Source organism: Triticum urartu, chromosome 4, assembly GCF_003073215.2.
Source record: "Triticum urartu cultivar G1812 chromosome 4, Tu2.1, whole genome shotgun sequence".
Lineage (NCBI taxonomy): Eukaryota > Viridiplantae > Streptophyta > Magnoliopsida > Poales > Poaceae > Triticum > Triticum urartu.
In genome coordinates this window covers 122444792-122516880 of record NC_053025.1, presented here as the reverse complement: position 1 = coordinate 122516880, position 72089 = coordinate 122444792, and the positions used below count along the sequence as shown (strand labels likewise).

Genomic DNA, 72089 nt, shown 5'->3' with positions numbered 1-72089 from the left:
GACTATGAGAACCAAAGGATTCTCCCACAGACATGTACCTGTGACAGCATTAAGGTGCGAGGGAAGGGGAAGAGGTCATATGCATTCTCAGAAGATTTTGAAGATAAATCAGTTTAGAAGACATTGACCTCATCGTGCGAAGACATTCACTCATAGATAAGGAGTTGGTTCCAGATTTGTACGAATCCAGAGATTAGTACAAGTGAGGAATCTAACTACTTTGTGAAGCATAAGTGAATATACTAGGCATGTTATGAGATGCAGTATGAGAGAGATCTAACTTGTGTGAATAGAAACTGCTTGTGGTAGAAAGTGACAAATCCATAGGATCAACGGTGCTGTAAAAAGGAAGTTTTATTTACCAAACTAAGAACTGCTAGACGGAGTGGAAGATGAGGCCGAGCAGTTCGATCTTCTGTGCCCTAACTTGGCGACGGAGGACACCTACGGCGACAGCGGAGAGGACGATGTCCGCAGTCGGCGTGAAGACGGCGTCGGAGAGGTTGCGGCAGCGAAGCGCTTCGTCGCCGGCGTCGTCGAGGGCTAGCGGTGGCGCTAGGGTTCGTGCGAGAGTGGAAGAAGAGATAATGACCGCTGTGAAGTGTGTATTTATAGGTACATGGGTGGCACTGCGCTATTACACAGGTGCCCCTGGCGATTCGCATCTGAGGAACACATGGCCATTATGTGGAATTTTGGGGTTTGTTCCACGTCCCACGCATGCCTGGATTGTCGGGTGGTCGTTCCTACTTCTCCGGATTTCATGTGGAGGAATAAGCATTGAAAACTGACTTAACGGTTGTCTCTGTATCTTCTGCTGACAAGGACGCAGAGAAGACATTCGACAGTTTCAATAGAATGCATATGATTTGGAGAGATAGATTTTGAGATAGAAAGCATAGAGAGGTCAGGGTCCGATCACATTCACTTAGTTCAAAAGATTCAACAAGAAGACATAGCTATAAGTGAATGTTGTAGAGGACAGAACACTAGTATATATATATCTATATAATCAACATAGTGAAGATAATCATGAAGATATGTTGAGATTGAAGTCAAACCAAATGTGAAGACATAGCAAATGTAACGCCATGAGTGAAACACTTCAAACAAAAATTTGGTGGTGGCGTTACCCACCGTATAGGAAGTATTAGACCCAGACACGGCACACAATTATCGTGGCACTCCGAAGTCAAATTCCACATTAATGTATTCACACTTAGAATGTATGTCTTCATTGATTGAAGATATACTTTACTTCGTGTGTTGCACATCTAAGTCATCAATATGCATAAGGGTTAGGATGTGTGCCTGATCACAGGACATTTGAGGATTCCAGAATATTTAGCTCACACCGTAACTTGCAAAATCTCTTCTCATCCAAGGGCTTGGTGAAGATATCTGCCAATTGCTCTTCAGTGTTGACGTGTATGATATCAATATCTTCCTTCACAACATGATCTCTGAGAAAGTGATGACGAATTTCAATGTGCTTTGTCTTCGAGTGCTGAACTGGGTTGTTGGCAATCTTGATGGCGCTTTCGTTGTCGCAGTAGAGTGGCACTTGCTTCAGATGAATGCCATAGTCTTTGAGCGTTTGCTTCATCCACAGAAGCTGAGCGCAGCAAGATCCAGCAGCAATGTATTCAGATTCAGCAGTGGAGAGAGATACACAGTTCTGCTTCTTTGAAGACCAACATACAAGTGATCGTCCCAGAAAGTGACATGCGCCTGATGTAGACTTGCGATCAACTTTGTCACCAGCATAATTAGCATCCGAGAATCCAACCAGATCAAACTCTGAGCCCTTTGGATACCATAATCCTAGAGTTGGGGTGTGAGCCAAATATCGAAGAATTCGCTTCACAGCTAAGTGATGTGACTCCTTTGGTGCCACTTGAAATCGAGCACACATGCAAACACTAAGCATAATATCTGGCCTAGATGCACATAGATAAAGTAAAGAACCAATCATGGAGCGGTATACCTTTTGATCAAACTCTTTACCATTGTCGTCGGGACCCAGATGATGTTTGGCTGGCATTGGTGTTGTGAAGCCTTTGCAGTCTTGCATACCAAACTTCTTCAGGAAATCTTTGAGATACTTCTCTTGGGATATGAAGATGTCGTTGCGTTGTTGTCGTATTTGAAGACCGAGGAAGAACTTCAGCTCTCCCATCATGGACATCTGATATTGCTCTTGCATCATATATCCAAACTCCTCATTGTACTTCTAATTGGTGCAGCCGAAGATAATGTCATCCACATATATTTGGCACACAAACAGTTCACCATCATATGTCTTCGTGAAGAGAGTGGGGTCTAGGGAACCAGGTATGAAGCCTTTGCTCTTCAGGAAGTATTTGAGTGTGTCATACCAGGCCCGAGGGGCTTGTTTGAGGCCATACAGTGCCTTGTTGAGCTTGTATACCATGTCATGATGTTTTGGATCTTCAAAGCCAGGCGGTTGTGCAACATACACTTCTTCTTCAATCTTGCCATTGAGAAAAGCACTCTTCACATCCATTTGATATAGAAGTATGTTATGATGATTTGCATAAGCCAGCAGTATGCGTATGGCTTCAAGTCTAGACACAGGAGCAAATGTTTCATCGAAGTCAATGCCTTCCACTTGAGTATATCCTTGAGCAACGAGACGAGCTTTGTTTCTGACAACTTGACCATGCTCATCTTGCTTGTTGCGGTATATCCATTTGGTGCCTATTATATTGTGCTTCCGTGGATCAGGACGCTTAACTAGTTACCATACATTATTCAGCTCAAACTGTTGAAGCTCTTCTTGCATAGCTTGAATCCATTCAGGTTCCATGAAGGCTTCTTCAACTTTCTTGGGTTCTATTATTGAGACGAATGCGAAGTGCCCATAGAAATTTGCTAGCTGAGTTGCCCTTGAACGAGTGAGTGGACCAGGAGCATTGAAGCTATCAATTATTCTTTCAATCTGCACTTCATTGGCAACGCGAGGATGTACCGGGCGAAGATTTTGCTCTTGCTGATCATTGTCGTTGTTAGAAGGAATGTCTTCAGGCTGAGCATTGTCTTCATGTTGATCAAGTGCTGAGATGATAAGTTATTCTTCAGGATGAGCTTCAGAAGGTATAATTTCTCCAGTTCCCATTAGCTTGATTGATTCACTGGATGGAACTTCATCTAGCACATTTGGCAGTTGCTCTCTTTGTGAACCGTTGGTCTCATCGAACCGCACATCCACTGTTTCAACCACTTTGTAATGAAAGAGATTGAAGACTCTGTAGGAGTGCTGATCCTTTCCATATCCAAGCATAAAACCCTCATGTGCTTTTGGTGAAAACTTTGAGGTGTGATGTGGGTCCTTGATCCAGCACCTTGCGCCAAATACTCCGAAGTAACTGACATTTGGCTTCTTGCCAGTAAGGAGCTCATAAGATGTCTTGTTCAGAAGCTTGTGAATATAAACACGATTGATTGTATGGCATGCAGTGTCAATGGCTTCAGGCCAGAATTTTCTTGGGGTCTTATATTCATCTAGCATCGTTCTGGCCATCTCAATGAGTGTTCTGTTCTTGCGTTCGACGACGCCATTCTGCTATGGCGTGTACGGGGCCGAGAATTCATGTGTGATGCCCAAGGTATCAAGATATGTATCAAGGCCAGTGTTCTTGAATTCAGTGCCATTGTCACTTCTGATGTGCTTTATCTTGGCGCCATAATTGTTCATAGCTCGATTTGCGAAGCGTCTGAAGACATCCTGCACTTCAGTCTTGTAAAGGATTATGTGCACCCAAGTATATCTAGAATAATCATCAACAATGACGAAGCCATAGAGACAAGCAGTAGTAGTAAGAGTTGAGTAATGAGTGGGACCGAAAAGATCCATGTGAAGCAGTTCGAAGGGTCGAGTAGTGGTCATGATTGTCTTCGAGGGATGTTTGGCCCTCGTCATCTTTCCTGCTTCACAGGCAACGCATAAGTGATCTTTCTTGAACTTGACGCCCTTGATGCCTATGACATGCTTCTTCTTTGCAAGGGTGTGGAGGTTCCTCATGCCAGCATGCCCAAGCCTCCGATCCCATAGCCAGCATTCTGAAGCTTTTGCTAGAAGACATACGGCAAGCTGTGGTCCTGCTGAGAAATCTACCACGTACAAATCATCTTTTTGATACCCTTCAAATACTAGAGACTTGTCAGATTCCATTAGTACAAGGCAACGATATTTTCCAAATATTACGATCATGTTCAAATCGCAAAGCATTGAGACAAACATTAAGTTGAAGCCAAGGGATTCAACAAGCATGACTTTATCCATGTGTTGATCCCTTGAGATTGCAACTCTACCTAGACCCAATACCTTACTTTTACTAGTGTCAGCAAATGTGATGTGGCTCTTGTCGGATGGACGTAAGGTTGAGTCCATTAGAAGGCTTCTTTTGCCAGTCATGTGATTTGTACACCTGTGACACTCCAAAATTTTAATTTGGTTTTCATCAAAAACTTTGTTGGATTTTAAAAGAGAACTTTTAAAAATTTCTTTTCCAGAAATCCTTCCTCTTAAAAACTTCCTTTCCTTTGGCAAGGATTTTCTTTTCCCTTTCAAATTTGGTGTTGAAGTTTTTGGGAGCTTTTCCTTCTGGTTGTTACCCTCTCAAACTTTTTCATTTTTCATTTAAAATAAAGAAACCCTAGGAGTTTTGGGACTTCTTTCTTTTTGAATCCACCCATGGTTTTACCATGTCTCCTATAGTAAAACTTCTCAAAACCCCTCCCCCACATTTGGACAATCTAACTTCTCTATCTCAACAAGTCCAAACAAGTTTTTGGATTTTATTTCAATTATTTTTATCTCCCAAAACTTTTCTGCCATTCATTTTGAGCCTAAGTGATTTTCAAAGCAAGTACCATTTTGCCTTTGAGTTTTTGTCCCAAACCAACTTCCCTGGATTGTCTTTAGTACCCACAACCTAGAACCATCTTGATCCACTCTTCTTCTTTTTAAAAATTTCAAATTTCACTCACTGCAAGTTTGGACCAGATTTGCCAAATTTGGTGAAATTCATATCTACACTCCTCCAAAAATTCCACCAAAAATCATGCAGCCTACTGGAGCAATGAGAAGCCACTCCACCAAATTTCAGCTCTAGGAAAAATCCCTAGATGCCAGGAGCATTCTGTCGAACACCTGAGCTGCACTGTTCTTTGCATTTTCAGTAAAGTTCAGTAAAATTCAGTTTTACAGTGTCGTTTTCTTCAGAGTTCAGTCACAAGCTCACAGTGCGCTTGGCTCGATGCTCGCAGCCCCTCCCTCTTGTCCGGAGCTTCACACGCGTGCGTGGAGCCTTCCTGGCGTCGATGGCGCGCTGGCCCGCCCTCGCCGGCGTCTTCTGCGGCATCGGGACCTCCCGTGGCGGCCGACAGAAGGTACACCACGACAGAACGCCGTTCAGCGCCGCCCAAGCCATCTGGTAGCTCCGCGTGGCCGTCTCCCTTGCCAGCGCACGCGTGCAGCACCGCCGCCGTGGCCTGGCACGCGCAGGGCGCGCTCCCTGCCGCCGACGTGCCGCACGGCCGTTCCGTTGGGACAGGCCGTAAAACCCCCTCCCGTGCTGAGCTGGACCCTGGAATGGCACCACTACTCCACCTAGGCGATGCCCAAGCCCCTAATCCCACTGCCCAACCACAGCGCCGCCGTAATCACTCGCCGGAGTTATCCCGTTCGCGGCAACCGCCTCAGGCCGGCTATATATAGCGCCCCTAGGCTCCCTCTCGCCCCCGCACACCTCCACCACCTCACTGGACCCCGACCAGCAACTAGAAGAGCCTCGAGGGGCCCTTCTTCCTCGACTCCGGCCGCCTTGCTCCGCCTCGGCCTCCAGCTTGATTCACTCCGGTGAGGCCATCTCCGGCGCCCAAACCTCGTCCGTAGCCCTCTCTCACACCCAGTACTCTAACCCCCTCATCAATTTGGCCTCTGCAGTCCTCTCCGACGAGCTCCATCCACGCCCGAACCGCCGTCCGCCAGAGCAAAGCTCACCGTCGACGTGGTATTCGCCGGCGACCACCACCACCACCCACCGTTGCGGAAGGACACGGTGAGCACGTTGGTAACCTCCGATCCCCTTACCTCGCCGTGGATCGCCGCCGGCGACCACCGCAGCCCTCGGGCGCCGACGAGCCTCGTCCCTCCCATTTGAAAGTTTAAACATGACAAGTGGGACCCGCTGTCAGCCTCTCTGTCCTTTCTAAACGAAGCGTTTTCTGAAAACGCCTTCTGCCAAATGCGCTTTCCCTCTGGGCTGGCGTAGTTTCTGCCGAAGCGTTTTCTGTTTTTATAAGCTAGCCCCTAGAAACTTTCTGTTTCATTACAGATGAGTCCCTGGACAAAAACCTTTATAACTTTTAAAAAGAATAGTATTTTTGATTGATTCTTTTTCTGTCCTCTTCAGAATTTTGTCTAGTTTTTTATCATATTTATTTGAAAAATATTTGGTATAACTTTCTGTGCACCTCTTGGTATTTACGATAGCGCATGTATTTCTTTATACCGTAGATACCGAAGGAGGTAACGGAGCCGCGAACTTCACCGAGCTAGGCTCCGACTACTCCGAACCAGGCAAGCATGTTTGAACTTTTGATATGATGAGTGTCTTGGCATGTTTTGCATTTTAGTTAGTCTCATGGCATGTTGATGAGCATACCGATGAACGTTATTTCCATGCATCGTTGAGGTAAGTGAGTTCGATGATCCATAAGTGGATGGATGCGAATATGAATGGCCATGTATTGGAATGAGGATGGGTAAGATGGCAGTGTTGTAGCATGCCAGTCTTATGCCAGACTATGTGACTGCAGTGTCAAACCGTATCGGTCCAGTTCCTCCCATTTCCTTCCCTATACTACCACATGTTTTCCGCAAGGAATATGGCTTAGTAAGTTGCAAACCGCTTTCCTGGTACACACCAAAAGGAGAGGCTGGGATGATGGTTCCATGGCCCTGGATTAAAGCCAGTCATCCGGTCAGGGGGCATGGGTGTTTCCGGTTGGGACCGAGAGGGGGGGCACCCCTTAGAGCGCGCGTATATAAATTTGATCCCATGCTATTCGAGATTGTGATCTCCCCGTCTCAAAAGTTTTTCTTGAACGATGTCTAGGGTGATTCCTAGCATCGAGAGGTAGGATGGGTGTGTCCTGGTTAGCTGTGTTTTCTTCCGAAAAACCGTAAACGGAACTAGTCCTTCATGACTACGGAAATCCGTTGACTGTGGGAAAAAATTTGTACAAACTCTGTAGAGTCATACATTCCTTTGAATCATCTATTCCATATCCAAATTCGTATTATCTTGTCCTAACAGTGCCAGTTTGATGACAGAGACTCCGGTGAATCCCATGAGTGCTAAGTCCGGCTAAATGTTATTTCTGTGGATGGACTAACCTGTTTATTATCATGAATTGAATATTTATTGTGAATATTATTTACCTGTGAATAAAGCCCTTTCTGCGATGTCGCTCAGACGTCCGACTGTGGCATTTCTTTTAAAGCCCTTTCTGCGATGTCGCTCAGACGTCCGATTGTGGCATTTCTTTTAAAGCCCTTTATGTGGTGTCGCTAAGACGCCCGACTGTGGCATTTCTTTTAAAGCCCTTTCTGTGATGTCGCTCAGACGTCCGACTGTGGCATTTCTTTTAAAGCCCTTTCTGCGATGTCACTCAGACATCCGATTGTGGCATTTCTTTTAAAGCCCTTTATGTGGTGTCGCTAAGACGCCCGACTGTGGCATTTCTTTTAAAGCCCTTTCTGAGATGTCGCTCAGACGTCCGACTGTGGCATCATTTCCTTCTATTTATTTGTTCACCTTTCGAGGCGTCACTTCAGACACCCGATCGGTTTTCATTTATGTTTTGTTGGGATTTCAGGTGGACTACCGCCGTTTCCCTTTTTACTTACTTCGTTATGCTAATTTTTGAATATACATTGGTGAATTAATCGTAACGCATTCATGCATGCATTTGTTATATCTCACGTCCGAACTGTCTTGCGAGTACTTTCAAAGTACTCACTGGCTTGTTGATTTGGCCAGATGCTGACGAAGGCGATCTCTTGGATGAAGAATTCGATAGCGAGTCCGACGCCTAGAGGAATCCCAGTCAGTCTCGTGCGACCCTGGATTTGGTCACTATATTATATCCGCTTCCGCTACCAAATAAATTCATTGAGCCTCACCTTGACGCTCGATGAGATGCCAGTTTTAGAGTCATGTATCTCACTCCCCGCTGTGTTTTTCCACCACCGCCCTATCCTCGAGTCAGTAGTATGCCTCCACACCACTGTGTCATGTCCGCCATTATGTATAATTATTGGTGTGATTGTAATAATTCGGTTGAGCTGCCGTAGCTCGACTCTGTAGTATATTTTATGCTACTGGCTTATTGTATCAAGAAATTGTCCATCGGTAAGGAGAATTTTTCTCATACTGGACTCAAAAGATTGGTTTATCAATAAATATTTTTATTGGAAAACCGGTCGTGACAACACCCACTATCAATAATCCATTCTGAAGACGCTGGTGTCGTACCCTACAGTGCAGTTAGGGGGATAGGCTTCACCAAGAGCATTGTGAAGCAAAAACATTTGACGAACCAGTGGGTTATGAAAGCTTAATCCAGATTAGGACTAATAGGGAGAGTAGCAAGCGATTCAGGAACGAAGTACATAGTAAGACCATTCGGGCATTTGATCTTGCGCCCTACAAGATGTTTAAGGTCCCCAGCAATAGCGTCAGACAATTTTGGTTTTCTGCTAGAGACCTTTCCCTGCAAAAGAGAGTTAAGCTTTCTTAGCCACCCACATCTTCAAGGGTGGCTTAGAAGCAATAAGTCTAAGTGCAGCATCTGAGAATTTTGGCTTTGGAGCCCTAGCAAACAGTCTTGCAGGCGGACAATAGTACTCATAAGAATAAGCAGAATAGTTCTTGGTCTTATGAACATGGCGGTTTGATGAACCGCTCTCATATTCATATGCCTGAGTATGGTTTCCCTCCAAAACATTTGCGTTAGTGCGACTCAGGTGAGTCCTCTGTCTGTATGAAGCCTTTGGACCATATGAAGCCTTTGGTCTGAGGTTTGTCTTCTTCACGTGAGGTGTCCTGATGACATTCACAGGAAGATTCTCCAGACACCTTTTCGGAACCCAGATCTTCTTCATAGGCGGTCCATTCCTGTAGTTAGTACCAATGTACCTGGCAAACACTTCACCATTCTGATTCTTAAACAGTATATAGTTTGCATCAAAAGGATTCATCAATGATAATGGGGTTAGCACAAGTGAAGCCAGATAGATTGGATGGATCCTTTGCAGCAACCCACATGGTTTTGGGGTACTGCTCAGGTTTCCAGTAAGAGCCATCAGCATTCATTTTCCTTACAAACCCAACACCCTCTTTCCTCGGGTTTCGGTTCAGAATCTGCTTTTTGAGGACATCACATAGTGTCTGATGCCCTTTAAGACTTTTGTACATCCCTGTTTCAAGCAATGTCTTCAACCTAGCATTCTCATCAGCAATAGCAGTGGTATCCTCAACAGAGGGGTTAGTTACCACATCAACAGTTGAAGATATTGCAACAACAGTAGCAGTGGAACATTCAGCAACAGAAGTAGCGTTATCACACTCAATGCATTTAAGACATGGTGGTTCAAATCCTTCCTGAGCGGAACTGATCTGTTTGGCGCGAAGTGACTCGTTTTCCTTTTGAAGATCTTCATGAGCCGCTCTCAATTTCTCAAGATCTTGCTTCCTTTGAAGATAACATAGGAAAGCTTTTCATGAGTTGTTGAGATAGTTTCATGATGACTTTCAAGTTCCTGATACTTAACGTGAAGATTTTTTATGTCTTCAATTAAGGATTCAGATCGAGTCATTTCAGCACCTAACAGATCATCGCTTCTGTCTAACAGTTTTTGAATATGTTACATAGCTTTCTGTTGTTCAGTTGCAATTTTAGCAAGTGTTTTGTAGCTGGGTTTTGAACCACAATCAGAGTCATCGTCACTAGATGTTTGATAGTGAGTAGTGCGTGTGTTTACCTTGGCACCGCGTGCCATGAAGCAGTAGGTAGAAGCGGAGTAGTCCTTGTCATTTGCATCGGTGTCGATGATGAGGTCGTTGTCTTCAGTGTTGAAGATGGACTTGGCAACATATGCTGTAGCCAGACTTGCGATGCCTGAATCGGACTCCTCCTCAGACTCCACCTCCGCCTCCTCAGAGGCGGACTCCTCCTCTGAATCCATTTCCTTGCCAACAAACGCACGTGCCTTGCCAGATGAGCTCTTCTTGTGTGATGAAGACTTTGAGGAAGACTTGGAAGAAGACTTTGAGTATTTCTTCTTTTCTTGTCGTCAGAGTCATATTCCTTGCTCTTCTTCTTATTTTTGTTGTCATTGTCCCACTGTGGACACTCAGAGATGAAGTGGCCAAGTTTCTTGCACTTGTGACATGTTTTCTTCTTGTAGTCATGAGCAGAAGCTTAATCATTTCTTGAGCTTGATCGGGAAGACTTTCTGAAGCTTTCTTCTTGGTGAATTTTTGGAACTTCTTGACAAGCATAGCAAGTTCCCTTCCAATGTCTTCAGGATCATCCGAACTGCTGTCAGATTCTTCTTCAGATGATGAGACAGCTTTTGCCTTCAAGGCACGAGTTCGCCCATAGTTTGGACCGTAGATATCTCTTTTCTCTGAAATCCGAAACTCATGTGTGTTGAGCCTCTCAAGTATGTCAGACAGATCGAGTGTCTTGAAATCATGACGTTCTTGAATCATCAGGGCTAGGATGTCAAACGAACTATCAAGTGATCTCAGTAGTGTCTTGACGACTTCATGTTTGGTGATCTCAGTAGCGCCGAGGGCTTGAAGCTCATTTCTGATGTCAGTGAGTCGGTCAAATGTGTGCTGGACATTCTCATTGTCATTTCGCTTGAAGCGGTTGAAGAGGTTGCGAAGGACACTGGTTCTCTGATCTCTCTGGGTTGAGATGCCTTCATTGACCTTGGAGAGCCAGTCCCAGACCAGCTTAGATGTCTTCAAAGCACTCACACGGACATACTGTCCTTTGGTCAGATGACCACAGATGATATTCTTGGCAGTAGAGTCCAGTTGAACGAACTTCTTGACATTAGCAGCAGTGACACCTTCTCCAGCCTTGGGAATGCCGTTCTTGACGACATACCATAGGTCGACGTCAATGGCCTCAAGATGCATGCACATCTTATTCTTCCAGTAGGGATATTCAGTTCCATCGAAGACGGGGCACGCAGCGGAGACTTTAATTATCCCTGCAGTCGACATAGCTAAAACTCCAGGTGGTTAAACCGAATCACACAGAACAAGGGAGCACCTTGCTCTGATACCAATTGAAAGTGCGTTATATCGACTAGAGGGGGGGTGAATAGGCGATTTTTATGAAAGTCTTCAAAACGTGGAAGTTATGAAGACAAACGATAGAAATAAACCAACTACCCGGCAGCGGAAGGTAGACTACACTAGGCAAGCCATAGTCAAGTAATCAATAGAGTGAAAGCACAATGACTAATAGCAGCAATGTAGTAAGAATCAGGTAGGAAGATATTGTGAAGCCACACAGAACACGCAGTCACTCAGTGAAGATAAAAGATAGTGCGAACATACAATGACTTCACAAGGAGTAACAGTAAGTAAAGGGAAGGGAAGATGAAACCAGTGACTCGCTGAAGACAATGATTTGTTGGACCAGTTCCAGTTGCTGTGACAACTGTACGTCTGGTTAGGGCGGCTAGGTATTTAAACCTTAGGACACACAGTCCCGGACACCCAGTCCTGAACACGCAGCTCAGGACACCCAGTCCTCACCGTATTCCCCTTGAGCTAAGGTCACATAGACCTCGCCGAATCACTCTGGTAAGTCTTCAAGGTAGACTCCCAAACCTTCACAGACTTTGTTCATCGTCAATCCACAATGTCTCTTGGATGCTCAGAACGCGACGCCTAACCAGCTGGAGGATGCACAGTCCTCAAGTGTAATAAGTCTTCAGATCACACAGATAAGAAGACTTAAGTGATGCCTAATTCTCTTTGGCTCTGGGTGGTTAGGGCTTTATCCTCGCAAGGAATTCTCTCTCAAAGGCTTCGAGGTGGGTTGCTCTCAAACGACAAAAGCCATACTCTGAATCTGAGCAGCCAACCGTTTATGGTTGTAGGGGGTGGGCTATTTATAGCCACTTGGCAACCCGACCTGATTTGTCCGAAATGACCCTGGGTCACTAAGGAACTGACACGTGTTCCAACGGTCAGATTTCAAACTCACACGGCAACTTTACTTGGGCTTCAAGCAAAGCTGACTCTAGACAAGATTCGCTCTCAAAGTCTTCACTCGAAGACATAGGTTTTGTTTAAGCATCACTTCAGTCATTCTGACTGGTTCTCTTGGACCCCACTTAACAGTACGGTGGTTCCTATGACTCAATACAGAAGAAAGAGAACTACGAAAGATCTAAGACTTCGAGCTCCATAGGCTTCATGTGGTGTCTTCTCTTGTCATAGTCTAAAATGTGAATATCTTCATATACCACCTTTGACTTCAATGTCTTCATACATTTTTAGGGGTCATCTCTGGTAGGAAAACCGAATCAATGAGGGACTTCTACCTATGTTATCCTGCAATTCTCACAAACACATTAGTCCCTCAACTAGGTTTGTCGTCAATACTCCAAAACCAACTAGGGGTGGCACTAGATGCACTTACATTGGGATTTAACTGTCGTTGGTGATCAACAACTGGTTTAGCATCAGGCTCCAAATTGATTTTGTGCTGACATAGAGTGGGACTAATGCCCTTAAGATCATCAAGAGTATATCCAATAGCTGCTCAGTGCTTCTTCAGAGTTTTCAATAATTTCTTTTCTTCATGCTCTGAAAGGTTAGCACTAATAATAACAGGATATATCTTCTTTTCATCAAGATAAGCATATTTCAAAGTATCAGGTAATTCTTTAAGCTCAAACACAGGATCACCCTTGGGTGGAGGAGGATCCCATGGATTTCAACAGGCAAGTTGTGTTTCAACATAGGCCCTTGATTAAAGAATATTTCATCTAATTCCTTTCTTTCATTCATAAACATATCATTTTCATGATCTAGCAAATATTGTTCTAAAGGATCAGTAGGAGGCACGACAATAGAAGCAAGACCAATAATTTCATCCTTACTAGGCAATTCTTTATCACGGGGTTGTCTACGAAATTTAGAGAAATTAAAATCACGAGATAGATGTCCAAAACTGACAGCAACAATTTCCTTCTTGCAGTCTATCCTAGCATTAAAAGTGTTCAAGAAAGGTCTACCAAATATAATGGGACAAAAATCATCTTGTGGGGAACCAATAACAAGAAAACCACTAGGGTATTTTATTTTCCCACACAAGACTTCAACATCTCTAACAATCCCAATTGGTGATATAGTGTCTCTATTGGCAAGCTTAATGGTAACATCAATATCTTCTATCTTAGTAGGTGCACTATCATTCATAATTTCTTGATATAAAGTAAAAGGAATTGAACTCACACTAGCACCCACATCACATAGGCCATGATAACAATGATCCCCTATTTTAACAGAAACAACAGGCATGCCAACAGTAGGTCTATGTTTATCTTTAGTATCAGGTCTAGCAATTCTAGCAGCTTCATCACAGAAATAAATAACATGCCCATCAATATTATCGTCCAAGAGATCTTTAACCATAGAAATACTAGGTTCAACTTTAATTTGTTCAGGGGGTGTAGGTGTTCTACTGTAACTCTTATGGACCATGGTTGAAGCTTTAGCTTGATCCATTATTCTAATAGTAAAAGGTGGCTTCTCAATATAAGCAGTAGGAACAATAGGACCAACATTATAAGTAATAGTTTCTTCTTTAACTTTAATAGGTTCTACTACTTTCACCTCAATGGGAGGATGATATTTAAACCAATTCTCCTTAGGGATACCAACATGAGTAGCAAAAGATTCACTGAAAGAAGCTACTATCTCAGATCAAGTCCATATTTAGTGCTAAAATCATGAAAAGCATCGGTGTGCATGAAAGATTTAACACAATCAAACTTAAGGTTTATACCTGACTCCTTACCTTCATCGAGTTCCCAATCTTCAGAGTTGCGTTTAATTCTTTCCAATAAATATCATTTGAATTCAATATCATTCTTCATAAAAGAACCAGTACAATAAGTATCAAGCATGGATTGATCATTACGAGAAAGCCAAACATAAAAATTCTGAATAATAATTTCTTTTGAGATTTCATGATTGGGGCATGAATATAACATTGACTTAAGCCTCCCACAAGCTTGAGCGATACTTTCTCCTTCACAAGGCCAAAAATTATATATATATAGTTCCGATCACGATGAACCAGATGCATAGGATAAAGTTCCAATTTCAATCGGTTGTAGTTCCATGATCGAATATCATCACATAGCCTATACCATGTCAATGTCTTTCCCTTCAAATATAAAACTAAGACTTTCTTCTTGACAACATCCTCGGGCAAACCTGCAAGCTTAAATAATCCACAAACTTCATCCACATAGATTAGGTGAATATCAGGATGTAATGTTTGAAGGAAATATGCCCTAGAGGAAATAATAAAGTTGTTATTTATATTTCCTTATATCATGATAAATGTTTATTATTCATGCTAGAATTGTATTAACCGAAAACTAGATACATGTGTGAATACATAGACAAAACAAAGTGTCCTAGTATGCCTCTACTAGACTAGCTCGTTAATCAACGATGGTTTAGTTTACTAACCATAGACATGTGTTGTCATTTGTTGAACGCAATCGCATCATTAGGATAATGATGTGATGGACAAGACCCATCCGTTAGCTTAGCATAATGATCGTTAAGTTTTATTGCTATTGCTTTCTTCATGACTTATACATATTCCTTTGACTATGAGATTATGCAACTCCCGAATGCCGGAGGAATACATTGTGTGCTATCAAACTTCACAACGTAACTGGGTGATTATAAAGATGCTCTATAGGTATCTCTGGAGGTGTTTGTTGGGTTGGCATAGATCGAGATTAGGATTTGTCACTCCGAGTATCGGAGAGGTATCTCTGGGCCCTCTCGGTAATGCACATCATGATAAGCCTAGCAAGCAATGTGACTAATGAGTTAGTTATAGGATGATGCATTACGGAATGAGTAAAGAGACTTGCCGGTAATGAGATTGAACTAGGTATGAAGATACCGACAATCGAATCTCGAGCAAGTAACATACCGATGAAAAAGGGAATGACGTATGTTCTCATTGTGGTTTGACCGAATATGTAGGAACCAATATGAGCATCTAGGTTCCACTATTGGTTATTGACCGGAGATGTGTCTCAGTCATGTCTACATAGTTCTCGAACCCATAGGGTCTGCACGCTTAACGTTTGATGACGATTCGTATTATGAGTTATGTGTTTTGGTGACTGTCGGGGATATACCCCACGGTATGACCCGGCCGGAAGTATGACCCGGCCGGACTTGGCGCTTCACCGTGACCCACCGAAGGACTGGCTACTCACAGGTCTGGCGGCTTACTGGTCAGACGACTCACGAGCCTGACGACTCAAGGACTGACCCCGATGGCGGGTCATATGGACAACAAGGCCCAAAGCCCAGAAGGCCGGCTCACGTTACGATTGGCCGGATTAAGGAAAGGGATGATGAGTATTTCCTTTACAAGGAAGCAAGACCCGGACTTGTAATCAACCTGTAAGAGAAGATAGACTAGTTCTTGGTCTTATGAATGAACATGGTGGTTTGATGAACCGCTCTCATATTCATATGCCTGAGTATGGTTTCCCTGCAAAACATTTGCGTTAGTGCGACTCAGGTGAGTCCTCTGTCTGTATGAAGCCTTTGGACCATATGAAGCCTTTGGTCTGAGGTTTGTCTTCTTCACGTGAGGTGTCATGATGACATTCACAGGAAGATTCTCCAGACACCTTTTCGGAACCCAGATCTTCTTCATAGGCGGTCCATTCCTACAGTTAGTACCAATGTACCTGGCAAACACTTCACCATTCTGATTCTTAAACAGTTTATAGTTTGCATCAAGGGATTCATCAATGATAATGGGGTTAGCACAAGTGAAGCCAGATAGATTGGATGGATCCTTTGCAGCAACCCACATGGTTTTGGGGTACTGCTCAGGTTTCTAGTAAGAGCCATCAGCATTCATTTTCCTTACGAACCCAACACCCTCTTTCCTCGGGTTTCGGTTCAGAATCTGCTTTTTGAGGACATCACATAGTGTCTGATGCCCTTTAAGACTTTTGTACATCCCTGTTTCAAGCAATGTCTTCAACCTAGCATTCTCATCAGCAATAGCAGTGGTATCCTCAACAGAGGGGTTAGTTACCACATCAACAGTTGAAATATTGCAACAGTAGTAGCAGTGAACATTCAGCAACAGAAGTAGCATTATCAGCCTCAATGCATTTAAGACATGGTGGTTCAAATCCTTCCTGAGCGGAACTGATCTGTTTGGCGCGAAGTGACTCGTTTTCCTTTTGAAGATCTTCATGAGCCGCTCTCAATTTCTCAAGATCTTGCTTCCTTTGAAGATAATCATAGGAAAGCTTTTCATGAGTTGTTGAGTGAGTTTCATGACGACTTTCAAGTTCCTGATACTTAACGTGAAGATTTTTTATGTCTTCAATTAAGGATTCAGATCGAGTCATTTCAGCACCTAACAGATCATCGCTTCTGTCTAACAGTTTTTGAATATGTTCCATAGCTTTCTGTTGTTCAGTTGCAATTTTAGCAAGTGTTTTGTAGCTGGGTTTTGAACCACAATCAGAGTCATCGTCACTAGATGTTTGATAGTGAGTAGTGCGTGTGTTTACCTTGGCACCGCGTGCCATGAAGCAGTAGGTAGAAGCGGAGTAGTCCTTGTCATTTGCATCGGTGTCGATGATGAGGTCGTTGTCTTCAGTGTTGAAGATGGACTTGGCAACATATGCTGTAGCCAGACTTGCGATGCCTGAATCGGACTCCTCCTCAGACTCCACCTCCGCCTCCTCAGAGGCGGACTCCTCCTCTGAATCCATTTCCTTGCCAACAAACGCACGTGCCTTGCCAGATGAGCTCTTCTTGTGTGATGAAGACTTTGAGGAAGACTTGGAAGAAGACTTTGAGTATTTCTTCTTTTCTTGTCGTCAGAGTCATATTCCTTGCTCTTCTTCTTATTTTTGTTGTCATTGTCCCACTGTGGACACTCAGAGATGAAGTGGCCAAGTTTCTTGCACTTGTGACATGTTTTCTTCTTGTAGTCATGAGCAGAAGCTTAATCATTTCTTGAGCTTGATCGGGAAGACTTTCTGAAGCTTTCTTCTTGGTGAATTTTTGGAACTTCTTGACAAGCATAGGAAGTTCCCTTCCAATGTCTTCAGGATCATCAGAACTGCTGTCAGAATCTTCTTCAGATGATGAGACAGCTTTTGCCTTCAAGGCACGAGTTTGCCCATAGTTTGGACCGTAGATATCTCTTTTCTCTGAAATCTGAAACTCATGTGTGTTGAGCCTCTCAAGTATGTCAGACAGATCGAGTGTCTTGAAATCATGACGTTCTTGAATCATCAGGGCTAGGATGTCAAACGAACTATCAAGTGATCTCAGTAGTGTCTTGACGACTTCATGTTTGGTGATCTCAGTAGCGCCGAGGGCTTGAAGCTCATTTCTGATGTCAGTGAGTCGGTCAAATGTGTGCTGGACATTCTCATTGTCATTTCGCTTGAAGCGGTTGAAGAGGTTGCGAAGGACACTGGTTCTCTGATCTCTCTGGGTTGAGATGCCTTCATTGACCTTGGAGAGCCAGTCCCAGACCAGCTTAGATGTCTTCAAAGCACTCACACGGACATACTGTCCTTTGGTCAGATGACCACAGATGATATTCTTGGCAGTAGAGTCCAGTTGAACGAACTTCTTGACATTAGCAGCAGTGACACCTTCTCCAGCCTTGGGAACGCCGTTCTTGACGACATACCATAGGTCGACGTCAATGGCTTCAAGATGCATGCGCATCTTATTCTTCCAATAGGGATATTCAGTTCCATCGAAGACGGGGCACGTAGCGGAGACTTTAATTATCCCTGCAGTCGACATAGCTAAAACTCCAGGTGGTTAAACCGAATCACAGAGAACAAGGAAGCACCTTGCTCTAATACCAATTGAAAGTGCGTTATATCGACTAGAGGGGGGTGAATAGGGATTTTTATGAAAGTCTTCAAAACATGGAGTTATGAAGACAAACGATAGAAATAAACCTAATACCCTGGCAGCGGAAGGTAGACTACACTAGGCAAGCCATAGTCAAGTATTCAATAGAGTGAAAGCAATAGTGACTAATAGCAGCAATGTAGTAAGGATCAGGTAGGAAGATATTGTGAAGCCAGACAGAACACGCAGTCACTCAGTGAAGACAAAGGAATATTGCAACATACAATGACTTCACAAGGAGTAACAGTAAGTAAAGGGAAGGGAAGATGAAACCAGTGACTCGCTGAAGACAATGATTTGTTGGACCAGTTCCAGTTGCTGTGACAACTGTACGTCTGGTTGGGGCGGCTAGGTATTTAAACCTTAGCACACACAGTCCCGGACACCCAGTCCTGAACACGCAGCTCAGGACACCCAGTCCTCACCGTATTCCCCTTGAGCTAAGGTCACACAGACCCGCCAATCACTCTGGTAAGTCTTCAAGGTAGACTCCCAAACCTTCACAGACTTTCGTTCACGCGCAATACACAATGTCTCTTGGATGCTCAGAACGCGACGCCTAACTGGCTGGAGGATGCATAGTCCTCAAGTGTAATAAGTCTTCAGATCACACAGACAAGAAGACTTAAGTGATGCCCAATTCTCTTTGGCTCTGGGTGGTTAGGGCTTTATCCTCAGGGCTTTATCCTCATAAGGAATTCTCTCTCAAAGGCTTCGAGGTGGGTTGCTCTCAAACGACAAAAGTCGTACTCTCAATCTGAGCAGCCAACCGTTTATGGTTGTTGGGGGAGGGCTATTTATAGCCACTTGGCAACCCGACCTGATTTGTCCGAAATGACCCTGGGTCACTAAGGAACTGACACGTGTTCCAACGGTCAGATTTCAAACTCACACGACAACTTTACTTGGGCTGCAAGCAAAGCTGACTTGTCCGACTCTGGACAAGATTCGCTCTCATAGTCTTCACTCGAAGACATAGGTTTTGATTAGGCATCACTTCAGTCATTCTGACTGGTTCTCTTGGACCCCACTTAACAGTACGGTGGTTCCTATGACTCAACACAAAAGAAAGAGAACTAACAAAGATCTAAGTCTTCGAGCTCCATAGGCTTCATGTGGTGTCTTCTCTTGTCATAGTCTTCAATGTGAATATCTTCATATACCACCTTTGACTTCAATGTCTTCATACATTTTTAGGGGTCATCTTTGGTAGGAAAACCGAATCAATGAGGGACTTCTACCTGTGTTATCCTGCAATTCTCACAAACACATTAGTCCCTCAACTAGGTTTGTCGTCAATACTCCAAAACCAACTAGGGGTGGCACTAGATGCACTTACAAGAACCCCTTCTTGGACTGATCCATATTGAACTTCTTAAAATTCTTGTCAAGGTACGTACTTTGTGAAAGACCAATGAGGCATCTCGATCTATCTCTATTGATCTTGATGCCTAATATATAAGCAGCTTCTCCAAGATCCTTCATTGAAAAACACTTGTTCAAGTAGGCCTTTATGCTTTCGAAGAATTCTATATCATTTCCCATCAATAGTATGTCATCCACATATAATATGAGAAATGCTACAGAGCTCCCACTCACTTTCTTGTAAACACAGGCTTCTCCATAAGTCTGCGTAAACCCAAACGCTTTGATCATCTCATCAAATCGAATGTTCCAACTCCGAGATGCTTGCACCAGCCCATAGATTGAGCGTTGGAGCTTGCACACCTTGTCAGCATTCTTAGGATGGACAAAACCTTCTGGCTGCATCATATACAATTCTTCCTTAAGGAAACCATTAAGGAATGCCGTTTTGACGTCCATTTGCCATATCTCATAATCATAGAATGTGACAATTGCTAACATGATTCGGACGGACTTCAGCTTCGCTACGGGTGAAAAGTCTCATCGTAGTCAACCCCTTGAACTTGTCGATAACCTTTAGCGACAAGCCGAGCCTTATAGATGGTCACATTACCATCCGCGTCTATCTTCTTCTTAAAGATCCATTTATTTTCTACGGCTTGCCGATCATCGGGCAAGTCAGTCAAAGTCCATACTTCGTTTTCATACATGGATCCTATCTCGGATTTCATGGCTTCCAGCCATTTGTCGGAATCTGGGCCCGCGATTGCTTCTTCATAGTTTGAAGGTTCACCATTGTCTAACAACATGATTTCCAGGACAGGGTTGCCGTACCACTCTGGTGCGGAACGTGTCCTTGTGGACCTACGAAGTTCAGTAGCAACTTGATCTGAAGTTTCATGATCATCATCATTAACTTCCTCTCTAGTCGGTGCAGGCACCTCAGAAACATCTTCTTGAGCTGCGCCACTCTCCGGTTCAAGAGGCAATACTTCATCAAGTTCTACTTTCCTCCCACTTACTTCTTTCGAGAGAAACTCTTTCTCTAGAAAGGATCCATTCTTGGCAACAAAGATCTTGCCTTCGGATCCAAGGTAGAAGGTATGCTCAATAGTTTCCTTAGGGTATCCTATGAAGACGCATTTTTCCGATTTGGGTTCGAGCTTTTCAGGTTGAAGTTTCTTGACATAAGCATCGCATTCCCAAACTTTCAGAAACGACAACTTAGGTTTCTTACCAAACCACAATTCATACGGCGTCGTCTCAACGGATTTTGACGGAGCCCTATTTAAAGTGAATGCAGCAGTCTCTATAGCATAACCCCAAAATGACAGCGGTAGATCGGTAAGAGACATCATAGATCGTACCATATCCAATAGAGTGCGATTGCGATGTTCGGACACACCATTACGCTGAGGTGTTCCAGGCGGCGTGAGTTGTGAAACAATTCTGCATTTCTTTAAATGTGTGCCAAATTCGTGACTCAAATATTCTCCCCCATGATCTGATCGTAAGAACTTGATTTTCCTATCACGTTTATTCTCAACCTCACTCTGAAATTCCTTGAACTTTTCAAAGGTCTCAGACTTGTGTTTCATTAAGTAGACATACCCATATCTACTCAAGTCATCAGTGAGGGTGAGAACATAACGATAGCCTCCGCGAGCCTCAACACTCATTGGACCGCACACATCAGTATGTATGATTTCCACTAAGTTGGTTGCTCGCTCCATTGTTCCGGAGAACGGAGTCTTGGTCATTTTGCCCATGAGGCATGGTTCGCACGTGTCAAATGATTCATAATCAAGAGACTCCAAAAGTCCATCTGCATGGAGTTTCTTCATGCGTTTGACACCAATGTGACCAAGGCGGCAGTGCCACAAGTATGTGGGACTATCATTATCAACCTTACATCTTTTGGCATTCACACTATGAATATGTGTAACATCACGTTCGAGATTAATAAGAATAAACCATTGACCAGCGGGGCATGACCATAAAACATGTCTCTCATATAAATAGAACAACCATTATTCTCAGATTTAAATGAGTAGCCATCTCGCATTAAACGAGATCCAGATACAATGTTCATGCTCAAAGCTGGTACTAAATAACAATTATTGAGGTTTAAAACTAATCCCGTTGGTAAATGTAGTGGTAGCGTGCCGACGGCGATCACATCGACCTTTGAACCATTCCCGACGCGCATTGTCACCTCATCCTTCGCTAGTCTCCGTTTATTCCACGGCTCCTGTTTTGAGTTACAAATATGAGCAACCGCACCGGTATCAAATACCCATGAGGTACTACGAGGGCTGGTTAGGTACACATCAATAACATGTATATCACATATACCTTTGACATTGCCGGCCTTCATATCCGCTAAGTACTTGGGGCAGTTCCGCTTCCAGTGACCGTTTCCCTTGCAATAAAAGCACTCAGTCTCAGGCTTGGGTCCATTCTTTGTCTTCTTCCCGGCAGCTTGCTTACCGGGCGGGCAACTCCCTTATCGTCTTTCTTGAAGTTCTTTTACCCTTGCCTTTCTTGAACTTAGTGGTTTTATTCACCATCAACACTTGATGTTCCTTTTTGATTTCCACCTCCGCTGATTTCAGCATTGAATATACCTCAGGAATGGTCTTTTCCATCCCCTGCATACTGAAGTTCATCACAAAGCTCTTGTAGCTAGGTGGGAGTGACTTAAGGATTCTATCAATGACCGCATCATCCGGGAGGTTAACTCCCAGCTGAGACAAGCGGTTGTGCAACCCAGACATTTTGAGTATCTGCTCGCTGACGGAACTATTCTCCTTCATCTTACAACTGTAGAACTGGTCAGAGACTTCATATCTCTTGACCCGGGCATGAGCTTGGAAAACCATTTTTAGCTCTTGGAACATCTCATATGCTCCGTGTTGCTCAAAACGCTTTTGGAGCCCCAGTTCTAAGCTATAAAGCATGCCACACTGAACCAAGGAGTAATCATCACTGCGCGTCTGCCATGCATTCATAACATCTTGTTCTGCTGGGAAAACAGGTGCTTCACCTAGCAGTGCATCAAGGACATATGCTTTCCTGGCAGCTATGAGGATAATCCTCAGGTTACGGACCCAGTCCGTGTAGTTGCTGCCATCGTATTTCAGCTTGGTTTTCTCTAGGAACACGTTGAAGTTCAGGGCAACATTAGCGTAGGCCATTTGATCTACAAGACATATTGCAAAGATTTTCAGACTATGTTCATGATAATTAAGTTCATCTAATCAAATTATTTAATGAACTCCCACTCAGATAGACATCCCTCTAGTCATCTAAGTGATACATGATCCGAGTCAACTAGGCGTGTCCGATCATCACGTGACACGGACCAGTCATCATCGGTGAATATCTTCATGTTGATCGTATCTTCTATACGACTCATGTTCGACCTTTCGGTCTTCCGTGTTCTGAGGCCATGTCTGTACATGCTAGGCTCGTCAAGTCAACCTAAGTGTATTGCGTGTGTAAATCTGGCTTACACCCGTTGTATGCGAACGTTAGAACCTATCACACCCGGTCATCACGTGGTGCTTCGGAACAACGGACCTTAGCAATGGTGCACAGTTAGGGGGAACACCATTCTTGATATTTTAATGAGGGATCATCTTATTTATGCTACCGTCGTTCTAAGCAAATAAGATGTAAAAACATGATAAACATCACATGCAATCAAATAGCGACATGATATGGCCAATATCATTTTTCTCCTTTTGATCTCCATCTTCGGGGTGCCATGATCATCATCATCACCGGCATGACACCATGACCTCCATCATCATGATCTCCATCATTGTGTCTTCATGAAGTTGTCTCGCCAACTATTACTTCTACTACTATGGCTAACGGTTAGCGATAAAGTAAAGTAATTACATGACGTTTATGTTGACACGCAGGTCATAAATAAATTAAGACAACTCCTATGGCTCCTGCCGGTTGTCATACTCATCGACATGCAAGTCGTGATTCCTATTACAAGAACATGATCAATCTCATACATCACATATATCATTCACCACATCCTTTTGGCCATATCACATCACACGGCATATGCTGCAAAAACAAGTTAGGCGTCCTCTAATTGTTGTTGCAAGGTTTTTTACGTGGCTGCTATAGGTTTCTAGCAAGAATGTTTCTTACCTATGCCAAAACCACAACGTGATATGCCAATTTCTATTTACCCTTCATAAGGACCCTTTTCATCGAATCCGATCCGACTAAAGTGGGAGAGACAGACACCCGCTAGCCACCTTATGCAACTAGTGCATATCAGTCGGTGGAACCAGTCTCATGTAGGCGTACGTGTAAGGTCGGTCCAGGCCGCTTCATCCCACGATGCCGCCGAATCAAGATAAAACTAGTAACAGCAAGTAAATTGACAAAATTGACGCCCACAACAACTTGTGTTCTACTCGTGCATAGAAACTACGCATAGACCAAGCTCATGATGCCACTGTTGGGAATCATTGCAGAAAATTAAATTTTCTACGCATCACCAAGATCAATATATGGAGTAACTAGCAACGAGAGATAGGAGAGTGCATCTTCATACCATTGAAGACCGCGAGTCGGAAGCGTTGCAAGAACGCGGTTGGAGGAGTCGTACACATAGCGATTCAGATCGCTGCCGAATCCGATCTAAGCACCGAACAATGGTGCCTCCGCGTTCAACACACGTGCAGCCCGGTGACGTCTCCCGTGCGTTGATCCAGCAAGGAGGAGGGAGGGGTTGAGGAAGAAGGCTCCAAAAGCAGCACGGCGGCGTGGTGGTGATGGAGTGGTAGTTCTCCGGTAGGGCTTCGCCAAGCTCACGCGGAGGAGGAGAGGTGTTGGGGAGGGGAGGGGTTGCGCCTTGGATGTGGTGCTGCAGCCCTCCCCTCGCCCCTCTATTTATAGAGACAAGGGGGAAGGGGGCCGGCCCCTCTAGATGAGACCTACAGGGGGGCGGCGGCCAAGGGGGAGGGGGCTTGCCCCCCAAGCAAGGGTGGCGCCCCCCTTTAGGGTTCCCCCCAAACCCTAGGCGCATGGGCCCTAGGGTGGGATGGCGCCCAGCCCACTAGGGGCTGGTTCCCTTCCACCTACATCCCATAAGGCCCTCCGGGGCAGGTGGACCCTCCCGGTGGACCCTCGGAACCCCTCCGGTGGTCCCGGTACAATACCGGCATACCCCTGAATATTTCCGGTGACCGTATGATGACTTCCCATATATAAATCTTCACCTCCGAACTATTCCGGAACTCCTCGTGACGTTCGGGATCTCATCCGGGACTCCGAACAACATTCGGTAATCACATACAAATCTTCCTAATAACCCTAGCGTCATCGAACCTTAAGTGTGTAGACCCTACGGGTTCGGGAACCATGCAGACATGACCGAGACAACTCTACGGCCAATAACCAACAGCGGGATCTGGATACCCATGTTGGCTCCCACATGTTCCACGATGATCTCATTGGATGAACCACGATGTCGAGGATTCAAGAAATCCCGTATACAATTCCCTTTGTCAATCGGTACGTTACTTGCCAGAGATTCGATCGTCGGTATCCCAATACCTCGTTCAATCTCGTTGCCGGCAAGTCACTTTACTCATTCCATAACACATCATCCCGTGACCAACCCTTTAGTCACATTGAGCTCATTACGATGATGTCTTACCGAGTGGGCCTAGAGATACCTCTCCGTCATACGGAGTGACAAATCCCAGTCTCGATTCGTGCCAACCAAACAAACACTTTCAGAGATACCCGTAGTGCACCTTTATAGCCACCCAGTTACGTTGTGACGTTTGGCACACCCAAAGCATTCCTACAGTATCTGGGAGTTGCACAACCTCATGGTCTAAGGAAAAGATACTTGACATTAGAAAAGCTCTAGCAGACGAACTACACGATCTTGTGCTATGCTTAGGATTGGGTCTTGTCCATCACATCTTTCCCTAATGATGTGATCCCATTATCAATGACATCCAATGTCCATAGTCAGGAAACCATGACCATCTGTTGATCAACGAGCTAGTCAACTAGATGCTCACTAGGGACATGTTGTGGTCTATGTATTCACACATGTATCACGATTTCTGGATAATACAATTATAGCATGAACAATAGACAATTATCATGAACAAGGATATATAATAATAAACATTTTATTATTGCCTCTAGGGCATATTTCCAACATCAACATGAACATCATTATTAACATTATCACTAGGTTCATGCTCATTACCAGATTGTGTTTCACCATCAGAAATAGAGATATCATTGGGATTCTCAGGGGTGTCAATAACAGGTTCACTAGAAGCATGCAAAGTCCTATCATTTTTCTTTTTCTTCCCCTTGGAAGGACTAGGTGCATCAATATCATTTCTCTGAGAATCTTGCTCAATTCTCATAGGATGGCCCTCAGGATACAAAGGTTCCTGGGTCATTTTACCACCTCTAATCATAACTCTAACAACATTATCACTTTTCTTACTATTTAATTCATTGAGCAAATCATTCTGAGCTTTAAGTACTTGTTCTACTTGAGTGGTAACCATAGAAGCATGTTTACTAATGAGTTTAAGTTCACCTTTAACTCTAGACATATAATCACCCAAGTGTTCAATCATATAAGCATTTTGTTTCAATTGTCTACCAAAATAAGCATTGAAGTCTTCTTGCTTAACCATAAAGTTATCAAACTCATCCAAACATTGGCTAGCAAACTTAGTAGGAGGGATTTCAGCTTTATCATATCTATAGAGAGAATTTACCTTTACTACCTATGTCGGGTTATCAAGACCATATATTTCTTCAACAGGCGGTAAATTAAGACCATGTATTTATTCAATAGGAGGTAAATTCTTAACATCTTCAGCTTTAATACCCTTTTCTTTCATGGATTTCTTTGCCTCTTGCATATCTTCAGGACTGAGAAATAGAACACCCCTTTTCTTCGGAGTTGTTTTAGGAATAGGCTCAGGAGTTGGCTCAGGAGCTGGCTCAGGAAGTGTCCAATTATTTTCATTTGTCAACATATTATTCAATAGAATTTCAGCTTCATCTAGTGTTCTTTCCTTGAAAACAGAACCAACACAACTATCCAGGTGGTCTCTGGAAGCATCGGTTAGTCCATTATAAAAGATATCAAGTATTTCATTTTTCTTAAGAGGATGATCTGGCAAAGCATTAAGTAATTGGAGAAGCCTCCCCCAAGCTTGTGGGAGACTCTTTTCTTCAATTTGCACAAAATTATATATATATATATATCCCTTAAGGCAGCTTGTTTCTTATGAGCAGGGAAATATTTAGCAGAGAAGTAATAAATCATATCCTGGGGACTACGCACACAACCAGGATCAAGAGAATTAAACCATATCTTTGCATCACCCTTTAACGAGAATGGAAATATTTTAAGGATATAAAAGTAGCGAATTCTCTCATCATTGAACAGTGTGGCTATATCATGTAATTTAGTAAGATGTGCCACAACAGTTTCAGATTCATAGCCATAAAAAGGATCAGATTCAACCAAAGTAATTATATCAGGATCTATAGAGAATTCATAACCCTTATCAGTAACAAAGATAGGTGAAGTAGCATAAGCAGGATCATATTTCATTCTAGCATTCAGAGTTTTTTTGTTTAAGCTTAGCTAATAATTTCTTAAGATCACTTCTATCATTGCATGCAAGAAAGTCTCTTTTAGTTTCTTCATCCATAACACAGTCCTTAGGCACAACAGGCAATTCATATTTATTAGGAGAGCCTTCATCATCACTTTCATCAATATTATCAGTTTCAATAATTTCATTCTCTCTAGCCCTAGCAAGTTGTTCATCAAGAAATTCACCAAGTGGCACAATAGTATCAAGCATAGAAGTAGTTTCATCATAAGTATCATGCATAGCAGAAGTGGCATCATCAATAATATGTGACATATCAGAATTAATAGCAGAAGCAGGTTTAGGTGTCGCAAGCTTACTCAAAACAGAAGGTGAATCAAGTGCAGAGCTAGATGGCAGTTCCTTACCTCCCCTTGTAGTTGAGGGATAAATTTTTGTTTTCGCGTCTTTCAAGTTCTTCATAGTGACCAGCAGATATAAATCCCAAGTGACTCAAAGAATAGAGTTATGCTCCCCGGCAACGGCGCCAGAAAATAGTCTTGATAACCCACAAGTATAGGGGATCGCAACAGTTTTCGAGGGTAGAGTATTCAACCCAAATTTATTGATTCGACACAAGGGGAGCCAAAGAATACTCTCAAGTATTAGCAACTGAGTTGTCAATTCAACCACACCTGGATAACTTAATATTTGCAGTAAGGTATTTAGTAGCAAAGTAATATCATAGTAGTGGTAACAGTGGCAAAAGGTAACGGTAGCAAAAGTAATATTTTTGGTGTTTTATAGTGATTGTAACAATAGCAACAGAAAAGTAAATAAGCGAAGAACAATATATGGAAAGCTCATAGGCATTGGATTGGTGATGGAGAATTATGCCGGATGTGGTTCATCATGTAACAGTCATAACATAGGGTGACACAGAACTAGCTCCAATTCATCAATATAATGTAGGCATGTATTCCGAATATAGTCATACGTGCTTATGGAAAAGAACTTGCATGACATCTTTTGTCCTACCCTCCCGTGGCAGCGGGGTCCTAATGGAAACTAAGGGATATTAAGGCCTCCTTTTAATAGAGTACCGGACCAAAGCATTAACACATAGTGAATACATGAACTCCTCAAACTACGGTTGATACGTCTCCAACGTATCTATAATTTTTGATTACTCCATGCTATATTATCTACTGTTTTGGACATTATTGGGCTTTATTATCCACTTTTATATTATTTTTAGGACTAACCGATTAACCAGAGGCCCAGCCCAGAATTGCTGTTTTTTTTGCCTATTTTAGGGTTTCGAAGAAAAGGAATATCAAACGGAGTCCAAACGGAATGAAACATTCAGGAACGTGATTTTCTCACCGAACATGATCCAGGAGACTTGGACCCTACGTCAAGAAACAAAGGAGGAGGCCACGAGGTAGGGGGGCGCGCCTACCCCCCCAGGCGCGCCCTCCATCCTCGTGGGCCCCCTATTGCTCCACCGACATACTCCTTCCTCCTATATATACCTACGTACCCCCAAACGACCAGATACGGAGTCGAAACCCTAATTCCACCACCGCAACTTTCTGTATCCACGAGATCCCATCTTGGGGCCTGTTCCGAAGCTCCGCTAGAGGGGGTATCCATCACAGAGGGCTTCTACATCAACACGATAGCCCCTCTGATGAAGTGTGAGTTGTTCACCTCAGACCTTCGGGTCCATAGTTATTAGCTAGATGGCTTCTTCTCTCTTTTTGGATCTCAATACAATGTTCTCCCCCTCTCTTGTGGAGATCTATTCGATGTAATCTTCTTTTTGCGGTGTGTTTTGTTGAGACTGATGAATTGTGGGTTTATGATCAAGATTATCTATGAACAATATTTGAATCTTCTCTGAATTCTTTTATGTATGATTGGTTATCTTTGCAAGTCTCTTCGAATTATCAGTTTGGATTGGCCTACTAGATTGATCTTTCTTGCAATGGGAGAAGTCCTTAGCTTTGGGTTCAATCTTGCGGTGTCCTTTCCCAGTGACAATAGGGGCAGCAAGGCACGTATTATATTGTTGCCATCGAGGATAACAAGATGGGGTTTTCATCATATTGCATGAGTCTACACCTCTACATCATGTCATCTTGTTTAAGGCGTTACTCCGTTTTCATTAACTTAATACTCTAGATGCATGCTGGATAGCGGTCGATGAGTGGAGTAATAGTAGTAGATGCAGGCAGGAGTCGGTCTACTTGTCTTGGACGTGATGCCTATATACATGATCATACCTAGATATTCTCATAACTATGCTCAATTCTGTCAATTGCTCAACAGTAATTCGTTCACCCACCGTAAAATACCTATGCTCTTGAGAGAAGCCACTAGTGAAACCTATGGCTCCCAGGTCTTTCTTCATCATATTAATCTTCCAACACTTAGTTATTCTTAATTTGCTTTTATTTTACTTTGCATCTTTATCATAAAAATACCAAAAAAATTATCTTATCATATCTACCAGATCTCACTCTCGTAAGTGGCCGTGTAGGGATTGACAACCCCTTATCGCGTTGGTTGCGAGGATTTATTTGTTTTGTGCAGGTGCGAGGGACTCGCACATAGCCTCCTACTGGATTGATACCTTGGTTCTCAAAACTGAGGGAAATACTTACGCTACTTTGCTGCATCACCCTTTCCTCTTTAAGGGAAAACCAACGCAAGGCTCAAGGGGTAGCAAGAAGGATTTCTGGCGCCGTTGTCGGGGAGGTTCGCGCAAGTCAAGATTTGACTCCCGACAACGAGCCATTTCTGGCGCCGTTGCCGGGGAGTCTACGCAAAAGTCAATATAACAAGTACCCATCACAATCCTTATCTCCAGCCTTACATTATTTGCCATTTGCCTCTCGTTTTCCTCTCCCCCACTTCACCCTTGCCGTTTTATTCGCCCTCTCTCTCTCTATCCTCCCTCTCTTTTTTCCGTTCGCCTATTTTCCTTTTGCTTGTCGTTATGGCTAGTCCCTTATCTTCTCCATTGTCTCCCGAGAATGAAATTCTAAATTTTAAGCAAAGGGAGGGAGAAAATCTAAAAGACGCTTGGTATAGAATTTGCAATGCTCAAAATAGATCTACCAGAAAGCAATCTACTTCCGTTCTTCTTCGCAATTTTTATGTAGGCGCTACTCCTTGGCACAGATATGTCCTTGATACTATTACTGGAGGGAACTTCTTGGGTAGCCACACTTTTGATTCTTATAATGCTATGATAGATTTGTTTGGCTCACCCCCTCTTTTGGTTAATGGAACTGTATTAACTTTGGAGCATGTAATGCAGAGGCTCGAAATTATTGAAAATAAGGTTGCTACCGTAGAGTTAATTGAAAATTTGGATAAAAAGATCCACAACCGAATCTCTCAATATGGATCTAAAGTAGGAGTCACTTTGAAAAATATTAAAGAAAAGGAACCCATAGTTAATGAGAAAATAAATCACGATTCCACTAGGATCGATAAACTTGAGGATATTATTACCAACTTGGGAACCACTTTTTCTTACGTAAAGAATACTCAAAGTCCTCCCACTAAAATTGCCAAGCTTATGTATGTTCCTAAAAATAAGGGTGAATCCTCTAGTAAGGAAACTGCGGATGTCAAATCTACAAGTATTCATCCCAATCTTTTTTCTATCATTAAGGAACCATTTGTTACAAATGAATTTTTCGATCTTTTGCCTAAAAGTTTGATAATCAATAAAAATAAATAAATTCCTAACGATGGTAGATGCCTCATTGAAGAATTGCCAACCAAAGATGGCAATACCTAGATCTATCCTTGCTTTTTATGCCTAGCTAGGGGCGTTATAACGATAGCGCTTGTTGGGAGGCAACCCAATTTTATTTTTATTCCTTGCTTTTTTCTCCTGTGTAGTAATAAATAATTTACCTAGCCTCTGTTTTGGTTGTGTTTTTTGTGTTTAATTAGTGTTTGTGCCAAGTAGAACCTTTGGGAAGACTTGGGGAATGTCTTGATATCTTGCTGTAAAAAACAGAAACTTTAGCTCTTACGAGAACTGCTGCCATTTTTATTTGGAAAGTGATATTTAGTTAATTCTTTTTGAATATGATTAATAGATAAATTCCTCACGTCAAGAAATTTATTTTAGAATTTTTGGGGTTCCAGATCTTGCGCTAGCTACAGATTACTGCAGACTGTTCTGTTTTTGACAGATTCTGTTTTTCGTGTGTTGTTTGCTTGTTTTGATGAATCTATGGCTAGTAAAATATTTTATAAACCATAGAGAAGTTGGAATACAGTAGGTTTAACACCAATATAAATAAATAATGAGTTCATTACAGTACCTTGAAGTGGTATTTTGTTTTCTTTCGCTAACGGAGCTCACGAGATTTTCTACTTTAAGTTTTGTGTTATGAAGTTTTCAAGTTTTGGGTAATGATTTGATGGATTATGGAACAAGGAGTGGCAAGAGCCTAAGCTTGGGGATGCCCATGGCACCCCCAAGATAATCTAAGGACACCAAAAAGCCAAAGCTTGGGGATGCCCCGGAAGGCATCCCCTCTTTTCGTCTACTTCTATCGGTAACTTTACTTGGAGCTATATTTTTATTCGCCACATGATATGTGTTTTGCTTGGAGCGTCTTGTATGATTTGAGTATTTGCTTTTTAGTTTACCACAATCATCCTTGCTGTACACACATTTTGAGAGAGCCGTACATAATTTGGAATTTGTTAGAATACTCTATGTGCTTCGCTTATATCATTTGAGTTATATAGTTTTGCTCTAGTACTTCACTTATATCTTTTAGAGCACGGTGGTGGATTTGTTTTACAGAAACTATTGATCTCTCATGCTTCACTTAGATTATTTTGAGAGTCTTAAATGCATGGTAATTTTCTTAAATAATCCTAATATGCTAGGTATTCAAGATTAGTAAAAAATTCTTATGAGTGTTTTGAATACTAAGAGAAGTTTGATGCTTGATGATTGTTTTGAGATATGGAGGTAATAATATCAAAGTCGTGCTAGTTGAGTAGTTGTGAATTTGAGAAATGCTTGTGTTGAAGTTTGCATGTCCCGTAGCATGCACGTATGGTAAACATTATGCAACAAATTTGAAACATGAGGTGTTATTTGATTGTCTTCCTTATGAGTGGCGGTCGGGGACGAGCGATGGTCTTTTCCTACCAATCTATCCCCCTAGGAGCATGCGCGTAGTGCTTGGTTTTTGATGACTTTTAGATTTTTGCAATAAGTATGTGAGTTCTTTATGACTAATGTTGAGTCCATGGATTATACGCACTCTCACCCTTCCATCATTGCTAGCCTCTTCGGTACCGTGCATTGCCCTTTCTCACATTGAGAGTTGGTGCAAACTTCGCCGGTGCATCCAAACCCCGTGATATGATACGCTCTTTCACGCATAAACCTCCTTATATCTTCCTCAAAACAGCCACCATACCTACCAATTATGGCATTTCCATAGCCATTCCGAGATATATTGCCATGCAACTTTCCACCATTCTGTTTATCATGACACATTCATCATTGTCATATTGCTTAGCATGATCATGTAGTTGACATAGTATTTGTGGCAAAGCCACCGTTCATAATTCTTTCATACATGTCACTCTTGGTTCATTGCATATCCCGGTACACCGCTGGAGGCATTCATATAGAGTCATATCTTGTTCTAAGTATCGAGTTGTAATTCTTGAGTTGTAAATAAATAGAAGTGTGATGACCATCATTCATAGAGCATTGTCCTAAAAAAAGAGAGAATGGCCAAAAAAGGAAGGCCAAATAAAAAATATATAAAAGGGACAATGCTACTATCCTTTGCCACACTTGTGCTTCAAAGTAGCACCATAATCTTCATGATAGAGAGTCTTTTGTTTTGTCACTTTCATATACTAGTGAGAAATTTTCATTATAGAACTTGGCTTGTATATTCCAACAATGGGACTCCTCAAGTGCCCTAGGTCTTTGTGAGCAAGCAAGTTGGATGCACACCCACTTAGTTTCTTTTGTTGAGCTTTCATACATTTATAGCTCTAGTGCATCCGTTGCATGGCAATCCCCACTCCTTGCATTAACATCAATCGATGGGCATCTCCATAGCCCATTGATTAGCCTCGTTGATATGAGACGTTCTCCTTTTTGTCTTCTCCACATAACCCCCATCATCATATTCTATTCCACCCATAGTGCTATATCCATGGCTCGCGCTCATATATTGCGTGAAAGTTTATAGGTTTGAGATTACTAAAGTATGAAACAATTGCTTGGCTTGTCATCGGGGTTGTGCATGATGAGAGGATTCTTGTGTGACGAAAATGGAGCATGACTAAACTATATGATTTTGTAGGGATGAACTTTCTTTGGCCATGTTATTTTGAGAGGACATGATTGCTTAGTTAGTATGCTTGAAGTATTATTATTTTTATGTCAATATGAACTTTTATCTTGAATCTTCCGGATCTGAATATTCATACCACAATTAAGAAGAATTACATTAAAATTATGCCAAGTAGCACTCCGCATAAACAATTCTGTTTTTATCATTTACCTACTCGAGGACGAGCAGGAATTAAGCTTGGGGATGCTTGATACGTCTCCAACGTATCTATAATTTTTGATTGCTCCATGCTATATTATCTACTGTTTTGGACATTATTGGGCTTTATTATCCACTTTTATATTATTTTCGAGACTAACCTATTAACCGGAGGCCCGACCCAGAATTGCTATATTTTTTTGCCTATTTTAGGGTTTCGAAGAAAAGGAATATCAAACGGAGTCCAAACGGAATGAAACCTTCGGGAATGTGATTTTCTCACCGAACATGATCCAGGAGACTTGGACCATACGTCAAGAAACAAAGGAGGAGGCCACGAGGTAGGGGAGCGCACCTACCCCCCCTGCAAGCGTGCCCTCCACCCTCGTGGGCCCCCTGTTGATCCACTGACGTACTCCTTCCTCCTATATACACCTACGTACCCCCAAACGATTAGATACGGAGCCAAAACCCTAATTCCACCGCCGCAACTTTCTGTATCCACGAGATCCCATCTTGGGGCCTGTTCCGGAGCTCTGCCCGAGGGGGTATCCATCACGGAGGGCTTCTACATCAACACCATAGCCCCTCCGATGAAGTGTGAGTAGTTCACCTCAGACCTTTGGGTCCATAGTTATTAGCTAGATGGCTTCTTCTCTCTTTTTGGATCTCAATACAATGTTCTCCCCCTCTCTTGTGGAGATCTATTCGATGTAATCTTCTTTTTGCGGTGTGTTTGTTGAGACTGATGAATTGTGGGTTTATGATCAAGATTATCTATGAACAATATTTGAATCTTCTCTGAATTCTTTTATGTATGATTGGTTATCTTTGCAAGTCTCTTCAAATTTGGTTTGGCCTACTAGATTGATCTTTTTTGCAATGGGAGAAGTGCTTAGCTTTGAGTTCAATCTTGCGGTGTCCTTTCCTAGTGACAGTAGGGGCAGCAAGGCACGTATTGTATTATTGACATCGAGGATAACAAGATGGGGTTTTCATCATATTGCATGAGTCTATCCCTCTACATCATGTCATCTTGCTTAAGGCGTTACTCCGTTTTCATTAACTTAATACTCTAGGTGCATGCTGGATAGCGGTCGATGAGTGGAGTAATAGTGGTAGATGCAGGCAGGAGTCGGTCTACTTGTCTTGGACGTGATTCCTATATGCATGATCATACCTAGATATTCTCATAACTATGCTCAATTCTGTCAATTGCTCAACAGTAATTCGTTCACCCACCGTAAAATACCTATGCTCTTGAGAGAAGCCACTAGTGAAACCTATGGCCCCGGGGTCTATCTTCATCATATTAATCTTCCAACACTTAGTTATTATTACTTTGCTTTTATTTTACTTTGCATCTTTATCATGAAAATACCAAAAATATTATCTTATCATATCTATCAGATCTCACTCTCGTAAGTGGCCGTGTAGGGATTGACAACCCCTTATCGCGTTGGTTGCGAGGATTTATTTGTTTTGTGCAGGTGCGAGGGACTCGCGCGTAGCCTCCTACTGGATTGATACCTTGGTTCTCAAAACTGAGGGAAATACTTACGCTACTTTGCTGCATCACCCTTTCCTCTTCAAGGGAAAACCAATGCAGTGCTCAAAAGGTAGCAACGGTCATCACCGGGAGTGGTCCCGACTATTGTCACTTCGGGGTTGCCGGATCATAACACGTAGTAGGTGACTATAGACTTGCAAGATAGGATCAAGAACTCACATATATTTATGAAAACATAATAGGTTCAGATCTTAAATCATGGCACTCGGGCCCTAGTGACAAGCATTAAGCATAGCAAAGTCATAGCAACATCAATCTCAAAACATAGTGGATACTAGGGATCAAACCCTAACAAAACTAACTCGATTACAAGATAAATCTCATCCAACCCATCACCGTCTAGCAAGCCTATGATGGAATTACTCACGCACGACGGTGAGCATCATGAAATTGGTGATGGAGGAAGGTTGATGATGACGACGGCGACAGATTCCCCTCTCCGGAGCCCCGAACGGACTCCAGATCAGCCCTCCCGAGAGAGTTTAGGGCTTGGCAGCGGTCCGTATCGTAAAACGCGATGAATCCTTCTCCCTGATTTTTTTCTCCCCGAACATGAATATATGGAGTTGGAGTTGAGGTCGGTGGAGCTCCAGGGGGCCCACGAGGTAGGGGGAGTGCCCCCACCCTCGTGGACAGGGTGTGGGCCCCCTGGCGTAGATCTTTCTTCCAGTATTTTTTATATATTCCAAAATAATTCTCCATTGATTTTTAGGTCATTCCGAGACTTTTATTTCTGCACAAAAATAACACCATGGCAATTCTGCTGAAAACAATTGCAGTCTGGGTTAGTTCCATTCAAATCATGCAAGTTAGAGTCCAAAACAAGGGCAAAAGTGTTTGGAAAAGTAGATACGACGAAGACGTATCAAATGACTGCAGTGAGCAACGGCCAGATCGAGCTGGTCAAAAAGAAAAAGACGAAACCCGCCAAAGTCAAGTGACCCCAACTTGAGAATTTCAAATTTGACTGGGCGGGAGGAGATGCCAGATTTAAAAATTAGATCATGCACCTTAATTGCGTGAAAATCTTGTTGAACGGAAAAACAGTGGTTTAGGGCTAATTCAACTAGCAGTTCATTAGGTCTGACAGTGATTGGCATGAAAGTAATCCAAAAAGGATGTGTATGGTGAGTGTAGTGCACATGAGGTGGAAGCTGGTTAAAGCAACTAACATTTAGCATACGGTAAAAGAAACTAATACCGGGCCATTTTCGTCTCACCTTAGGCAGATCCAGAGTTGATGGCGCTGGTGGCAGTGATGCAGAGACGACCGGCGACGAAGAGGAAGGCGTGGAACCAAGCGACGAGGGCATGCCATCAGCACGAAGAAGGCGTCGGGCACCACTCATGAGCATAGGCCAGGGGAAGCGGATCAGCATGCTCCTCTTGCGGTAGTCACCCATGGAGGTGATCAGTTTGGTTACGGCGGGCGATGCAATAGTGAAGGAGAAGCAGGAGTCTCTGTCGTCAGTGACATCGAATTGGAGGTAGGAGTCCCCAAACAAGTGAGCGAGGACAAATGCCATGGTCGTGGCGTTGAGAGTGAAGGGGAATTGGATTACACGCACGTACATTTGGCAGCCATGAGGCTGGCTGCATGAACGGGCGGTAACGTGGGAACGAAGCTGTGACCAAGCCACAGCTTCGAACTGGAGACCCAGGTCGTCGGGGATTTGGAGCAGCCGGGCAAGCGTCATGCATGTAGCGGTAGAGCACGGTGGAGACGGGATGGAGGGCAGAGCCCTAGCGAAAGAGAAGGAATAGTTGCGGAAGCTGAGAGTGGTTTAAGCGAGGATGATCTCAGCCACGCACGCAGAAGCGACGTGGAAACGGAAGACCAGAGGAGAGCATTGCGCGACAAAGAAGTGAGCAGTAGATCCACCCAGGACGGCCTGGAACAGCGCAGCGACAACTATGGCGTCGAGGTGACGGTTGGAGTAGCCGAAGGCGATGTAGAGCGGTGAGGCAAGGTGGAGGGCCGGGGTGGTGATGTCGAGGCGGAGGTAGTAGGAGCAATCATCTTCAAACTCCAAGCCCATGGTGTTGCCGCAGCCCAGGAAGCAGCAGAGCGCAACCTGCCCGGCCTTGACATAAGGTAGGTCGAAGAATGGCGAAGGTGGTGGAGCCACGTATGGTATGAGCTCGTCTAGGGAGTTTGTGGTAAGAGGTAGGTCAGGTGCAGAGATGTCCGGTGGGTTTTTGGTGGCTGGAGCATTGCCGGAGGCCGGCGGGGTGGCCGGCAAGGAGGGCGGAGTGGGAGCGGGAGCGGGAGCGAGACCGGGAGCGGGAGCGAGACCGGGAGCGGGAGCGAGAGCCATTCATGTTTAGTTGAAGCGTAGAGCGCTGGAATCGGTTCATGACTTTTGATTAGGCTTCAGTACACCAGCCCTCAGCCAGATTCTCAGAGATGCCCCTCACCCCTGACACATTTTTTTCCAACTTCACACGTCGCCACGCTAGATGCCCATTCATCACGGTTCAGTCTCAGTCCATCTCCAACCTACTACCACCCAACACCCACATTTACTGTTCAGCTCCAGTCCAGCCAGGCGACATATTATTTTTCGTCTGTGTTTCAAAGTTTTGTATTCTTTTACCATGCCAATTTAGAGAGTATATATCTGAACAAATGCCGATGCATCTTATATATTTCCAGATTCATCGGTAAAATCAACATTTTCAGTGTTGATATTTTGTGCACATCATTTATACAGATGATTACCACTTACAAAACAAATGCATGAAAGAAAACTTTGTAGGGATTATTTCATGGGAACTGCTAGGCGCCGGCGCACCGGCCCAAATTTGGGTCGGTCGCCAGGCAGCCGTGCGATTCAGCAGCCAGCACCCGTCCGATCTGCCTCCAAAAAACATCGTTTTCCTTTCGTAAGTCAACGCAAACACGGAAAAAGCTCGATCTGGTTGTGCCACGTCCAGCGCGCCCTCCGGCGAGGGCAGCAGCACCTCCGCTTCCCTCCTCGCGCCACCGCTCGTTGTAGCTCCGCCGCTCGTCGCAGCTCCGCTGCATCACCATGGCCCCGTTCAAGGACGCAGTCTAGCCCCCGTCTCCTTCTCCACAACAGGCCATTGTAGGATCACATGGCCACGGGGCGCTATGCGGCTGTGCCTCTCCCAGCGACGTTCCCCCCGGATGCATCTCCTCCAACCGCCGGCCGGCTTGTCTCTCCCCCTATGCCAGCATCTTGTGCTACTCACCATTGTGGTAGCCCTACATGGAAGTAGCAAAATCTTCAGGGGACGTAGCAAAAAACAAAGATAGTTGCAGCAAAAATACCATCGCAGTTGATGCATGTGGAAGCACTGCCGGTCCCGCTGCCTCTCTGCCATCCAAAATGGATGTAACAAATTTCTCGCCTGGTCATAGAAAAACTGATGGCGGTTGCAGCAAAAAACGCCGCCGCCGTCGCCGCAGGTCGTCGTTGTGCCCTCATGGATGTAGCAAAACATCTTGGCAGTTGTAGCAAAATCTGACACAGTTGTAGCAAAATGTCCTCGCCGTCATGTGGGTCGCAGCTCCGCCGTGAATGTAGGTAGCAAATTTACTTGTCAGTTGTAGCAAAATTCAGCAATGGTTCCAGCAAAACATCGCCACCGCCGTCGCTGGTCACAGCTCCACCGTGAATGCATGTAGCAAAAGGCCAACATGGTTCCAACATCTAGGCGTTGCGGTTCGAGCATTTGAATGCCATGGTTGTAGCACTCCCCTGTCGTGTGTGGTCACCACCGGCAGCTGTCAGCTTCCAGCATCTGTTCATCATGGTTCCAGCACTTGGACGCCACGGTTGCAGCATCTGGACGTCGTGGCTTGTATAAAAAGTGACTGTAGTGGCGACGGTGGTCGCCTCCATGTAACTCCGGCCATCACCGGTCGCAACATCCATGCACAGCTCTCAGATTTTGAGGTTGCAGCTTCTGCGGGGACGGTTGCAACTTTTTGGCTTGGTGGACGCAACATCCAATGAGTCGCGGCAGGGCGCGGCGGTGATATTTGCTGAGTCGGCGGCGGCTGGGCGGCGATGGTGATCGTTGTAGCTGCAGGAGAGAGAGATGATTGGGGGAAGGAAGCAAAGGAGGAAGAAGAAAAGGAGAACGAACGGCTGAGAAAAAAGAGAAACGAAAGAATATAAGGTACGGAAGTGGGTTTGCATGGGCCACTGCTTCCTTCATACGCGCGAGGGAAAGCGACCGGCTGAGTTTTCGGCCGGCGCGCCGATTACAAACAATTCCCTTATTTCATTGTAAAAATAATTGGCACAATTGATATGCACTGCAGCTGTCATAGACTGTAGGCCCATCAAAGTAGTCAATAACAGAGAAGACATGTCGATGCATCTGATAAAACAAACTTAACGCGTTAGAAATTAAAGAAACAAAAGAAGCTAAATTGCCATGTCAAAGCTAGTACTGGTGATGCCATGTGTGGGGGGTGGACCAAGTCGCCGAGACATGATGGATTATGGATGGGCTTAGACCCATATAAGACAATAATCCCTGATCAATCTCTAAGGCCCATGCATGTGTACGGCAAGTAGTGGGAAGTGTGAGAAGTTTAGTACCATACTGCTACAGTAAGAAGAGTGTGACCTTTTTATAAGGGCTGCTCCATCACTTGTTATTGGGAGCTTGGGAATAGGAGATGTACACGCGCGCTCCTCCTCCTCCTCCGTCCGCCTTGCCATGCCTCGCCTCGTCACGACACACACGCGCGCCCCGAGTGGGTTGCTCGTACTCCGCTGGAGGCTATTTTCAGTGTTTGTTCTTTTATGTTATATTGGGCAAGATTGCTGAAAGGAGAAGACAGGGCGATGTTCCAGGCTGGGGTGAAAGGGCTGGCATATGCGGCAGCAGCTATGGCGGACAGGTCTTACTCGCAGCACAGGATGTTCTTGAGGGATGGAGATGGAATTCAGATCGGCTAACTTGCTCTTCCTGCCAGTTCAGTAATCTTCCACTAGGGTATGATGCCCGTTCTGGAATCTACCAGGTGTTTGGTAAGTGTTTGGTAAGTGTTTGGTATATGGCTTCTTTATGCCCCTGGGTGGTCGCATAGTTTTCAGTTCTTCAACTTTCCAGTTTAGGTGGTGGCTTGTTAGTGTTGTAGGTTTTCGCCCCATGGCGGATGGTCTGTTTCAGGGTCTTCCAGCGGTGGATTTTTTTTTACGGTGCTCCAGCTCGTTCCCCCCCCCCCCCCCCCCCCCCTTTAGTCCTATTTTGGTCCTTGGTCATTCTATTTTGGATATGTTACCCAGAGAACTACTAGACTGAACCTCAAAAACAGACTTTTGTATTTTCGTTGATTGCAAAATTAATGAAAAGGGGTGTGAGCCCGGTTGGAAAAAGCTAGTACTGGTGAACAAGACAAGCCATGAAAAATAATTTCATAATTAGTCATGGGTAACCAGGCATATAAATTCAATTGCGAAAAGACTAACACAAGTGGAAACATCGATTATTAGTGGATTTGACCACGGTTACCGGCACAAGTTCTGAACAGAATACCCACCAGCTACTACAAATTTTCATGGCCCGAACAAAGCATTTAAGGCCTGTCATATTTTTCTTCTTCTTGTGAGTAAGCACAAGACATGCAGATTCAAGTTTTGGCCCCGCATTGCATCAAGCAGTCAAAATACTTTTTATTGCACAATTACCACTAGCACAAGTACTCTCATGTCCAAGTGAAAAAAAACATCATCCAAAGAAAGTCACAGATCTTGCAGGATTAAGCATTTGATGATGAGAAAGTTAGAATACTGCTCCAAAGAGTACTTGGAGATTCCTTGCTTTTTTCAGGATTATATGCAACAAAACATCACAGATTGGCATCGTAAAAATGTTCACTGGTCATAAAATTACACGAGGGTTGGGGGCAGTTAAAATTCACAGACCAAGACATTTTCATAAAAGGAAGAGATTAAGGAAAATGCCGCCGGAGAGAAGAATATCGATTACCCTGTAGAGAAAAAGTGATCAATGAAATAGGAGAGACGACTATGTAGAAAATATCTAAACATTACAAATAATGACATACAAGCTTCTGTTACAATTTGAACAAAATAGTAACAAGATCGTGGGGGGAAAACTTGCAATAATAAACATGCATTCATAACGTGAGCTTTTTTTAGGTGATTCATAAGGCGAGCTTTAAAGACTCGTATGAGTATGAACATAGCTAGCTCTTGATTCAACGATTCTTGCACTACAAATCAAAAAAGAAAATTGTACTGCCCCATATCTACTTTCCTGGGACTATCCATCACCCCGCTTGTAAAAATCCAGAAAAAGAATCCAGAAAGGAAATTCAAAGGCGTTCAGCAACAAGCCATATCTTATGGCATGTACAATGGTGGCATATGAATACATATGCCCCATAACAAAAAATAATTTGAGGCATTTATATTTTTTTTTCCAATGCAAGCTGCCACTAGTAGGCCTTATTAAAAAATAGACAATAAAAATTTTAGTACACACGTATCTTTACTTTTCATTTCAATATTTTTAGCTTTTGTCACCGAACCACACTTTTTCTCTTCAAGCACTCGTCTTCTAAAAAGGATCTCACTTCCCTATCTAAACCTACTTTATGTCATATCCAATTTTATATGGCATGCGAGGCATCACCTTGAGGCTATGTATCTAAACCTTGAGGCTACGTGTGCAGGATAGAGGACCTCATCATGGCCGAATCAGGATCTGGCAGCCGCAGCGACATGAACTGAGATCCCGTTTCCTCCATGGCCGCTGCCACCTCCGTGCTCCGAGATGGGTAACTAGATGCACACCCCCATCCATCCCCACCTTCCTCATGCCTGGGATCTGCACCGGCCGGCTGCTTGCTCCTCCAGCGAGATCTTGCCGCCACGGAAGGAAATAGGTCGCCGAGACGCCGGCCAACCGATCCGGCCGCCCCTTGCCATCTCCACGTTAGCAGGTTGGAGGTTCTTGGCTCGTCGGCGGTACCTCACGGAATTATTGTTGAAGCAGCAGAGCGCTCGTCACCGGTACCGCCGGCAGGGTGGTGTTGGGGATAAGGGCATCTCCAACGCACAGCCTCTCAAGTAGGTGTTTAAAAAGGAAAAACAGTGGGATCTTATTAGGCACCGACCGCAAAAGTTTGAGCTTCCAACGCACGGCCGCTTAAACAGCCGCTTGGATTGTATTAAAAAAGCAACAATCCGCAGCAAACTAGCCTAAGCGTCCGACTCCTCTTAAGGCAGCGATGCTAGCCAGTTGCCGGCCGATGCTGGGATTAAAACAGGTAGTTGCCAGATCGGCTAGGATTTTATTCCTTAGCGCCTGCTCTAAGCGTCTGCATTGTAGATGCCCTAATGGATGAGAGAGAGATGGGTGGCCAAGATGTAGCATTTATGCTTACCAGCTGGACTGTACGAAAATCCGGGCCCAATCCAGCACATATCCATCTTCACATGGGCCGGTCCTCGGTCGCCTGCTAGCCATCGGGCACTTGTACCTGATGGGAGGATTCAAGTATCTCTAACTCAACCTGTGCCCGTCTCCTACCTAAACACGCAGCGAATACACCTGGTATTTGCGACGAACAATTTGGGTCATAAAAGGCGGGTACGTGTTCAGACCATCTCCAGGCATCTTACAACGGCGGGGATAACGTGCACCGATGCCGCCATGCGTAGAAACTCCGTTTTACAAAAAAATCATGCTATTGAAGAAGAGAGGAGAGCAAGGTACTACCCCATAGGAGACCTTTTGAACTGTCAATTGAAGAAGGGGTCGTCTTATGTGTGGCAAAGCATTTGGTCCGGCATTCAAACTTTTAAGAAGGGCTATATTTGGAGAGTAGGCAATGGAGACAAGATTAATATATGGGATGATTGATGGATCCCAAACAGTGCTTCCAAGAAAATATTAACAGTAAGGGGGAATCAAGTACTTACTAAAGTGAATGAGTTGATTGACCCAACTACAGGAGAATGGGATGAGATGTTAATTCGGGAGAACTTTTGGCATATCGATGCAGAGCGTATATTACAAATTCCGTTGTTTCATGTGGAGACGGAGGACTATATTGCATGGCACCTCACGAAGAGCGGAGTATATTCAGTGTGATCTGCCTATTACAAGCAATGGGAAGTGAACTATGATAGCGTGGAAAGCGGTCTGGCCAGCTATTCCACGGCGCCCCACCCAGTCTGGAGGAATTTGTGGAGTTTGAAAGTACCAGCAAAAGTTAAATTTTTTATCTGGAGATGCTTGCACAACGCCATTCCATGTCGGAGTACTCTGATGAATCGCCATGTTGGGATTCTTTCCCAATGCCCATTTTGTCCAGATGGGGCGGAGGACTTATCTCATATGTTGTTCAAGTGTGCAAGATCGCAGGCAGTCTAAGAGGCTCTGGGAATCGCACCTGATATTACTTTCGCTAGAATGACTGATTGGTCAGGTTCGGCGGTCCTAGGTTTTATTCTCTGCGGTGGTTCTTATCGGCGACGCTACTCTGGAGTGGTTGAATTACCGGAGCTTATATCGATAGCATGCTGGTTTTTATGGTGGCAAAGAAGACATTTTGTGCGAGGGGAAGATATATTGACACCGGGAAGAATAGCACCTGTTGTGGTTGCCCTAGCGTTGAACTATGTTCGTGGAACCGAAGTTAAAATCACACCCAAGATAAATAAGTGGTCGGCGTTTCTCGCGGGGTAGCTAATTCTAAATGTGGATGCATCATTCACAGAGGGCGACTATGCAGGGTCATGTGGAGCCGTTATCCGTGATCACCGGGGGTCCTTTATAGCGGCATCCATGGTGAGATTAGAACACGTAGTTGATGTATTTACGGCAGAAGCGGCAGCTTTGCTTGAAGGATTGAAGCTAGCAAGGGACACATGCTGCTATAACTTGGTGGTGAGATCGGACAATACCACGGTGGTGGATGCACTAAACCACAATGGAGGTTATTCTATGGTGGCGGCGCTGGTCATTGATGAATGTTGAAGTAATCTAGTAGATTTCGGGAGGGTTACTATTGAGCATTGTATTAGAGAGTCAAACTTTGTAGCTCATGAGCTGGCTAGATGGGGACGTGTTAACAATCCATCTCTTTGGATTGACGCCTCGCCTGATTTCATTGTGAAATTGCTAGCAGACGATGTATCTATCATTTGAGTAATAAAGTAAGCCTTCCCATAAAAACATCATGCTATTAAAGCAATAATATATACTATTACTCTTACTTCATCACTGAAATCCAGCCTAGGCCGAGTTTTTGTAAAAAAACAAAAACAATAAACTATCCATAATTAATTTATTATATATTCTTGAATCACATTATTCATCTAGTATTTGTAATATCATACAAAAAACTCCACCAAGAAGACAGCTACCTGTGCTTGAAGGATATAACCCATAACTCCACCGAGAAGCCATATACATAAGTTACACATGCGTGGAAAAAGATAGATTATGATGGTGCCACGTATCAGGGGTGCGCCAGCAGGCCGAGAGTCGGCCCAACAGGAGATCCGCTAGGGATATCCAAGGAGATGACTAGGATGATCCACGAGAAGATCCGCGAGGAGCCGTTTGAGGGAGAATGGCAGGAGATGACTTGGCTGATCGGCAACACGCATCACCAACTCCACTTCCACTATCGTGACTAGTGCTAAACCCGATCCGTGATCTATCCCCAACAATATGATCTTGGTTTTGCGGTAGAAATTTTTATTTTCCGCTAGAGTAGCATACCGCGTGCCCCAATAGCGAGGTGTCCGACCGCTTTGGCGATAAGTTCAGATATCCAAAGCGAAAGCTCTGGATCCGAACCCTACTTTTCGCGTGCGCAACCCCTCCCTGGCATGCCAATAGGTGGTGCACATGAGGAGATATTTTCCTAGGTTCATGCCCTCGAATCAAGGTAATAACCTTCTTCCTACTTGTCTGTATTGATGGATCTAGCCTCGTATGAGAACTAGGATTTGTGTGCGTACAAGGGGTATACCGAGAAGTATTGTGGTGTAGATTGAAGGTATCGATTGAGGAGTCCATGCCACACCTTATATACTCGACCATGGCTAGGGTTACAAGAGTCTGGAGTCGTTTGATACATGACTAATACAGAAGACCTATGCTAGATGGCTGATACGTCCATTTTGCATCATGCTTTTATATTGATATTTATTGCATTATGGGCTATTATTACACATTATAGCACAATACTTATGCCTTTTCTCTCTTATTTTACAAGGTTTACATGAAGAGGGAGAATGCTGGCAGCTGGAATTCTGGACTGGAAAATGAGCAAATATTAGAGTCCTATTCTACACAACTCCAAAAGTCCTGAAACTTCACGGAGAATTATTTTGAAATATATAAAAAATATTGGGCGAAGAAAGCACCAGAGGGGGCCCACCTACCATCCACAAGGGTGGGGGGCGCGCCCCCTGCCTTGTGGGCCACCTAGCAGGCCCCCAATGTGCATCTTCTGCTATATGGTGTGTTTTGACCTGGAAAAAAATCAGGAGGAAGCTTTTGGGACGAAGCACCACCGTCTCGAGGCGAAACTTGGGCAAAACCAATCTAGTGCTCCGGCAGAGCTGTTCTGCTGGGTAATCTTTCCCCCCGGAGGGGGAAATCGAAGCCATCGTCATCACCAACAATCCTCTCATCGAGAGGGGGTCAATCTCCATCTACATCTTGACAAGCACCATCTCCTCTCAAACCCTAGTTCATCTCTTGTATCCGATCTTTGTCTCAAAACCTCAGATTGGTACCCGTGGGTTGCTATTAGTGTTGATTACTCCTTGTAGTTGATGCTAGTTGGTTTATTTGGTGGAAGATCATATGTTCAGATCCTTAATGATAATTAATACTCCTCTGATTATGAACATGAATATTCTTTGTGAGAAGTTATGTTTGTTCCTAAGGACATGGGAGAAGTCTTGTTATAAGCAATCATGTGAATATGTGAATTTGGTATTCGTTCGATATTTTGATGAGATGTATGTTGTCTTTCCTCTAGTGGTGTTATGTGAACATCGACTACATGACACTTCACCATGATTTGGGCCCAGGGGAAGGCATTGAGAAGAAATAAGTAGATGATGGGTTGCTAGAGTGACAGAAGTTTAAACCCTAGTTTATGTGTTGTTTCGTAAGGGGCTGATTTGATCCATATGTTTCATGCTATGGTTAGATTTATCTTAATTCTTCTTCCGTAGTTGTGGATGCTTGCGAGAGGGGTTAATCATAAGCGGGAGGCTTGTCCAAAAAAGGGCAGCACCCAAGCACCGGTCCACCCACATATCAAATTATCAAAGTAACGAACGCGAATCATATGAGCATGATGAAAACTAGCCTGACAGTAATTCCCATGTCTCCTCGGGAGCGCCTTGCTTTATATAAGAGTTTGTTCAGGCTTGTCCTTTGCTACAAAAAGGATTGGGCCACCTTACTTCACCTGGTTACTTTTGTTAATGTTACCCATTACAAATTATCTTATCACACAACTATCTGTTATCGATAATTTCAGTGCTTGTAGAGAATACCTTGCTGAAAACCGTTTGTCATTTCCTTCCGCTCCTCGTTGGGTTCGACACTCTTACTTATCGAAAGGACTACATAGATCCCCTATACTTGTGGGTCATCAAGACTCTTCTCTGGCACTGTTGCCGGGGAGTGAAGCGCCTTTGGTAAGGAAACATTTATATAGTGTGCTGAAATTTGCTGTCACTTGTTACTATGGAAAATAATCCTTTGAGGGCTTTGTTCGGGGTATCTTAACCTCGACTAGAAGAGCAAAGAGTTGCTCCTCAACCTACTGCACCTGCTGAAAATATTTATTATGAAATTCGTTCGGGTATGATAGAGAAACTGCTAGCTAATCCTTATGCAGGAGATGGAACATTGTTGGGGAACATAGCATGCAATTTAAAAAAAATCCTACAATCACACAAGATATATCTAGGAGATGCATAGCAACGAGAGGGTGAGAGTGTGTCCACGTACCCTCGTAGACCGAAAGTGGAAGTGTTAGTTTAACGCGGTTGATGTAGTCGAACGTCTTCTCGTTTCAACCGATCAAGTGCCAAACGTATGGCACCTCCGAGTTCAGCACATGTTCAGCTCGATGACATGCCTCAAACTCTTGATCCAGCAAAGTGCCGAGGGAGAGTTTCGTCAGCACGATGGCATGGTGACGGTGATGGTGAAGTGATCCGTGCAGGGCTTCGCTTAAGCACTACGACAATATGACCGAAGGAGTAAACGGTGGAGGGGGGCACCGCACATGGCTAAGAACAATTGATGTGCCTTAGAGGTGCCCCCGCCCCCGTATATAAAGCAGGGAGAGGGGAGGAGGCTGGCCTAGGGCGCGCCAAGTGGGAGGAGTCCTACTTGGACCTCTAGTCTAATTTGGACCCCCTTTCCTTTTATCGGAAGGGGAAGGGGGGAAGGAGAGGGAGGAGGAGAAGGAAAGGGGGCGCCTGTAACACCCCGGACACACCTGCCGGTGGTCGTTACTCCTAGCGGGATCTAGACTGGCCCCACAGATCAATACTAGTCTTTTCTGCGCACTTTGTCCTCACTTGTGCGCACCCGGGAGAAACTTCCCGGTCGGTTACCCATCCTGAAATTACTCCAAGCCGAGCACGCTTAACTTTGGAGTTATGTCCGAATGGGCATCCAGAAAAGAAGGAATTCCTTATTGATATGAGTTGTCTATCATCCCTAATAAGGCAGGCTATCACATACACCCCCACTTAGAGGAATCGACGTCCTCGTTGGGCCATAGGAACGTTCCTCTTGGCACATACGTCTGTGCATCCAGTCTGGTACATGTGCCATGCCGGGTGCCACGACGGGTCACAAACTTCATGAACAACATGACCTCGCACCTGTCCGCAAACATCCGTGTAACCGCGAGGGTTGGCTTTGATACCAACTTGTAACGCCCCGGACACACCCGCCGGTGGTCGTTACTCCTGGCGGGATCTAGACTGGCCCCACAGATCAATACTAGTCTTTTCTGCGCACTTTGTCCTCACTCGTGCGCACCCGGGAGAAATTTCCCGGTCGGTCACCCATCCTGAAATTACTCCAAGCCGAGCATGCATAACTTTGGAGTTCTGTTCGAATAGGCTTCCGGAAAAGAAGGAGTTCCTTATTGATATGAGTAGTCTATCATCCCTAATAAGCCAGGCTATCACAGCGCCGCCCCCTCCCCTTGTCCAATTCGGACTCCTTCCATGGGGGGGGGGCACCACCTCTTGTGGGCTGCCTTGCCTCTCCCCTATGGCCCATATCTTCCCCCGGGGGTTCCGGTAACCCCCCGGTACATCGATGCGTACCGAAACACTCCGGAACCATCCCGGTGTCCGAATACTATTGTCCAATATATCAATATTTCCCTCTAGACCATTTCAAGAATCCTCGTCATGTCCGTGATCTCATTCGGGACTCCGAACAATATTCGGTCACTGTCGTGGATTTGTCACGGCAGATGTCCTCATGAAAGGACTTAATCGCGAGGCCAACGCATCTATGTGGTAGCTTGAAGGGGTTGAGCGGAATCGAGAGACGCAACACACAAGACGAGGATTTAGACAGCTTCGGGCCCCGGGAAACATCATCCGGTAATAACCCTACATGCTGTTTAGGTCTCATTATGATCATGAGTGAGTCGCCGTAAGCCGGCTCTCCTAGTTGTGTCTAGCCCTAGAGATTGTTTCTTCTTGCCCCCTCCCTCTTTGGGGAGCCCTGCCCCTCCTTATATAAGTTAGAGGGGCGGGTTACACATGGAGTCCTAGTAGGACTAGGACTAGTCTATCTTCTCTTACAAGTTGATTACAAGTCCGGGTCTTGCTTCCTTGTAAAGGAAATACTCATCATCCCTTTCCTTAATCCGGCCAATCGTAACGTGAGCCGGCCTTCTGGGCTTTGGGCCTTGTTTTCCATATGACCCGCCATCGGGATCACTCCTTGAGTCGTCAGGCTCGTGAGTCGTCTGACCAGTAAGCCGCCAGACCTATGAGTAGCCAGTCCTTCGGTGGGTCACGGTGAAGCGCCAAGTCCGGCCGGGTCATACTTCCAGCCGGGTCATACCGCGGAGTATATCCCCGACATTAGCCCCCAGTTTAATTTGGATTTATCCATGTTAAACTGATCCTGTAAAACAAACACAAGAACAAATTTGACAGATTGTGTTCCGGATTAAAAATTCTTGTAAGCTGGCACCTGATCATCCTTAATTCCTTGTGCTCCGGGTTAAGTATTCTCATGAGCCGGACCTGATTATTCTTAAGTCCAATTATCATTTCCTTCATCTAGAAAATCCGGGTCAATAGGCCAGCTTCAGAGTCAATTTGCTGACATTGGTCTCTTGTTGAGAAATATTGTAAGAGATAATCCACTTGAGTCGGCTTTCAATGCTCTGACTTGACAAAAATATTGGTCTTCAAATATTCAACATATATTCAGCTGACTTGAAGATATAAAACTTGCCGGTTTATGATTACCAAAATTGTTGGGTTATAAATGTTGGGGAACGCAGTAATTTCAAAAAATTTCCGACGCACACGCAAGATCATGGTGATGCATAGCAACGAGAGGGGAGAGTATGATCTACGTACCCTTGTAGATCGCAACGGAAGCATTACAACGTAGAGGAAGTAGTCGTACGTCTTCTTCCCGATCCGACCGATCCAAGCACCGTTACTCCGGCACCTCCGAGTTCTTAGCACACGTACAGCTCGATGACGCTCCCCGGGCTCCGATCCAGCAAAGCTTCAAGGATGAGTTCCGTCAGCACAACAGCGTGGTGACGATGATGATGTTCCACCGACGCAGGGCTTCGCCTAAGCACTACAACGATATGACCGAGGTGGAATATGGTGGAAGGGGGCACCGCACACGGCTAAGGAACGATCACGAGGATCAACTTGTGTCGTTCTAGGGTGCCCCTTGCCTCAGTATATAAAGGAGCCAGGGAGAGGGGCGGCCGGCCAAGGTGGGCGCGCCAAGGGGGAGTCCTACTCCCACCGGGAGTAGGACTCCTAGTTGGACAAGAGAGAGGGGAAAGAGGTGGAAGAGAGGAAGGAAAGGGGGGGGGGGGGACGCCCCCCCTTCCCTTGTCCTATTCGGACTAGGAAGGGGAGGGGCGCGCGGCACCTCTTGCCTCCTTCTCTCTTCTCCCTCAAGGCCCATGTAGGCCCAATTAAACCCCGGGGGGGTTCCGGTAACCCCCCGGTACTCCGGAAAAATGCCGATTTCACCCGGAACGATTCCGATGTCCAAATATAGGCTTCCAATATATCAATCTTTAATGTCTCGACCATTTCGAGACTCCTCGTCATGTCCGTGATCACATCCGGGACTCCGAACAACTTCGGTACATCAAAAATGCATAAACTCATAATAACTGTCATCGTAACTTAAGCGTGCGGACCCTACGGTTCGAGAACAATGTAGACATGACCGAGACACATCTCCGGTCAATAACCAATAGCGGGACCTGGATGCCCATATTGGCTCCTACATATTCTACGAAGATCTTTATCGGTCAGACCGCATAACAACATACGTTGTTCCCTTTGTCATCGGTATGTTACTTGCCCGAGATTCGATCGTCGGTATCCAATACCTAGTTCAATCTCGTTACCGGCAAGTCTCTTTACTCGTTCCGTAATACATCATCTCACAACTAACATATTAGTTGTAATGCTTGCAAGGCTTATGTGATGTGCATTACCGAGAGGGCCCAGAGATACCTCTCCGACAATCGGAGTGACAAATCCTAATCTCGAAATACGCCAACCCAACATGTACCTTTGGAGACACCTGTAGAGCTCCTTTATAATCACCCAGTTACGTTGTGACGTTTGGTAGCACACAAAGTGTTCCTCCGGCAAACGGGAGTTGCATAATCTCATAGTCATAGGAACATGTATAAGTCATGAAGAAAGCAATAGCAACATACTAAACGATCCGGTGCTAAGCTAATGGAATGGGTCATGTCAATCAGATCATTCAACTAATGATGTGACCTCGTTAATCAAATAACAAACTCTTTGTTCATGGTTAGGAAACATAACCATCTTTGATTAACGAGCTAGTCAAGTAGAGGCATACTAGTGACACTCTGTTTGTCTATGTATTCACACATGTATTATGTTTCCGGTTAATACAATTCTAGCATGAATAATTAAACATTTATCATATAAGGAAATAAATAATAGCTTTATTATTGCCTCTAGGGCATATTTCCTTCAGTCTCCCACTTGCACTAGAGTCAATAATCTAGATTACACAGTAATGATTCTAACACCCATGGAGTCTTGGTGCTGATCATGTTTTGCTCGTGGAAGAGGCTTAGTCAACGGGTCTGCCACATTCAGATCCGTATGTATCTTGCAAATCTCTATGTCTCCCACCTGGACTAGATCCCGGATGGAATTGAAGCGTCTCTTGATGTGCTTGGTTCTCTTGTGAAACCTGGATTCCTTTGCCAAGGCAATTGCACCAGTATTGTCACAAAAGATTTTCATTGGACCCGATGCACTAGGTATGACACCTAGATCGGATATGAACTCCTTCATCCAGACTCCTTCATTTGCTGCTTCCGAAGCAGCTATGTACTCCGCTTCACATGTAGATCCCGCTACGATGCTTTGTTTAGAACTGCACCAACTGACAGCTCCACCATTTAATGTAAACACGTATCCGGTTTGCGATTTAGAATCGTCCGGATCAGTGTCAAAGCTTGCATCAACGTAACCTTTTATGATGAGCTCTTTGTCACCTCCATATATGAGAAACATATCCTTAGTCCTTTTCAGGTATTTTAGGATGTTCTTGACCGCTGTCCAGTGATCCACTCCTGGATTACTTTGGTACCTCCCTGCTAAACTTATGGCAAGGCACACATCAGGTCTGGTACACAGCATTGCATACATGATAGAGCCTATGGCTGAAGCATAGGGAACATCTTTCATTTTCTCTCTATCTTCTGCAGTGGTCGGGCATTGAGTCTAACTCAACTTCACACCTTGTAATACAGGCAAGAACCCTTTCTTTGCTTGATCCATTTTGAACTTTTTCAAAATCTTGTCAAGGTATGTGCTTTGTGAAAGTCCAATTAAGCGTCTTGATCTTTCTCTATAGATCTTTATGCCTAATATGTAAGCAGCTTCACCGAGGTCTTTCATTGAAAAACTTTTATTCAAGTATCCCTTTATGCTATCCAGAAATTCTATATCATTTCCAATCAGTAATATGTCATCCACATATAATATCAGAAATTCTACAGAGCTCCCACTCACTTTCTTGTAAATACAGGCTTCTCCAAACGTCTGTATAAAACCAAATGCTTTGATCACACTATCAAAGCGTTTATTCCAACTCCGAGAGGCTTGCACCAGTCCATAAATGGATCGCTGGAGCTTGCACACTTTGTTAGCTCCCTTTGGATCGACAAAACCTTCTGGTTGCATCATATACAACTCTTCTTCCAGAAATCCATTCAGGAATGCAGTTTTGACATCCATCTGCCAAATTTCATAATCATAAAATGCGGCAATTGCTAACATGATTCGGACAGACTTAAGCATCGCTACGGGTGAGAAGGTCTCATCGTAGTCAACCCCTTGAACTTGTCGAAAACCTTTTGCGACAAGTCGAGCTTTGTAGACAGTGATACTACCATCAGCGTCAGTCTTCTTCTTGAAGATCCATTTATTCTCAATTGCTTGCCGATCACCGGGCAAGTCAACCAAAGTCCATACTTTGTTCTCATACATGGATCCCATCTCAGATTTCATGGCTTCAAGCCACTTTGCGGAATCTAGGCTCACCATCGCTTCTTCATAGTTCGTAGGTTCATCATGATCTAATAGCATGACTTCCAGAACAGGATTACCGTACCACTCTGGCGCGGATCTTACTCTGGTTGATCTACGAGGTTCAGTAGTATCTTGTTCTGAAGTTTCATGATCATCATCATTAGCTTCCTCGCTAACTGGTGTAGGTGTCGCAGAAACAGTTTTCTGTGATGTACTACTTTCCAATAAGGGAGCAGGTACAGTTACCTCGTCAAGTTCTACTTTCCTCCCACTCACTTCTTTCGAGAGAAACTCCTTCTCCAGAAAGTTTCCGAATTTAGCAACAAAAGTCTTGCCTTCGAATCTGTGATAGAAGGTGTATCCAATAGTCTCCTTTGGATATCCTATGAAGACACATTTCTCCGATTTGGGTTCGAGCTTATCAGGTTGAAGCTTTTTCACATAAGCATTGCAGCCCCAAACTTTTAGAAACGACAACTTTGGTTTCTTGCCAAACCACAGTTCATAAGGCGTCGTCTCAACGGATTTTGATGGTGCCCTATTTAACGTGAATGCGGCCGTCTCTAGAGCGTATCCCCAAAATGATAGCGGTAAATCAGTAAGAGACATCATAGATCGCACCATATCTAGTAAAGTACGATTACGACGTTTGGACACACCATTACGCTGTGGTGTTCCGGGTGGCGTGAGTTGCGAAACTATTCCACAATTTTTCAAATGTACACCAAACTCGTAACTCAAATATTCTCCTCCATGATCAGATCGTAGAAACTTTATTTTCTTGTTACGATGATTTTCAACTTCACTCTGAAATTCTTTGAACTTTTCAAATGTTTCGGACTTATGTTTCATTAAGTAGATATACCCATATCTGCTCAAATGATCTGTGAAGGTGAGAAAATAACGATATCCGCCACGAGCCTCAATATTCATCGGACCACATACATCTGTATGTATGATTTCCAACAAATTTGTTGCTCTCTCCATAGTACCGGAGAACGGCGTTTTAGTCATCTTGCCCATGAGGCACGGTTCGCAAGTACCAAGTGATCCATAATCAAGTGGTTCCAAAAGTCCATCAGTATGGAGTTTCTTCATGCGCTTTACACCGATATGACCTAAACGGCAGTGCCACAAATAAGTTGCACTCTCATTATCAACTCTGCATCTTTTGGCTTCAACATTATGAATATGTGTGTTACTACTATCGAGATTCAACAAGAATAGACCACTCTTCAAGGGTGCATGACCATAAAAGATATTACTCATATAAATAGAACAACCATTATTCTCTGATTTAAATGAATAACCGTCTCGCATCAAACAAGATCCAGATATAATGTTCATGCTTAACGCTGGCACCAAATAACAATTATTTAGGTCTAATACTAATCCCGAAGGTAGATGTAGAGGTAGCGTGCCGACTGCGATCACATCGACTTTGGAACCGTTTCCCACACGCATCATCACCTCGTCCTTAACCAATCTTCGCTTGATCCGTAGTCCCTGTTTCGAGTTGCAAATATTAGCAACAGAACCAGTATCAAATACCCAGGTGCTACTGCGAGCATTAGTAAGGTACACATCAATAACATGTATATCACATATACCTTTGTTCACCTTGCCATCCTTCTTATTCGCCAAATACTTGGGGCAGTTCCGCTTCCAGTGACCAGTCTGCTTGCAATAGAAGCACTCAGTTTCAGGCTTAGGTCCAGGTTTGGGTTTCTTCTCTTGAGTAGCAACTTGCTTGCCGTTCTTTTTGAAGTTCTCCTTCTTCTTCCCTTTGCCCTTTTTCTTAAAACTAGTGGTCTTGTTGACCATCAACACTTGATGCTCCTTCTTGATTTCTACCTCCGCAGCTTTCAGCATCGCGAAGAGGTCGGGAATAGTCTTATTCATCCCTTGCATATTATAGTTCATCACGAAGCTCTTGTAGATTGGTGGCAGTGATTGGAGAATTCTGTCAATGACGCAATCATTTGGAAGATTAACTCCCAATTGAATCAAGTGATTATTATACCCAGACATTTTGAGTATATGCTCACTAACAGAACTGTTCTCTTCCATCTTGCAGCTATAGAACTTATTGGAGACTTCATATCTCTCAATCCGGGCATTTGCTTGAAATATTAACTTCAACTCCTGGAACATCTCATATGCTCCATGACGTTCAAAACGTCGTTGAAGTCCCGATTCTAAGCCGTAAAGCATGGCACACTGGACTATCGAGTAGTCATCAGCTTTGCTCTGCCAGACGTTCATAACATCCGGCGTTGCTCCTGCAGCAGGCCTGGCACCCAGCGGTGCTTCCAGGACGTAATTCTTCTGTGCAGCAATGAGGATAATCCTCAAGTTATGGACCCAGTCCATGTAATTGCTACCATCATCTTTCAACTTTGCTTTCTCAAGGAATGCATTAAAATTCAACGGAACAACAACACGAGCCATCTATCTACAATCAACATAAACAAGCAAGATACTATAAGGGACTAAGTTCATGATAAATTTAAGTTCAATTAATCATATTATTTAAGAAATCCCACTTAGATAGACATCCCTCTAATCCTCTAAGTGATCACGTGATCCAAATCAACTAAACCATGTCCGATCATCACGTGAGATGGAGTAGTTTCATTGGTGAACATCACTATGTTGATCATATCTACTATATGATTCACGCTCGACCTTTCGGTCTCCGTGTTCCGAGGCCATATCTGTATATGCTTGGCTCGTCAAGTATAACCTGAGTATTCCGCGTGTGCAACTGTTTTGCACCCGTTGTATTTGAACGTAGAACCTATCACACCCGATCATCACGTGGTGTCTCAGCACGAAGAACTTTCGCAACGGTGCATACTCAGGGGGAACACTTCTTGATAATTAGTGAGAGATCATCTTATAATGCTACCGTCAATCAAAGCAAGATAAGATGCATAAAAGATAAACATCACATGCAATCAATATAAGTGATATGATATGGCCATCATCATCTTGTGCTTGTGATCTCCATCTTCGAAGCACCGTCGTGATCACCATCGTCACTGGCGTGCCACCTTGATCTCCATTGTAGCATCGTTGTCGCCTCGCCAAGCTTGTGCTTCCACGACTATCGCTACCGTTTAGTGATAAAGTAAAGCATTACATCGCGATTTCATTGCATACAATAAAGCGACAACCATATGGCTCCTGCCAGTTGCCGATAACTCGGTTACAAAACATGATCATCTCATACAACAAAATTCAGCATCATGTCTTGACCATATCACATCACAACATGCCCTGCAAAAACAAGTTAGACGTCCTCTACTTTGTTGTTGCAAGTTTTACGTGGCTGCTACGGGCTTAAGCAAGAACCAATCTCACCTACGCATCAAAACCACAACGATAGTTTGTCAATTTGACTCCGTTTTAACCTTTGCAAGGAACGGGCGTAGCCACACTTGGTTCAACTAAAGTTGGAGAAACTGTCACCCACAAGCCACCTCTGTGCAAAGCACGTCGGGAGAACCGGTCTCGCGTAAGCGTACGCGTAATGTCGGTCTGGGCCGCTTCATCCAACAATACCGCTGAACCAAAGTATGACATGCTGGTAGGCAGTATGACTTATATCGCCCACAACTCACTTGTGTTCTACTCGTGCAAATAACATCAACATATAAAACCTAGGCTCTGATACCACTGTTGGGGAACGCAGTAATTTCAAAAAAATTCCTACGCACACGCAAGATCATGGTGATGCATAGCAACGAGAGGGGAGAGTATGATCTACATACCCTTGTAGATCGCAACGGAAGCGCAACGTAGAGGAAGTAGTCGTACGTCTTCTTCCCGATCCGACCGATCCAAGCACCGTTACTCCGGCACCTCCGAGTTCTTAGCACACGTACAACTCGATGACGCTCCCCGGGCTCCGATCCAGCAAAGCTTCAGTGAGGAGTTCCGTCAGCACAACGGCGTGGTGACAATGATGATGTTCCACCGACGCAGGGCTTCGCCTAAGCACTACAACGATATGACCGAGGTGGAATATGGTGGAAAGGGGCACCGCACACGGCTAAGGAACGATCACGAGGATCAACTTGTGTGTTCTAGGGTGCCCCTTGCCTCAGTATATAAAGGAGCCAGGGAGAGGGGGCGGCCGGCCAAGGTGGGCGCGCCAGGGGGGAGTCCTACTCCCATCGAGAGTAGGACTCCTAGTTGGACAAGGAGAGAGGGGAAAGAGGTGGAAGAGAGGAAGGAAAGGGGGGGCGCCGCCCCCCTTCCCTTGTCCTATTCGGACTAGGAAGGGGAGGGGCGCGCGGCCACCTCTTGCCTCCTTCTCTCTTCTCCCTCAAGGCCCATGTAGGCCCAATAGACCCCCCCGGGGGGGGGGGTCGGGTAACCCCCCGGTACTCCGGAAAAATGCCGATTTCACCCGGAACGATTCCGATGTCCAAATATAGGCTTCCAATATATCAATCTTTACGTCTCGACCATTTCGAGACTCCTCGTCATGTCCGTGATCACATCCGGGACTCCGAACAAACTTCGGTACATCAAAAATGCATAAACTCATAATAACTGTCATCGTAACTTTAAGCATGCGGACCCTACGGTTCAAGAACAATGTAGACATGATCGAGACACATCTCTGGTCAATAACCAATAGCAGGACCTGGATGCCCATATTGGCTCCTACATATTCTACGAAGATCTTTATCGGTCAGATCGCATAACAACATACGTTGTTCCTTTTGTCATCGGTATGTTACTTGCCCGAGATTCGATCGTCGGTATCCAATACCTAGTTCAATCTCGTTACCGGCAAGTCTCTTTACTCGTTCTGTAATACATCATCTCACAACTAACATATTAGTTGTAATGCTTGCAAGGCTTATGTGATGTGCATTACCGAGAGGGCCCAGAGATACCTCTCCGACAATCGGAGTGACAAATCCTAATCTCGAAATACGCCAACCCAACATGTACCTTTGGAGACACCTGTAATGCTCCTTTATAATCACTCAGTTACGTTGTGACGTTTGGTAGCACCCAAAGTGTTCCTCCGGCAAACGGGAGTTGCATAATCTCATAGTCATAGGAACATGTATAAGTCATGAAGAAAGCAATAGCAACATACTAAACGATCGGATGCTAAGCTAATGGAATGGGTCATGTCAATCAGATCATTCAACTAATGATGTGACCTCGTTAATCAAATAACAACTCTTTGTTCATGGTTAGGAAACATAACCATCTTTGATTAACGATCTAGTCAAGTAGAGGCATACTAGTGACACTCTGTTTGTCTATGTATTCACACATGTATTATGTTTCCGGTTAATACAATTCTAGCATGAATAATAAACATTTATCATGATATAAGGAAATAAATAATAACTTTATTATTGCCTCTAGGGCATATTTCCTTCAATAAATAGATGATGCCGAGTCATAATTGTCGCCGACACCGATTTATGATTTTTGCAGACACTGGGTCAATCTGATTTACTCAAACTGAGAATTTGAAGATATTTCTCCCTTATATCCATATTACCTGTAGCCCCCAAGGGCCGGTTTAATCAGCATGAATAAGCTGGGACTTATCATCATGGTTTTAAATAAAATCCAGTTGTGTAGCCCCCATGAGTCGGCTATAGTCATAGTAGTGTAGCCGGGTCATCATAGAATTGTCTTCAGCAAAGAACAATATGCATTAGCCCCCAAGTGTCGGGTCATTATGTAATGATGAGCAGGGACTTTGTAACTATGATGATGTAAATTTGAGCAGTAACGTGTAGCCCCCAAGGGCCGGCTTAGTAATATAATACTGAGCTAGGACTTCTCATTGAAAATAATATCATATGATGTAACCCCCATCTTGGGGCTTGAACCCACGTCCACAAGGTTAAGAGCTTTGTGCTTTACCAACTGAGCAGTGGATCCTTCAATATAATGGAATAAGGCTTGTGTATCTTGAATTTTACCAGGAGCAATTGGTAGCCCCCAAGGGCCGGCTCATTACAATGGGATGAGTCGGGTCTTCAATAAGGCCAATAAAAATGACTTTGCATTAGCCCCCAAGTGTCATGGTGCATGCTTGGAGCGACATGAGACTTGCATATTTGATGTAACCTCAACTTGAATAATGTAGCCCCCAAGTGCCGGGTCGTAAGCCTGCAGCAACACGAGACTATTTCCTCCATTGTAAAATAAATCATGCCCATTGATAAATATAATAGCTATTGCACTAAAGCGAATTTGAAAACCTCAGCCATAATACTGGTTATTGATAATCATAATAGAAATCCAGCCATGTTGGCTATTCAAGATTTGAATAATATAATCCGGTATGAAAACCTCAATCATTCAATATCATCATGAAAATCCAGCCATGTTGGCTATTAAAGATTTGAATAACCCGGTTTGAAAACCTCAATCATTCAATATCATAACGAAAATCCAGCCAAGTTTGGCTATTTAAAGATTTCAAATACCTTATCTGTTGACAAGTAAATCCGGAGTTTAAATACCCGGCGGCTATTGGCCGATGGCGATTCAATACGCCTTCATTGTAAACCAGAATTTTTATGACCCAGCGGCTTATAGCCTTTTGAGAAAAATCCAGAACGGATAATCATTTTGAAGCATCAACTTTGGTAATGAGCTTGAACTTAATCATTTATATGTCATATTTCTGCAAATCCTGCAGAGAGTTTAAACAACATATGCCCTGGCGACTTAGCGTCAAAACCATGGCGGGTCATAATATCTCACATATAACCACTGTGATATTGAATTTGTACTGCCGGCTTATATAACCGGTGCAGTAAGGGTGATAACCCAATCCTTAGAAGCTAATGCTTCCACATCGATGATGATTGTCATAAACTGGCGACTTATAGTCAAAAGTCAAGCCGGTTTAAGCATAAAACACTTATATATATTTGAGATATAATCCCAAAAAGGTCTCAAGTTAAGTAATTGTGGCTGCAATAAACTTTACCAGAGACAGAATAAATTTTTTTTGAGGCTTCTGATTCGGATACGATCAGAAAACCGTTCCAAAGGGGTTAAGCTAAGATTCGAATATGATAATATAGCCCCCAGTGGCTTTGGCGATGCCGATCAAGTGGGTATCGACAGCTATGTTCTCTTTGGTTCGAATACGACCTATGTTTGAACAGGAAGCCCCCAAGTGACCATTAAGAGTTGTTTAGCGACGCTGATTCGAATACGATCCACGTCGATTCCCAAAGGGGTTGAGCTATGATTCGGATACGATCAAGAAGCCCCCAAGTAGGTTCGGCAGTTTGCCAATCAAAAGGGTATCGACAGCTATGTTCTCTTTGGTTCGAATACGACCTATGTTTGAACAGGAAGCCCCCAAATGACCATAAATTTAGTATTATGCCGATCAAGAGGGTACCAACAGCTATGCTCGAGGAGCAGGAAGCCCCCAAGTGACCATAATAAGATAAGCCGTAAGGCAGGATATTCATGTTTGAACCGCGCATCATGGCAGCAAGTTCTTTTTGGCAACCTTTAACTTTTCTTAGAACTCGAACTTTGCAAGAGATTAATTCTTTTGAGCCGGAACTTTGAACCGGATTTGAAAGCTTCAAAAATTTGTAAGGGGCAAATTTACCTTGAGCCGGATTTTGAACCGGATTTGAGAGCTTCAAAGCTTTGTGGTAGATAAATTTCCCTTGAACCGGATTGTAAACCGGAATCTTCATTTTCAGCTGGAAATTTTCTAATAGCCTTTCAACTCGAACTTGCGAGAAGTTAATTCTTTTTTGAACCGGAAATTCTTAAACCGGATTTGAGAGCTTCAGAGCTTCGTGGGAGAACAGATTTCCCTTGAACCGGATTTTAAACCGACATTCTTCATTTTGAACCGGACAATTTTCTGATGGCCTTTCAATTTTCGTCAATATGGCGGTATCCTTCGGAACCGGGTTATCATTCCCTCCAATGACCCGGAGTTCCCGAGTCATGTCATTGTAGCCCCCGAGTCTCAAGGCGACTTGAGGAGTTGGCTTGAGATTCTTCATAATTAACCATGATATAGACCGGTTTGAATCCTGATGCGTCAGGTCAGCAATTATCATCGCGGAGTTAATGATCACCATGGTGAAATTGAAAATAATCATGGCCGAGTCGGCCGCGGGTGCTGACAGATATTTCGGCTGCGGCATTTTAAACCGGTGTGGATGGGAGAATCAGCCGTGGCATGGTAAACCGGTGCAGTCGCGAGAGATGGCCATGACGTTGTAAGTCGGTGTGGCCGCGAGAGACGGCCACGGCGTTGTAAACCGGTGCAGGAGCCCGTTTGAGTAACGACGACCACCTGTGCCAAAAGATGTTGGCGTGCCTCCATCCCCGTAGTATAATATCACTTTTTGTCATAAACAATTGTCCTGCATAAACAATATTGCGGACCAAGGCAAAGATAAACTTGTTCTTTGACAAAAACAACATATTCTAATAAATCAGAACTTGGATGGATGACACCTGATTTGTTCGGACGACGGATGATCCGTTCATCGCGACAGAGCCGGCTCAGACTGACCAGCGACTCAATATAGTTCTGGTGGTTCGGGCAGATGGAACAAGTCCGGGGCGGTTCATAGCGGCAAGGTGAGACCGCAGTTACGCCGGGTCAAGCGACCTGAAGCGGCCGAAACAGCTTATCACGACCGGCGAGGGCGGTCAGCAAAGACGGCCGCAACATCAGAGGTAGCACAGATAGCTGAGTCGGCCGCGGCATTGTAAGCCGGTGCGGACGGGCGAGTCGATCGCAGGCATGGTAAGCCGTGCGGATGGGTGAGTCAACCACGTCGTGTTGATGTAGTAAACAATTGTCCTGCCTCAAAAACATCATAAGCCGGAATAATTGTTCCTTGACAAAAACAATATGTGCTAATAGAACAGTCCTTAGATGGATATCACCTGATGTATTCTGCGGCTGAAGAGGCCTGCGGCGATCCGAAGCCTGCTCCCGCGGCTCGGAGACGGTGTGAGTCTGTGCCCTATAACCAACTCTCCCTCCGGGTCATGGCGGGTTCGACCATTTTTTTAAACGCGCTGGCAATCCGGCTTAGATCGGTGTATTCTGCTATGTAGCAACTTTTTGCAACTAGCGATATGCCTCGGCGGCCGTGACATCTTGTTTTTGGTCTTCGTTGTTGTTTTGCCGCAGCATGACGAGGCCGCAGCGGCAAAGGCGGGCCGGCTCATGGCAGCGGCAGGCGATGACACTCGCGACCCATGGCGGGAACCGAGTCGGTTTAGTAGCGGCCACAAGAACGGCCCGGCCCAAGATAGCAGCTGAAGCAGTGCGAGGTGGCGGCTCGGTCAAGGCCAGCGAAGATGACGCCGGCTCAGGCTGCATCGGCGAGCGTGACGAAACCAAAACAAAAAACTTGCGAGATGTCTCTGTTTCCTACCATGACACACCAAAAAGATCGATCCGACTTCCCATTGATTTGTCAAACTTGCGAGATGTCTCTGTTTCTCAGCTTCCCATTGATTTGTCAAACCATGAGACAAATCAACAAGTTTGACACGTTTCCTACCATGACACGTTATGACGATCATCAATGGGAAGTCGGATCGATCTTTTTGGTGTGTCATGGTAGGAAACAGAGACATCTCGCAAGTTTTTTGTTGATTTCCTACCATCAACGTGTCAAACTTGCGAGATGTCTCTGTTTCTCAGCTTACTGTCTGAATCGGAATAACGTGTTGATTTGCTCAATATAGTAAGCTGAGAAAAGTCCGATCCGTATCGTACTAGTAGCTTCATATGGTAGATTCGCTGAACCTGCTCGAAATCCGTGCCAAGGTAAATAATTCCCTTGTGGTTGGCTGCCATTGATCCCACAGTTCTGTACATGGACAGATCCCATTGACTTTGTTTTGGCTATTCTTTCCGTCACGTCTGTCTTTCATTGACACGATGATCAGGCTTGGATCCAACCCTCGGTTTTGCTGCAAATCGGATTGAACCGATGACTTGTATTTTCCTTTCAACAGATACGCATCTGGTCTCGTGCGCTGGCGCATAAATGCTACCCTAATTTTATTATCTGAATGACTGATCGTTGATGATGTTATCTTCTGCGCCGGCTCTTTTTCATCTGGCTTATCGCGAGCTTCTCGATCCCATGAAGAAATCCCTCCAAGAACTCAACACCACCGTGCGTAGGGCCCACGGTGGGCGCCAACTGTCGTGGATTTGTCACGGCATATGTCCTCATGAAAGGACTTAATCACGAGGCCAACGCATCTATGTGGTAGCTTGAAGCGGTTGAGCGGAATTGAGAGACGCAACACACAAGACGAGGATTTAGACAGCTTCGGGCCCCGGGAAACATCATCCGATAATAACCCTACATGTTGTTTATGGCTAGGTCTCATTATGATCATGAGTGAGTCACCGTAAGCCGGCTCTCCTAGTTGTGTCTAGCCCTAGAGATTGTTTCTTCTTGCCCCCTCCCTCTTTGGGGAGCCCTGCCCCTCCTTATATAAGTTAGAGGGGCGGGTTACATGTGGAGTCCTAGTAGGACTAGGACTAGTCTATCTTCTCTTACAAGTTGATTACAAGTCCGGGTCTTGCTTCCTTGTAAAGGAAATACTCATCATCCCTTTCCTTAATCCGGCCAATCGTAACGTGAGCCGGCCTTCTGGGCTTTGGGCCTTGTTGTCCATATGACCCGCCATCGGGGTCAGTCCTTGAGTCGTCAGGCTCGTGAGTCGTCTGACCAGTAAGCCGCCAGACCTGTGAGTAGCCAGTCCTTCGGTGGGTCACGGTGAAGCGCCAAGTCCGGCCGGGTCATACTTCCGGCCGGGTCATACCATGGGGTATATCCCCGACAGTCACCAAAAAACATAACTCATAATACGAATCGCCATCAAACGTTAAGCGTGCAGACCCTATGGGTTCGAGAACTATGTATACATGACTGAGACACATCTCCGGTCAATAACCAATAGTGGAACCTGGATGCTCATATTGGTTCCTACATATTCGGTCAAACCACAATGAGAACATACGTCATTCCCTTTTTCATCGGTATGTTACTTGCTCGAGATTCGATTGTCGATATCTTCATACCTAGTTCAATCTCGTTACCGGCAAGTCTCTTTACTCGTTCCGTAATGCATCATCCTATAACTAACTCATTAGTCACATTGCTTGCTAGGCTTATCATGATGTGCATTACCGAGAGGGCCCAGAGATACCTCTCCGATACTTGGAGTGACAAATCCTAATCTCGATCTATGCCAACCCAACAAACACCTCCGAAGATACCTATAGAGCATCTTTATAATCACCCAGTTACGTTGTGAAGTTTGATAGCACACAAGGTATTCCTTCGGCATTCGGGAGTTGCATAATCTCATAGTCAAAGGAATATGTATAAGTCATGAAGAAAGCAATAGCAATAAAACTTAACGATCATTATGCTAAGCTAATGGATGGGTCTTGTCCATCACATCATTATCCTAATGATGTGATTGCGTTCAACAAATGACAACACATGTCTATGGTTAGGAAACTAAACCATCGTTGATTAACGAGCTAGTCTAGTAGAGGCATACTAGGACACTTTGTTTTGTCTATGTATTCACACATGTATCTAGTTTCCGGTTAATACAATTCTAGCATGAATAATAAACATTTATCATGATATAAGGAAATATAAATAACAACTTTATTATTTCCTCTAAGGCATATTTCCTTCAAACATTACATCCTGATATTCACCTAATCTATGTGGATTAAGTTTGTGGATTATTTAAGCTTGCAGGTTTGCCCGAGGATGTTGTCAAGAAGAAAGTCTTAGTTTTATATTTGAAGGGAAAGACATTGACATGGTATAGGCTATGTGATGATATTCGATCATGGAACTACAACCGATTGAAATTGGAACTTTATCCTATGCATCTGGTTCATCGTGATCGGAACTATATATATATAATTTTTGGCCTTGTGAAGGAGAAAGTATCGCTCAAGCTTGTGGGAGGCTTAAGTCAATGTTATATTCATGCCCCAATCATGAAATCTCAAAAGAAATTATTATTCAGAATTTTTATGTTTGGCTTTCTCGTAATGATCAATCCATGCTTGATACTTATTGTACTGGTTCTTTTATGAAGAAGGATATTGAATTCAAATGATATTTATTGGAAAGAATTAAACGCAACTTTGAAGATTGGGAACTCGATGAAGGTAAGGAGTCAGGTATAAACCTTAAGTTTGATTGTGTTAAATCTTTCATGCACACCGATGCTTTTCATGATTTTAGCACTAAATATGGACTTGATCTGAGATAGTAGCTTCTTTCAGTGAATCTTTTGCTACTCATGTTGGTATCCCTAAGGAGAAGTGGTTTAAATATCATCCTCCCATTGAGTTGAAAGTAGTAGAACCTATTAAAGTTAAAGAAGAAACTATTACTTATAATGTTGATCCTATTGTTCCTACTGCTTATATTGAGAAGCCACCTTTTACTATTAGAATAATGGATCAAGCTAAAGCTTCAACCATGGTCCATAAGAGTTACACTAGAACACCTACACCCCCTGAACAAATTAAAGTTGAACCTAGTATTTCTATGGTTAAAGATCTCTTGGACGATAATATTGATGGGCATGTTATTTATTTCTGTGATGAAGCTGCTAGAATTGCTAGACCTGATACTAAAGATAAACATAGACCTACTGTTGGCATGCCTGTTGTTTCTGTTAAAATAGGGGATCATTGTTATCATGGCCTATGTGATGTGGGTGCTAGTGTGAGTTCAATTCCTTTTACTTTATATCAAGAAATTATGAATGATAGTGCACCTACTAAGATAGAAGATATTGATGTTACCATTAAGCTTGCCAATAGAGACACTATATCACCAATTGGGATTGTTAGAGATGTTGAAGTCTTGTGTGGGAAAATAAAATACCCTAGTGGTTTTCTTGTTATTGGTTCCCCACAAGATGATTTTTGTCCCATTATATTTGGTAGACCTTTCTTGAACACTTTTAATGCTAGGATAGACTGCGAGAAGGAAATTGTTGCTGTCAGTTTTGGGGATGTGTCTTGTGATTTTAATTTCTCTAAATTTCATAGACAACCCCGTGATAAAGAATTGCCTAGTAAGGATGAAATTATTGGTCTTGCTTCTATTGTCGTGCCTCCTACTGATCCTTTAGAACAATATTTGCTAGATCATGAAAATGATATGTTTATGAATGAAAGAAAGGAATTAGATGAAATATTCTTTAATCAAGGGCCTATGTTGAAACACAACTTGCCTGTTGAAATCCTTGGGGATCCTCCTCCACCCAAGGGTGATCCCGTGTTTGAGCTTAAAGAATTACCTGATACTTTGAAATATGCTTATCTTGATGAAAAGAAGATATATCCTGTTATTATTAGTGCTAACCTTTCAGAGCATGAAGAAAAGAAATTATTGAAAACTCTAAAGAAGCACCGAGCAGCTATTGGATATACTCTTGATGATCTTAAGGGCATTAGTCCCACTCTATGTCAGCACAAAATCAATTTGGAGCCTGATGCTAAACCAGTTGTTGATCACCAACGACGGTTAAATCCCAATGTAAGTGCATCTAGTGCCACCCCTAGTTGGTTTTGGAGTATTGACGACAAACCTAGTTGAGGGACTAATGTGTTTGTGAGAATTGCAGGATAACACAGGTAGAAGTCCCTCATTGATTCGGTTTTCCTACCAGAGATGACCCCTAAAAATGTATGAAGACATTGAAGTCAAAGGTGGTATATGAAGATATTCACATTGAAGACTATGACAAGAGAAGACACCACATGAAGCCTATGGAGCTCGAAGACTTAGATCTTTCGTAGTTCTCTTTCTTCTGTATTGAGTCATAGGAACCACCGTACTGTTAAGTGGGGTCCAAGAGAACCAGTCAGAATGACTGAAGTGATGCTTAAACAAAACCTATGTCTTCGAGTGAAGACTTTGAGAGCGAATCTTGTCCAGAGTCGGGCAAGTCAGCTTTGCTTGAAGCCCAAGTAAAGTTGCCGTGTGAGTTTGAAATCTGACCGTTGGAACACGTGTCAGTTCCTTAGTGACCTAGGGCCATTTCGGACAAATCAGGTCGGGTTGCCAAGTGGCTATAAATAGCCCACCCCCTACAACCATAAACGGTTGGCTGCTCAGATTCAGAGTACGGCTTTTGTCGTTTGAGAGCAACCCACCTCGAAGCCTTTGAGAGAGAATTCCTTGCGAGGATAAAGCCCTAACCACCCAGAGCCAAAGAGAATTAGGCATCACTTAAGTCTTCTCATCTGTGTGATCTGAAGACTTATTACACTTGAGGACTGTGCATCCTCCAGCCGGTTAGGTGTCGCATTCTGAGCATCCAAGAGACATTGTGGATTGACGGTGAACGAAGTCTGTGAAGGTTTGGGAGTCTACCTTGAAGACTTACCAGAGTGATTGGGCGAGGTCTGTGTGACCTTAGCTCAAGGGGAATACGGTGAGGACTGGGTGTCCTGAGCTGCGTGTTCAGGACTGGGTGTCCGGGACTGTGTGCCCTAAGGTTTAAATACCTAGCCACCCTAACCAGACGTACAGTTGTCACAGCAACTGGAACTGGTCCAACAAATCATTGTCTTCAGCGAGTCACTGGTTTCATCTTCCCTTCCCTTTACTTACTGTTACTCCTTGTGAAGTCATTGTATGTTCGCACTATCTTTTGTCTTCACTGAGTGACTGCGTGTTCTCTGTGGCTTCACAATATCTTCCTACCTGATCCTTACTACATTGCTGCTATTAGTCATTGTGCTTTCACTCTACTGATTACTTGACTATGGCTTGCCTAGTGTAGTCTACCTTCCGCTGCAGGGTAGTAGGTTTATTTCTATCGTTTGTCTTCATAACTTCCACGTTTTGAAGACTTTCATAAAAATCACCTATTCACCCCCCCTCTAGTCGATATAACGCACTTTCAATTGGTATCAGAGCAAGGTGCTCCCTTGTTCTGTGTGATTCGGTTTAACCACCTGGAGTTTTAGCTATGTCGACTGCAGGGATAATTAAAGTCTCCGCTGCGTGCCCCGTCTTCGATGGAACTGAATATCCCTACTGGAAGAATAAGATGCGCATGCATCTTGAATCCATTGACGTCGACCTATGGTATGTCGTCAAGAACGGCGTTCCCAAGGCTGGAGAAGGTGTCACTGCTGCTAATGTCAAGAAGTTCGTTCAACTGGACTCTACTGCCAAGAATATCATCTGTGGTCATCTGACCAAAGGACAGTATGTCCGTGTGAGTGCTTTGAAGACATCTAAGCTGGTCTGGGACTGGCTCTCCAAGGTCAATGAAGGCATCTCAACCCAGAGAGATCAGAGAATCAGTGTCCTTCGCAACCTCTTCAACCGCTTCAAGCGGAATGACAATGAGAATGTCCAGCTCACATTTGACCAACTCACTGACATCACAAATGAGCTTCAAGCCCTCGGCGCTACTGAGATCACCAAACATGAAGTCGTCAAGACACTACTGAGATCACTTGATAGTTCGTTTGACACCCTAGCCCTGATGATTCAAGAACGTCATGATTTCAAGACACTCGATCTGTCTGACATACTTGAGAGGCTCAACACACATGAGTTTCAGATTTCAGAGAAAAGAGATATCTACGGTCCAAACTATGGGCAAACTCGTGCCTTGAAGGCAAAAGCTGTCTCCTCATCTGAAGAAGAATCTGACAGCAGTTCGGATGATCCTGAAGACATTGGAAGGGAACTTTCTATGCTTGTGAAGAAGTTCCAAAAATTCACCAAGAAGAAAGGTTTCAGAAAGTCTTCCCGATCAAGCTCAAGGAATGATGAAGCTTCTGCTCACGACTACAAGAAGAAAACATGTCACAAGTGCAAGAAACCTGGCCACTTCATCTCTGAGTGTCCACAGTGGGACAATGACAACAAAAATAAGAAGAAGAGCAAGGAATATGACTCTGACGACAAGAAAAGAAGAAATACTCAAAGTCTTCTTCCAAGTCTTCCTCAAAGTCTTCATCACACAAGAAGAGCTCATCTGGCAAGGCACGTGCGTTTGTTGGCAAGGAAATGGATTCACAGGAGGAGTCCGCTTCTGAGGAGGCGGAGGTGGAGTCTGAGGAGGAGTCCGATTAAGGCGTCGCAAGTCTGGCTACAGCATACGTTGCCAAGTCCATCTTCAACACTGAAGACAATGACTTCATCACCGACACCGACGCAAATGACAAGGACTACTCCGCTTCTACCTACTGCTTCATGGCACGCGGTGCCAAGGTAAACACACGCACTACTCACTATCAAACATCTAGTGACGATGACTCTGATTGTGGTTCAAAACCCAGCTACAAAACGCTTGCTAAAATTGCAACTGAACAACAAAAAGCTATGGAACATATTCAAAAACTGTTAGACAGAAGCGATGATCTGTTAGGTGCTGAAATGACTCGATCTGAATCCTTAATTGAAGACATAAAAAATCTTCACGCTAAGTATCAGGAACTTGAAAGTCGTCATGAAACTCACTCAACAACTCATGAAAAGCTTTCCTATGATTATCTTCAAAGGAAGCAAGATCTTGAGAAATTGAGAGCGGCTCATGAAGATCTTCAAAAGGAAAACGAGTCACTTCACGCCAAACAGATCAGTTCCGCTCAGGAAGGATTTGAACCACCATGTCTTAAATGCATTGAGCGTGATAATGCTACTTCTGTTGCTGAATGTTCTACTGCTACTACTGTTGCAATATCTTCAACTGTTGATGTGGTAACTAACCCCTCTGCCGAGGATACCACTGCTATTGCTGATGAGAATGCTAGGTTGAAGACATTGCTTGAAACAGGGATGTACAAAAGTCTTAAAGGGCATCAGACACTATGTGATGTCCTCAAAAAGCAGATTCTGAACCGAAACCCGAGGAAAGAGGGTGTTGGGTTCGTAAGGAAAATGAATGCTGATGGCTCTTACTAGAAACCTGAGCAGTACCCCAAAACCACGTGGGTTGCTGCAAAGGAACCTTCATCAGATCCATCCAATCTATCTGGCTTCACTTGTGCTAACCCCATTATCATTGATGAATCCCTTGATGCAAACTATAAACTGTTTAAGAATCAGAATGGTGAAGTGTTTGCCAGGTACATTGGTACTAACTGCAGGAATGGACCGCCTATGAAGAAGATCTGGGTTCCGAAAAGATGTCTGGAGAATCTTCCTGTGAATGTCATCATGACACCTCACGTGAAGAAGACAAACCTCAGACCAAAGGCTTCATATGGTCCAAAGGCTTCATATAGACAGAGGACTCACCTGAGTCGCACTAACGCAAATGTTTTGCAGGGAAACCATACTCAGGCATATGAATATGAGAGCGGTTCATCAAACCGCCATGTTCATAAGACCAAGAACTATTTTGCTTATTCTTATGAGTACTATTGTCCGCCTGCAAGACTGTTTGCTAGGGCTCCAAAGCCAAAGTTCTCAGATGCTGCACTTAGACTTATTGCTTCTAAGCCACCCTTGAAGATGTGGATGGCTAAGAAAGCTTAACTCTCTTTTGCAGGGAAAGGTCTCCAGCCGAAAACCAAAATCGTCTGACGCTATTGCTGGGGACCTTAAACATCTTGTAGGGCGCAAGATCAAATGCCCGAATGGTCTTACTATGTACTTCGTTCCTGAATCGCTTGCTACTCTCCCTATTAGTCCTAATCTAGATCTAAGCTTTCATAACCCACTGGTTCGTCAAATGTTTTTGCTTCACAATGCTCTTCGTGAAGCCTATCCCCCTAACTGCACTGTAGGGTACGACACCAGCGTCTTCAGAATGGATTATAGATAGTGGGTGTACAAATCACATGACTGGCAAAAGAAGCCTTCTTATGGACTCAACCTTACGTCCATCCGACAAGAGCCACATCACATTTGCTGACACTGGTAAAAGTAAGGTATTGGGTCTAGGTAGAGTTGCAATCTCAAGGGATCAACACATGGATAAAGTCATGCTTGTTGAATCCCTTGGCTTCAACTTAATGTCTGTCTCAATGCTTTGCGGTTTAAACATGATCGTAATATTTGGAAAATATCGTTGCCTTGTTCTAATGGAATCTGACAAGTCTCTAGTATTTGAAGGGTATCGAAAAGATGATTTGTATGTGGTAGATTTCTCAGCAGGACCACAGCTTGCCGTATGTCTTCTAGCAAAAGCTTCAGAATGCTGGCTCTGGCATCGGAGGCTTGGGCATGCTGGCATGAGGAACCTCCACACCCTGGCAAAGAAGAAGCATGTCATAGGCATCGAGGGCGTCAAGTTCAAGAAAGATCACTTATGCGGTGCCTGTGAGGCAGGAAAGATGACGAGGGCCAAACATCCCTCGAAGACAATCATGACCACTACTCGATCCTTTGAACTGCTTCACATGGATCTTTTCGGTCCCACTCATTACTCAACTCTTACTACTACTGCTTGTCTCTATGGCTTTGTCATTGTTGATGATTATTCTAGATATACTTGGGTGCACATAATCCTTTACAAGAGTGAAGTGCAGGATGTCTTCAGACGCTTCGCCAATCGAGCAATGAACAACTATGGCGCCAAGATAAAGCATATCAGAAGTGACAATGGCACTGAATTCAAGAACACTGGCCTTGATACATATCTTGATACCTTGGGCATCACACATGAATTCTCAGCCCCGTACACGCCACAGCAGAATGGGGTCGTCGAACGCAAGAACAGAACACTCATTGAGATGGCCAGAACGATGCTAGATGAATACAAGACTCCAAGAAAATTCTGGCCTAAAGCCATTG

At 44.1% G+C, this 72089-nt stretch overlaps 1 pseudogene; it reads right to left on the bottom strand.

Annotated features, from left to right (window-relative positions):
• Window positions 1–36499: 36499 nt before the first annotated feature.
• Window positions 36500–38456, bottom strand: LOC125554654 (annotated as a pseudogene).
• Between the last annotated feature and the right edge of the window lie 33633 nt (window positions 38457–72089).